Raw genomic sequence first — 59,904 nt, forward strand, 5'->3', positions numbered from 1 at the left:
ATGTGAGCATCATAGACCACGCCTGGAAGAACAAGTACCTACCTGAAAAAGAGATCCGCCCACTGAGTGAACTAATGGATGAGGAACTCAGTGTAACTGCTGTCACGGGGGAGGCAGTGCCATATGATGGGTGGATGGAAGTGGTGGTAAACCTGCAAGGCAACAACGATCCAGATCTATCCATTAGAGTACCTTTTCTAGTTAGTCGACTAGATTTAGAAAGACCATTGGTTGGTTTTAATGTCATCCAAGAACTCATCAAGAGTAACGAGAGCAGACCCAAAATCATGTCCATCCTCGTCAACCTGCTGACTGGTGCCCTAGAGATCAACAGTGCAAAGGCAGAGGCTATTGTAAGCTTCATACAGACCAAACCAAAAGTAGAACAGAATGCGACTGTAAAGGTGGGCAGGAAAGGTGCCACTATTAATCCTGGTCAAGTAGCGTATATTAGGTGTGGAGTATCTTTAGACATTAGTGACTCTAGCCCACTCGTGCTGTTTGAACCTAACCTAGATGACACACCACTGTTGCCACTGAGTATAGGTGAAGGGCTATTGGCAATCCAGCAGGATGAGAGACCCTTCGTGAAGGTACCAGTTTCCAACCACTCTACCGAGACGGTGGTCCTGCCCAGCTCCACGGTCCTAGGCACCATTGAAGCTATTGATGGAGTAATAGGAACAGGCAGCCCAAGCGGCGAGCACAGTCAAGCCCGGGGCAACACTGACCCGCCACCAAGCTCCATGAGTGACCTGTCCCCTACTACACTGTGGCACCCGCCAGTGGATGTTAGTCACCTAAGTGATGAGCAACAGAAAAAGGTGAAACAAATGCTATACGAGGAGTCAGGAGCTTTTGCTTGTGATGACGAAGACATAGGGTGTATTCCAAGCCTGCAAATGTCCATAAATTTAAAGGACAACATCCCAGTACAGCGAACCTATGCTGCAGTGCCCAAACCCCTCTACAAAGAGGTTAAAGAATACATCCAAGATCTGCTTGCCAAAGGGTGGATAGTTAAGTCAAAGTCACCGTACGCAGCACCTGTCATGTGTGTCAGAAAAAAAGATGGAATATTGAGATTATGTATCGATTACAGGCTTTTAAATCAAAAGACTGTACCAGACCGCCACCCACTGCCTCGCATCCAGGACCTCATAGACACACTAGGAGGCCACAGCTGGTTCACCATCCTGGATCAAGGCAAAGCCTATCACCAGGGCTACATGGCAGAGGGCTCCAGACACATGACAGCATTCATCACTCCTTGGGGTCTCTATGAATGGGTGAGGATCCCATTTGGGCTCTCCAATGCCCCAGCCGCTTTTCAACGCAGCATGGAGGAGATGTTAGATTCCCTGCGTGATAGCTGCTGCATCCCTTATCTCGATGACATCCTCTGCTACGCAAAATCTTTTGATGAGCATGTCGAGGGAGTACGTCAGGTCCTGAGGTCTCTAAAAGCCCATGGTGTCAAGCTTTGGCCCACAAAATGTGAGCTGTTCCGGCAGGAGGTCAGGTATGTGCGGAGGCTGGTCTCAGCTGATGGTGTCAGGATTGACCCAAAAGACACTGATGCAATCAGGCTGCTGCAAGAGAAAACACCCAATACAGTGGGTGAGGTGAGGAAGCTGCTTGGGTTCCTGAGCTATTACAGAATGTACATCCAAAACTTCTCTAGCATCGCTAAGCCAATCTACGAGCTGCTGAATGTGAAAACCGCCCCAGCAGTAGCAAGTGGAAAGCTCACAAAGGGAAAGGGGGCCCAGCTGCCATCAAAGACACCTATCGTGTGGACAGATGAGCACCAGAGGATACTAGAGCAGCTGATAGACACTCTGTCGCACCCACCCGTGTTGGCGTATCCAGACTTTGAACTCCCGTTTGTACTCCACACAGATGCCTCTAAGGAGGGACTAGGTGCGGTGTTGTATCAGCGCCAGGGTGGAAGAATGAGGGTCATCGCTTATGGCTCGAGAACTCTGTCCCCTGCTGAGAAAAATTATAACCTGCACTCAGGGAAACTGGAGTTCCTTGCCCTTAAGTGGGCGGTATGTGAGAAATTCAGGGATTACCTGTTTTATGCACCCCATTTCACAGTCTATACGGACAATAATCCCCTCACCTATGTGCTGAGCACTGCAAAGCTTAATGCGGTGGGCCACCGCTGGGTGGGTGAGCTAGCAGATTTCCGGTTCGATGTCAAGTACAGGCCGGGGAAGGTGAACATAGATGCGGACACATTCTCCTGGTTCCCACTTGACATCGACACCTATCTCACAAAGTGTACGGAAGAGCTCACGGGAGACGCTGTCCATGCTGCCTGGGAGGGTTGTGAGTCAGCAAAGACAGAGGACGTTGCATATGTTCCTGCCCTGAGCTTAACATGCCCGGAGCCACCTGTGAACGGATCACCATTTACAGTCTGTCACAGTGATCTGGTGACATCACAAAGGGGGGATCCTGTTATCAGCGAACTCATCAAACTGAAAGAAACAAAAACAGTAATAACGAATGACGACAGAAGGAGAGCCAGTGGCCCTGTGAGGAAGTTGATGCACGAGTGGGGAAAGCTCAATATCGAAAACCAGCTACTGTATCGCACGGCAGGACAGTGGAGACAGCTTGTGCTTCCAACACAATATCACCCCCTAGTGCTGAAACACCTTCATGATGACCTGGGTCATATTGGGGCAGAGAGGGTCATTCACTTGGCAAGGGACCGTTTTTACTGGCCTTTTATGAAGAGGGACATTGAAGCGTATGTGACCAGGAAATGCCCCTGCATTAAGAAAAAGAAGCCGGTCAAACAGCTCAGAGCCCCGATGGGATCAAGCTCCACTTCTGCGCCGCTTGAACTGGTGTCTGTGGACTATATGCACCTAGAAGCCAGTAGGGGGGGCTACGAGTACATCTTAGTAGTCATCGACCACTTCACCAGGTTTGCTCAGGCCTACCCCACGAAAAACAAGTCGGGAAGGACGGCGGCGGAGAAGATATTCAATGACTTCATCCCCAGGTTTGGATTTCCAAGGCGGCTACACCATGACCAGGGCAGATAATTTGAAAATGACCTGTTCATGGCCCTACGACGCCTGGCTGGGGTTGCTCACTCAAGGACGACACCATATCATCCACAGGGCAACCCAGCCGAGCGATTTAACAGGACGTTGCTCCAAATGCTAAGGACGCTGGAGGAGAGGGCGAAGAGCAACTGGAAGGAGCACCTACCCCAGATAGTGCATGCCTACAACTGTACCAGGCATGAGGCTACAGGCTTTTCACCCCACTACCTCATGTTTGGTCGGCACCCCCACCTCCCAGTAGACCTAATTTTTGGCCTGTTAACCAGAGATCAATCTGAAACACCTCAGAGTTATGCCAAAAAGTGGGCATCACGGATGAAGGAGGCTTACCGTATTGCAGCTGAGAACAGCCAGCACTCCAGTGCAAGGGGTAAGAAGTATTATGATCGTCACATACAGAACACAGTCACTCTCCAGTCTGGTGACAGGGTCCTAGTCCGTAATATGAGTGAGAGGGGAGGACCTGGAAAATTGAGACCCTACTGGGAGCAAACTGTGTATGTCGTCAAGGAACAAGTGGGTGACAGTCCCATTTACAAAGTATGCTCTGAGGCAGGTGGTGCTAAAACCCGCATACTTCACAGAAACCTTCTACACCTTGTAAATAATCTACCTGTGGACTTACCTGACCTGCAGAGGGGGCCATTGCCATCCAGAGGGGCTCGAAGGAAAAGGAGTGACCCTGCTGTGGGACATGATGGGATGGAGACGCCCGAAAGCAGCAACTCTGAAAACTCAGACAGTGAAGCACCCAGAGTGCAGTACTGGCTCAGAGTATCACCACAGGCTCAACGCCAAACAAAGAATCTGAGACCAATGCATCAGTCCCAGAGAAATATTGAAGGAGCCCAGAATGTCCCTGGAAAACAAATATACATGCCACGGTCAGGAGGTCATATGGCAGAGCAACCCAGAGGCACTTCTCCTGAAAGAGAAGTTGAACAAGAACAAGGTGAAAACCAAATTGCAGACTGCTCTGTTGCTGATCCAGAACACCTTGATGCGGAGGAGTGTCCAGAGACAATGACTGAGGGTGATGAGGCTCGACCGCTGACTCCTCAGGAAGCCTCAGTGAGGAGATCCGCCAGGGGCAGGAAACCCCCTCGGGTTCTCACATACGAGTCCCTGGGCCAGCCATCTTACCGAGCACACGGGTCACTTAACCCCGCTGGACTTTGTACAGTACAGGCCCTGCCAGTCTGGGGAATGCCACCCCTCACTGTGCCACACTACATCCCATACCAACCATTCCCCTGCACTGTTGTACCATACACAAACCCATATTGATGCACACACTGACGAAATACCTTCGCTCTGAAATACGAAGATCAAGAACTGTTTCTAGGTGAGCGAGTTAAAGTGTTAAGAAGTGTGAACTTTTTGTGTATTTTCTTGAAATGTCTGGAGCCATCTTTTTTTTTGTTTGGGAGCATGTGATCCACACAGAAATGTGGTCACAATTGTGAGTTAAGTGTCGTGATATATGGAGATTATTTTGCATGTTTTATTTTGCTGGTTTATTGGTGTAATTTAAAGCCACAATGTCATGTAAGTTCCCTGTTGCCAGGAGAGTGTATAACACTTTGGACAGTAGGGGGCAGCAGCGTGCTTTGGGAACTGAGTCGGGTGCATAGCTGCCGTAAGTTTTCCATTCTGGCAAGACTGACCAGGCGAACGGCAGCGTGTCTCCTGTGTTCACTTTCTCTCCTGTTTTACAGGTCAGTAACGTGGTCAAAAACATAAAGAAATACACAGCTGGACACTGTGATACTTAAACTTTCATGACATAAGACGGGTCTGTGATATGTGATGTATTATACTGTCGCTATGTGAGCTACTTTAGCTCTGTAAGATGTTATAGCTAGGCTATATGCCTGGGTAACGCTAGCAAGCTGTTGCAACTGCGTATAATACTCCATATAATAATAAGAAGCACCAACCCAGTTAGGTTTACAGTTCCTGATAAACTTGTAGCTTTGTGTTCATGACAAATGTTTTGTATAACGCGTGTGTAAAGTGTTCTGAGCTCGCCTGAAGTCATGTGTAAACTTGCTGTTTCAGTGTTAGAATCTAACTGGTCTGAAAAGGACATATGAAGCGAGAGCGCTAATAAGAGTACGGCCAACAAAAATGCTGGCAAGGAAAGTAGTGCAGTAATGTTGAAAGTAGAGTTTCCTTTCTATGATGAGACACTACCATGATGATGTGAATTATTTTGTTTATCTCATTTATGGGAAAAGAGGTGTAGTTGTCATTTGTTTCATTCATTTAAACCCTTTGTTGTTTTATGCCAGTAGTGTGGACTAATATTGAAATGTACTGGTGGAAAACAAGCCATGTGAGGGAATGAGCAGTTATTGTGAAATTGAGTTAACGAAAGAGTGGAGCAGATATGCTTGTGTTGTATGAATAAATTCTGGCAAGACTGACCAGGCGAACGGCAGCGTGTCTCCTGTGCTCACTTTCTCTCCTGTTTTACAGGATCGTAATCTGGCTACGCGCCCATCATAGTGGGGCCTGTAACACCAGCACCATTCAGGCATCGTTACGATGGAGTAAATGTGACTAAAAGTCTCAGCTTGATAAATTACAATTTTTTAAATTTGCAATAAATATGCAACTTCATAACTCATTTTCATGTAATGGATTACGAGACTTCCAAAAAAACAAAGTGTATTAATATTGCATTGTTAATATATCTACTGACAAACTGATTTGTTTCTGTGTGGGATATTGACTTTAGGGTTAATTTGCAAGCTGCAACTGCATCACTGCTGCCACCACGTGGATAATTTAATAGCAGGCAAACACAGAACATGCTAGTTCTAACCAGTCATACTGTGTGGATTCTGGGAAACTCTGTGATGGAGTAAAGTTTAGGATGTGTCAATTTTGCTCGAAATTGATCTTTTGTGGAACTGTTGAACCTGGTAATGGTGTCCCTCAGCACAGATCTTTTCTAAGTTTGAAACGAGAGTGTAGACTGTAAAATTTACATTCAGAAATTGCCTCACATTTTTATATGGTTTCATTTATTAATGTACTTCACACACATTACAAAAATTCATTATGCTGTCTTGGCAACTATAAGGAAACCAGTTCTTAAAAACAGTTCAGTCAAAGAAGAAACACTTTAAAACCAAACTCGAAATTATATATAACACACGTGTTTTAAAACAAACACGTTATTATCCTTCTTCACTTGGTGGTGAAGTATTTTGAATAGGTCTTGTTGTACATCACTTGATTGTCGACTCTTATGACAGTTCTCAGGTTTTGCCAAAACCAGGGCTCTGCGGCTGCTGTACGCGGCCACTCTACAACACTGCTCTCGCACAGTCGCTTCCTCAAGCGCAGAAAGTGAGAATGCTGCAGGACAGGCTCCAGCATTAGCAGTACTATCACATCCACATTTTCATCCAGCAGTCTTTGGTGGGCCAGATACATTGCTAGCTTGAAAGCACCGGTCTTAACGTAGCCCTTTGTTAAGACAAACAGAGTCTTGCGACTGTACTGGATGCTCTGGGTGAGGTTGTCCACCAGTGGGACTCCTGGGGGCCAGTCCCTCTCTTCCAGACACAGTGGATGTATCTTGTCTCCCTCTTCCTCCAGTTGCACCCGCAGATTGCTCATCACCCACTCAGAGACCTGTGGGTCTTTTGTATCATATGTCACAAAGACATCATAAATAGTATCTGGCGAGTTCAAGGATCTGTACCCTTTCAGCTTAGCTTTCATATAGTGTAGGACATAGGAAGCATCCCAGTAAAATAAGTGAGCAACTGTTGAAACAACCATGAAAAGAATAATGATAGAAGTTGTTAGAGTGTAGATCTGCTTTGCCTGACTGGGATTTATACACTGATGAATGCTAAAATGTATCAATCCTTGTCCCTTTAAGTTCACTGGTGTGTTACATGTCACCTGAGTGGTGAGTCTTGGGATCTTTACATCACTCTGTTCAATCCACAAAACGAAGTCTAACAAATCACAAGTACACTCGAATGGATTTCCTTGTAGGAACAGAGTCAGGTTTGCAGGTCCTGATTTGAAGGTAGTTTCATTGACAATAGTCAATTTGTTGTTACTCAGGCTTAGAGTCGTGAGGCTTTTTAGACTCTTTAAAAAACAATTGTCTGCATGGAAAATGTGATTATGACTCAGGTCAAGGAAAGTCAAAGTTTGTGTGATGTTTGAGTTAATAGTTGTTAAAGTAGACAGAGAATTGTAACTTAGGTCCAAAATTTGAAGTTGATGGAAAGGCAGTTTGTCCCAATTAACATCACTGAGTGAGTTATGACTTATGCGCAGTGTGGTGAGGTTATGTGGCAAATATTCATAAACATCATCTGGAATCTTTGCAATGCCATTAAAGGATATATCTAAAATTGTCAAATTAGAGAGATTAGTGAAAAGTTTCTTGTATGTGCTATCCCTGTCTTTCCAAAGTTTCCCTAGATGATTTTGTGCAAATATAAGTTCTGCTAATGATTTGCTATACATCTCTTTTGTTGTCAGTGTGGAAATCTCGTTATGACTCATATTAAGGACTCTTAGCACAGGTAGATTTTGTGTTAAATTTAAATTAAGCGTTACCCCAAATGCTTCAAAGTAGTGTGAATTGTAACTGAGGTCTAGTACTTGTAATTTCTTTAGTTCTTTGAAGGCGTTGTTATAGGCCAGATCAACCCTATTGAAGGATAAGTCCAGATATGTCAGATTAGGCAACATCTTGAACTCTGTGCCATTAAGTGCCTGTGAAAATCCATTTCTGGAGAGGTTGAGACATGAAATATTTCCATAGCCCACAAACTGCTTTGGAGAAATGAAGAACAGATTATTTGAGCTGAGGATGAGCACTCGTCCAGAATTGGCGCATTCTTGCTTTGTATTCCTGTGTAGTACTTCATAAATTGAGTCTTTTGGAGTGAGTTTTACGAATGGTGACATAGAAACTTCTGAATTCTCATTATTTCTGTCTCTTAGAGTTGGTAGACTTTCTACTGTAGTGGGATATAACCTGTTTTCTCCGAGATATATCATTCTTAAGTGGGAAAGCATGCTGAACACGGTAGGGTCAGAGTGAATAATGAAGTTAGTGCTTAAGTACAAATGAGACAGATTTTTCAGATTGTACAGAGGTGTGAGTGTGTCTGGTCCAATACTTTGGAATACCAAAGCATTCAAATGCAAACTTTTCAGTGACCTGAGCTGTGAAAAGTCTTTTGAAAGTGTTAATTTTTCTAGGTACATACCAACAGCATAATTGAAAGACAGGTCAAGTTTTTCTAGCCTGTGAAGATAACTGAAAGCTTTAACCGATGTGTCCTCACCAGTTACGGCTTTTTGTAAAAAGTTAAATTCCAGAAACAATTGTGTAAGATTCGTTAGCGTTTGAAACCAAGAGGGATCAAGGTAATTTAGTGAGTTTCCTCCCAGGTTCAGTGTCTCCAGCTGTGTCAGTCTTTGAAATGCATCAGGATGTATGTCAATAGAACCGTTAGGGCAAGGAACACAAGGGTACGGAGCATTGTGACATCTTGGACAGTTGCCTTGTATATCAAGGAATTTGACATTTTCTAACCCTTGAAAATCATCTTTATATATGTTCTCTATTTTGTTGGTATCCAGACGTAAGATTGTAATTGACTGGGGTAGTCCTTTAGGAACATGGGTTAAGTTGTTATAAGACAAGTCCAGGTATTTCAGTTTTTTCAGTAGTGCAAAAGTGTTTTCGCTGATAGCGACAGACTTCCCACAAGGGTTGCGGAAGTAGCAGTTTTTAGATAACAACAGCATTTTCATGTTTTGCAAGCCAATAAAGCTATTGTTCAGTTTATCCATATTAACTTTGTTAATGTTTAGCTCAAGTCTTTCCACACTGTGGGGGAGATTGCGTGGAATTTCAGTCAGACAGTTGCCGCTCAATCGTAGTTGCTTCAGTTTTGTCAGATTTTTGAAAGCATTTTCAGCGATCTTCAGTGCTCGGCATCCATAATCAGTCTTGGTGTTGTTTGCCCAGTTGAGATTCAGATGTGCCAGATTCAGCAGATTAGAGAGTGAATCAGCTTTAATACTCCTAATGACATTTTCTGACAAGTCTAGATCAGTGGCATTAGTAGGGGAGACCGGGGATAGTTGTAACGTGGGTCAGTTGTAACACTTCCAATTTCTCCAATCAGGGCTAAGTTTCAAATGATGTGACTCATCCTGTGCATGCCCAATTCAGTTCTGCTATCACATGTGAAAAATCAGCACATTTTGTCAAACACAGACAATTTAACATGAAAAAAAGTAATTTGTATGCCAAAAAGTAAGTTTTTCTACTTTATTTCAATTTGTAATAGCATTATCTGCTTTGCAGTTAAACTCATCAAACTTAAATTATGTTATTTGTATGTCTATGGGGATATATTCTGTGTAGGTCTTTAGTGCTAATGTTTTAGCCGTTGGCTGGAATGTTAGCTAGTGCATGGCTATAGGAGTCTGGGTCAGTTGTAACAGCAACAGTCTGGATTAGTTGCAACAATAATGTATGTTACAACTTACCACACTATTACTTTAACTTATATTTAAGAAGTTGGGGCAACGATATCAGCAGAGAGAGGTTCACTGGTCGCATTTGTATATGCGGTTAATGCCATTGGCAACACAATTCCTCCACTGTTTGTGTTCCCACACATACATTATGCAGACCACTGTGTCAGAGATGGACCAGTAGGAAGTACTGGTAGTGAAATAAATCAGGATGGGTGCAAGAAACTGATTTCCTCATCTTTCTGAAGCACTTTGCAAACCACACCAAGGTAAGCCATGATAAAAAGTAATGGAATTGCGATGCTGGTGAACAACTACATTTTTTCAGCTTCATTGTTATGTTCAAAATTGGTGCAAGAGTTGTAGGTTATAATGCCCACTGAGCCAATGAGGCCAAACTCAAGGAAGACCAACCAAAATTAATGAAATATTCAGTTGCAGAAAATTCCATAACTTGTCTTTTTTGGGGGGGTTGGAATATGTTCAAAAGCTAGATTTCTGCATTCTGTCACACACACACACAGCTACATTAATGGCTCTAAGTGCATTCATGTGTTGAATAAACAAAGATTACATGTTAATGTTTTGTTAGTACCCTTATTTCATTGTGTTACATTTTACCCCAGGATATGTTACAACTAACCCAGACTATGGGGTTAATTGTAACATTTCACTCTTTGTGTTTGAGGCCATACCATGCAATGGGTAATTGTGCTGCAGAGAAAATAGCTGCACTATTTAATAGCAGAGACATGTAAATACTTTGCATTACATTTTGAATCCACTACCTTAAAAGAGCTCCAATTTACAGACAGAAATGTCAAAAATGTTACAACTATCCCCGGTCTCCCCGAAGAACTGCATCTTTTTCATTTCCCTCCTTCAAAAATGCCAGTTTATTTGTCAGCCAAGATGAACACTGGAATGCCAGTAAACACAGCAACAGTGCATAGTGCCAGTCAGTTCTTCAGATTATGTGACGTAATATGGAGTTTAAAAATGACATATTTCTTAGACATTAATATGACATAAGTAATATATCGCCTCACACACTGATTTATTTTTGAGTGGGACACTGAATTTAGGGCTAATTTGCAAAATGCACTGTATTAAAACTGTGTCACTTGCACCACCTTACGGACAATCTCAAAAATTTCCAAATGTGAAATAACAGATGAAAGCATGCAAGTTATATTACACATACTGTGTCGAAATGGATTTTTAATAATGGACTGCAATTTAGGATCTGTCACTTTTGTACTAAATTTCTCTTTTGTTAACTGTTAAACCTGGTACTGGTGTCACTCAGCACAGATGTTTTCTAACATAGAAACCAGAGACTAGAGTATAAAATCTACATCTGCAAAATGCCACACATTTTATTTTATTTTATTTTTTTTATTAATGCACTGCAGACAGATTACACAAGATTTATTATGCTTTCTCAGCAAATATAAGAAAATTTGGTTTTTATTGTTTTCTTATTAGATTCGGACAAAGAAGAAATCGTTTAAAAGAACCAAATAAGCATTGCTCTAAAGAACAGTGATTTTAAAGCAGGACCATGTTATTGTCTGCAGACTAGAATTACAAATCAGTCCCAGGCAGATAAGTGATGATTATCCTTCTTCACTTAGTGGTGAAGCATTCTGAATAAGTCAATAACTCAACAACTATAAGAAAATTAGTTCTTAAAAACAGTTCAGTCAAAGAAGAAACACTTTAAAAAGACCAAACAAGAAATGATATATAAAAGCACTGGTTATTTAACAAGCTCATGTTGTTATCCTTCTTCATTTGGTGGTGAAATATTTTGAATAGGTCTTGTTGTACATCACTTGATTATCTACTCTTATGACAGTTCTCAGGTTTTGCCAAAACCAGGGCTCTGCGGCTGCTGTACGCGGCCACTCTACAACACTGCTCTCGCACAGTCGCTTCCTCAAGCGCAGAAAGTGAGAATGCTGCAGGACAGGCTCCAGCATTAGCAGTACTATCACATCCACATTTTCATCCAGCAGTCTTTGGTGGGCCAGATACATTGCTAGCTTGAAAGCACCGGTCTTAACGTAGCCCTTTGTTAAGACAAACAGAGTCTTGCGACTGTACTGGATGCTCTGGGTGAGGTTGTCCACCAGTGGGACTCCTGGGGGCCAGTCCCTCTCTTCCAGACACAGTGGATGTATCTTGTCTCCCTCTTCCTCCAGTTGCACCCGCAGATTGCTCATCACCCATTCAGAGACGTGTGGGTCTTTTGTATCATATGTCACAAAGACATCGTAAATAGTATCTGGCGAGTTCAAGGATCTGTACCCCTTCGGCTTAGCTTTCATATAGTGTAGGACATAGGAAGCATCCCAGTAAAATAAGTGAGCAACTGTTGAAACAATCATGAAAAGAATAATGATAGAAGTTGTTAGAGCGCAGATCTTCTTTGCCTGTTTCGCTTTTACACACTGACTAATGTTAAAACGTATCAGTATTTTGTTCCTCTGGTTCACTGGTGTGTTACATGTCACCTGAGTGGTGAGTCTTGGGATCTTTACATCACTCTGTTCAATCCATAAAATAAAGTCTATGGAATCACAAGTACACTCAAATGGATTTCCTTGTAGGAACAGAGTCAGGTTTGCAGGTCCTGATTTGAAGGTAGTTTCATTGACAATAGTCAATTTGTTGTTACTCAGGCTTAGAGTCGTGAGGCTTTTTAGACTCTTTAAAAAACAATTGTCTGCATGGAAAATGTGATTATGACTCAGGTCAAGGAAAGTCAAAGTTTGTGTGATGTTTGAGTTAATAGTTGTTAAAGTAGACAGAGAATTGTAACTTAGGTCCAAAATTTGAAGTTGATGGAAAGGCAGTTTGTCCCAATTAACATCACTAAGTGAGTTATGACTTATGCGCAGTGTGGTGAGGTTATGTGGCAAATATTCATAAACATCATCTGGAATCTTTGCAATGCCATTAAAGGATATATCTAAAATTGTCAAATTAGAGAGATTAGTGAAAAGTTTCTTGTATGAGCTATCCCTGTCTTTCCAAAGTTTCCCTAGATGATTTTGTGCAAATATAAGTTCTGCTAATGATTTGCTATACATCTCTTTTGTTGTCAGTGTGGAAATCTCATTATGACTCATATTAAGGACTCTTAGCACAGGTAGATTTTGTGTAAAATTTAAATTAAGCGTTACCCCAAATGCTTTAAAGTAGTGTGGATTGTAACTGAGGTCTAGTACTTGTAATTTCTTTAGTTCTTTGAAGGCGTTGTTATAGGCCATATCGACCTTATTGAAAGATAAATCCAGATATGTCAGATTAGGCAACATCTTGAACTCTGTGCCATTAAGTGCCTGTGAAAATCCATTTCTGGAGAGGTTGAGACATGAAATATTTCCATATCCCTCAAATAGCTTTGGAGAAATGAAGAACAGATTATTTGAGCTGAGGATGAGCACTCGTCCAGAGTCAAAGCACTCTTGCTTTATTAGCCTGTCCGATATCTCGTAGCTAAAGTCTTTTGGAGTAGCTGTTATGGAAAATGAAATAGAAAGGTCTGAATTCTGGTTGTATCTGTCTGTTAGAGTTGGTGGACTTTCTATTGTTGTGGGATATAACCTGTTTTCTGAGAGATATATCATTTTTACGTGGGAGAAATGGCTGAATAAAGTAGAGTTGCTGTAAATAATGAAGTTAGTACCTAAATTCAAAGCAGATAGATTTTTTAGATTGTACAGAGGTGTGAGTGTGTCTGGTCCAATACTCTGGAATACCAAAGCCTCCAAATGCAAAGTTTTCAGTGACCTGAGGTTTGAAAAGTTTTGTGAAAGAGTTATTTTTTCTGGGTACAATCCGAGAGCATAATTGAACGACAGGTCAAGTTTTTCTAGCCTGTGAAGATAACTAAATGCCTCAAAAGATGGTTCCTCACCAGTTATAGATTTTAGTAAAAAATTAAATGCCAGATATAATACTTTAAGATTCTTTAGACTTTGAAACCAAGAGGGCTTAAGGTAATTTAGTGAGTTTCCTCCCAGGTCCAGTATCTCCAGCTGTGTCAGTCTTTGAAATGCATCAGGATGTATGTGAATAGAACCATTAGGGCAAGGAACACAAGGGTACCGAGCATTGTGACATCTTGGACAGTTGCCTTTTATATCAAGAACCTTTAAATTTAGCAACCCCTGGAAATCATCTTTAGATATGTTCTCTATTTTGTTGGAATCCAGACCTAAAATTGTAATTGACTGGGGTAGTCCTTTAGGAATGTGTGTTAAGTTGTTGTAAGACAAGTCAAGAACCTGCAGTTTGTCCAGTATTTGAAAGGGTTTTTCCATAATAGCAACAGACTTCCCACAGGGATTCCAGAAGTAGCAGTTTTTAGATAGTAACAGGTTTGTTATGTTTTTTAAGCCAATAAAACTGTTGTTCAATTTATCCAAACTAATCTTGTTAATGTTTAGGTCAAGTTTTTCCACACTGTGGGGGAGATTGCGTGGAATTTCAGTCAGACAGTTGCCGCTCAGTTCCAGTTGCTTGATTTTTGTGAGATTTTTGAAAGCATTTGCAGGAATGTTCAACAGTCTGCATCCATAACCGTCCTTGGATTTGTTTGCCCAGTTGAGATTGAGCTGAGTCAGATTTGTCAGTTTAGAAAATGATTCATCTTTAATACTCTTAATAAAATTTTCTGATAAGTCGAGATGTGTGGCATTACTGGTTATCCCTTCTGGTACTTCCTCTAGATGGCGGCCTTTACAGTCAAATTTGACTGTATTTGATGTTTTGTTGGATATAACATCACAAGGGAACTGCCGTGTCATCCAGGTAGGTGTAAATGCAGCCGGCAGGATCTCATGATGGTAACACAGATAGAACAACAGCATCCAGCATTTGGTAATCTGTGGAAAAATGATGGAATCAGTTGAATGAAATAACCTTAAGCTTATAAAAGGGCTTCTACAAAATTATAACACTTTTTCATGATTATTGTGGTAAAAAAAAAATAGATAAAAGAACACTATTTGTACTATATATAATGTTATATATTATATTACTATAACACTTTTATCATGTCAATTAGGGGTTCACAAAATACAGTGATATTGGTCTGCAGATTAGGTTTGCTTTTAGAATCGGCTTAAAGCTTATATTTTAGATGTGACTAAAAGTCTCAGATTGATAAATTAAAATTTTTTAAATTTGCAATAAATATGCAACTTCATAACTCATTTTCATGTAATGGATTACGAGACTTCCCAAAAAGCAAAGTGTATTAATATTACATTGTTAATATATCTACTGACAGTTGTTAAAGGTTGACCCAAATTCATTCCCTCATCCCTACCAGGCTCGGACATCTGTGGGCCTTCCTGTGATGCAGTGAGCACTTCTCCTCGACTTCACTCTATTCACTCCTTATGTGACATATTAATGGATAAAAATCGATGTAATTTTTTCTGTGCATTACTGGTTTCCAAACTTTTTGTGAAACTTTTTTGTCTACTGACTTAAACTGTATATACCTAAACCGAATAGAGCCCTTATTAATGTTATCACAGTTATTTATTACACCACTGCTTTTCCTGTTTTGACATGTTAAAATATCAGCTAGGGAAAAGACAATGAGATTGTAAGGCAATCTTGAAAAAATTGTAAACCTGTCCTATTTGCAGCATGTGGCAGTAGGTTGGAAGTCTAGTGAGAAAAAAAAAATCTTGTTCTTTCTTTTACTTATCAAAACAGCAAGTAAGGGGTATGAAATGTAAAACGATACATGTAAAATGTACAATTACCAGCCTAGAAATAATTTTAAAAATGGGAGATATCAAAAATCTTTCAGGTTGTTGTTAAAGTACTTTTCATGGGAGCACGTCACATACTTAGTGATAAGTGACATACAGTATCCCATAAATTTTCTAAATACATTTGTCCCATGTCTTCATTATACCGATCGTGGCTCAAGAGTTGGGAGTTCGCCTTGTAATCGGAAGGTTGCCGGTTCGAGCCCCGGCTTGGACAGTCTCGGTCGTTGTGTCCTTGGGCAAGACACTTCACCCGTTGCCTACTGGTGGTGGTCAGAGGGCCCGGTGGCGCCAGTGTCCGGCAGCGTCGCCTCTGTCAGTGCGCCCCAGGGTGGCTGTGGCTACATTGTAGCTTGCCATCACCAGTGTGTGAATGTGTGTGTGAATGGGTGGATGACAGGTTGTGTAAAGCGCTTTGGGGTCCTTAGGGACTAGAAAAGCGCTATACAAATACAGGCCATTTACCATTTACCATTTACCTGTGCAATTTATTGAATTGAAATACCTAAAAAAAGGGGCATCACTTTAAAATAATGTAACATTATTAAGCATTATTAAGGTATTACTAAGGTTTTACCAAGTGGTTAATTCATCATTTATATAGCATCAGTTCTCCTGTTATGCCATTTATAAATACAGGTATATTATCACTACTTTGATTATGATTACTATTAGCAGCTATGTAGTAGCAATTATAGCTGTACATGATTTCACCATGTCCAGCAGTGATAGCTGTACATGGCGTAACAGTAACAGATGGATAAACATATCTGCATCGGCATACTAAGGAAGAGCAGTGATGTATAAATGATGAATTAAGCACTTGCTAATACTTTACTAACACCGTAATAATGCTTAATAGTGTGACATTATTATAAAGTGCTACCGAAAAGAAAGTCTTGACTGCTAAATGTATCTTTGACAGTTTAAGATAAAGTGTGGCTTCATAGCTTGTGTTCTCAAGATCGCCAAGTGCTGATTTCTAAAACAAGTTAAATAAAATGCCGATAATGATGCCATGATGTTTTTCTACACATTGGCTGGCAAGTTTTATTATACCTTTTAATTGAATATGTCAACACATTTCCAAACAAGCAAAACAGATTTAAAAGCAAAACACAATAAAATGATCAGTCTGGGTTTTTGGAGTCAGATATATCTATACAAAGTTTTGGCACAAAATCATAAAATGACAAAATCATCAAAGATAACATCAGAATGCAGAAAATCAGATTATTCTGATAAGTAAGTTAAAAGTAACTATACACACACTCAGTAACTTACCATTGCGCCTGTACTGTATTAATCCCTGAATGACAATCTTGAATTCAGATTTTCTCCTCTACCATTTAAAAATAAGTGGTAGTGGTTAAAAGACAAAAAACAAAAAAACAAAACCCAAAACCAAAAAAACACCCCAACAAGTTGCTAAAAATCTATAAGGTGCATGTCTTGTATATCATCAAGTCGAATTAGCCGTTTAAACATCTCTGCACGCTCACATACACCCATCAAAATAAGGAAGGGGACTGTTGTACACAGCAGAATGAGCTGTGGGGGGGAGCAGCGTGTGAATTGAACAAATATGTCTGTTTCATTTCCTTCTTTCATGGTATGTTGCATTTCATTGCCAACTGAGTCTGAGAATCCCCCACTGGCATCGCAAAGAGTGGCAATGAATTTCCCAAATAATTTGAATACAGAGTTTAAAATTAGCACATCATTAATTATTAATATTTCATTAATAATAAAACTGCTCCCATTACAACAGTTCAGTATTCACATATAATAATTCATATACAGGAGTACATTTAAAGCAATCTAGAGAGAAGAAACTGCATTTTTCCAGCATATTGTTCTCTTTACAGTGTCTCTTTGAAGAGATTGTTGTATTGTTTGTGACCTTCGGTTGCTAATACACTCCTCAGGCTGAACCAAAAGTATGGCTGGGCTTGAGGATTTGTTGGCCACTCTAGCACAGACCTCTTATACAGCCTCTTTCGTAATCTCAAGTACTTTGAATTGCAGGGCACTTTCTCTAAGAATATAAGCACTATAACATCATTTTTTTCATCCATTAGCCTTTGGTGAGCCATGTAGAACGCCGTCTTGAAGTTTCCCCCTTTGATGTATTTTTTGGTGAGAATAAACACAGTCCTCTTGCTCCTGTGGATGCTTTGAGAGAGGTTGTCAATCAGGGGGCATCCGGGCATCCAATCCCGGTCCTCAAGACAAAGCGTCAGTCGGCGGTCTCCACACTCCTCAAGATGAGCGCACATTTCCTTCGTCACCCACTCTGATACTGCTGGATCCTCCTTATCATAGATCACAAAGGCATCGTAAACAGCGCTCTGGGAATACAGGCGGCGGTAGCCTTTGAGCTTGGCCCTGCAGAAATGGTAGATGTACCAGACATCCCACATGAAGAGATGGCTGGAGATGGACAGCGTGACCAAGATGAGGACGAGGGAAGTCATTAGGGTGGAGAGGATGATTGACAGGTAGTGGTGCTGGCAGGCCAAAAGGTCCACTGAGATGACTGGACGACCTCTTTGTGCCCCTGGGGCAACGCAGGTAACATCCGTGCCCAATCTAGGTATGGTTACTGTAGTCCTGTTGAGCCATGTGACAAACCAGGTGGCATTGCAAGTGCACAAGAATCTGTTTTGGTGCAGAAGTAACATGTCCATATGATTAAGAACATCATCTGGAAGGCTGGATTTTTCAATGTACTGGATGTGATTAGAACTCAGGTCTAGATATTTCAAGTGGTAGGCACCCTTGAGGAAATCTGGTGTAAGCTTTAGGATTTGGTTTTTGTGTAAAATTAGTTTCTCAAGAGATGTGGTGCAGTTTGATAACACATCTGGAACAGTAGTCAAGCTGTTTCCACTGAGATCCAAGACTCGCAATGAGTGTAGAAGTTGCAGTTTCTTCCAGTTAAAGGATTTTAGTTTGTTATTTTTGATATACAGCTCAGATAGCTTCTCTGGTAGACCACTGAATACGTCCGATGGGATAAAAGGGAGGTTGTTATGAGAGATGTCAAGGACAGTCAGATTAACTAAATTCTTAAAATAGTTGACATATCTGGTGTTCCCATCTCGCCACAGTACATCTAACCGGTTATCTCTGAACTCTAACCTTTCTAGGGATCGACTCTCCAGCTCTGTGTTAGTGGAAGTAGAGATCTTGTTGTGATTCATCAGGAGTACCTTGAGGTTTTTTAAATGCCTAGTGAAATTAAGCATGTGAGTCAGACCTTCTGATTCAAAATAGTGGTTGTTGTTACTTATATCCAAGATGACCAGATTTTTCAGCTCTTGGAACGCGGTAGAGTATAGCAGGTCCAAACGGTTCCATGAGAAGTCCAGATATTGTAAATTAGCCAGGTAAGTAAATTCAGAACCATTCAGACTTTGACTCATTGCATTTCCAGACAGATTGAGGCATCTTAGCTCTGTAAGGTTTAAAAATCGTGAATGCAGGAAGAATATATTGTTTCTGCTGACGTCCAGGGTTTTGCCAAACTGACTGCATTCTTTTTTGACGAAGGATGTAATAACTCCAAGTTCCTTGTCCTTGTATTTGCAGCTTCGTGCATACTCATCATATCTGAAATAATGAATCTCTCTCACGTCTTTGTTTTGGTACTCAGCAGCGGAAGACATCGGAGACCAGTCCGAGGTTTCTCCTCCGGACAAACCAAGTTCAATTTGGCCATCAGAGGGAGACGATATTTTGTTGTCAGACAGGCTGATTATTTTAAAGCTTTTCAATTCCATCAGAATACTAAGCTTTGTCATTTTAATGAAGTTTGTACCCAAATCTACAACCTCCAGGTTCGGTAGAGGTTTTAAATGAGCGATACTCTCTGTAGTTAACTGCTGAAACACATAACCTTTCATTCTGAAAATTTTGAGAGACTTCAGAGAGGAGAAACTGCAACTCAGTCTTAGCGTTTGAGGGTACTTCTGAAGCTCGTAGTTGAATGAAAGGTCAAGTTCTTCTAGTTTACCCAGGAATTTGGGGAAAGCAGTGATTTCTAGCTCCCTTGCTAAAAAGTTTGATGAGAGGTCCAGCACTCTGAGCTCAGTTGTGGTGTCAAACCATTCAGAAGGCACACTTGTAAGGGAGTTGCTATGCAGCCGTAATGTTTTTAGTTTGGTCAGCATTTTAAAAGCTGTCTTGCTGATTTTCAATGGTGCGTTATTTGGACATGGGCTACATGGAAAAGGAGCGTTGTAACACCGGGGGCAGTTTCCGCTAATGTCTAGAATCTCAAGATTAGTTAAATTTTTAAAGTCTTCATCAGTGACTTCTTGAATGTTATTGTTATAGAGATACAGCTCCTTCAGAGTAGTGGGTAGCTGATGTGGAATGAAAGACAAGTTATTTGATTTAAGAGATAGCAATTTTAAATTGTTAAACTGTAAAAATGCATCGTCTTCTATATCATAGGAATCATTGCAGGGGTTACGAAAATAGCAGTTTTGACCAAGGTAAAGCACCTCAACATATCTAAGCTCAGAGAGGTTTGCTTTAGAAAGATAATAAATATGATTCACTTCCAAGCTCAGAAGGATCAGATTTGAAGGCAGGCCTTTAGGTATACTGTAGAGCTGATTGCCATCTAGATACAGCGCTCGCAGATTGCTCAGTCTGCTGAAAGTATTTTCCTCAATTGTCACACTCTTCAGGCACATCTTGTCCTTGGGTCCGATTTTGATGGGCACACAGTTGCACCTCATGTCAATCTCAGTCAAGTTCTCCAAACCGTAAAAGGAGGTGGAGTTTAAACTCGGAATATGGTTGATGGTGAGCGTCAGGTTTGTTGTGTCTCTCGGGATTCCATGGGGGATTTTTTTGAGGCTTCTCTCAGTGCAGTCCACCTTCACTTCACTCCCATTGTTGATCTCGTTAACATCACATGGCAGAGTTTTCGGGTAATAGATGCCAGTTGCCAAAATAGGGAGACAAGACCACAGGGTGAGCAGTGCCACACACATCTGCACGGAAACATGAGAAAGGTTTGCTAGTAGAAATCTAATAATACTGTAACAGCACATTATAAATGCAAATCATAACAAGGGACGCTAAAATCAGCAACTTTAGTAATCATGGCCAGCATATTATACTTTACTTTACTGTACAATTAGGAAATAGCATTCTCTCGCATTTGATTTTCTACTTCTCAACAGTTAACAGCACTTCTAAGCCAAACTACATTTGACAGCTTATGAATTCTGATACTATAGAGTATATAAAAATCATACTCACCAGGTGGAGAAACATTGTTTATGTGAGAAAACAAAAAAAAAGAGTCCAGCTCTGACTTGTCTTGTCTGGTTCGATGGAGTACTGAAAGAAGTATAACACTAACAAACATTCCTGAGGTGGTCGATGAAAGTAACAGGTGTCTGTGTTAGCCTAGTGTGTGTAGAATTAGCCGGCATCACTTCCTACTTTCTTACAAACCACAAACATCCAAATATTTCATCTTTTACTACATCGTGAAAAGGCTTATTGGTGCATTTATGCTATTGCTACTGTAAAGAGGTGCCTTTAATAAGATACAGCAAGTTTAATACTCTGACTCTTGTTGTATGGCAGATATTCCATGGTATTATAAAACACAGCTGGATGAGTTACAAGTTATTATTCAACTGAAACCAGTGAAAGGAAGAGTTTCATTTCTCATTAAATTTTAGGGGAAAATGAAACCTGTGGTGTGGTTTGGGTTTTACCACTGTACATGGTGGTGAAGTTATTTTAACATCAAGCAGAATATTTTTTTTTTGTTATCTGTGACTATATGACTAACATTCAGTCTCACCTACCCAAATTTAAGATAAATAAATATGTTCAGTGGTTTTAGGTACAGTTCCTACCGATTTACAGTAGCTAGACTGTTTAGCTGTCTGTCTTTACAGTGAAATGGTGTGATTTACTACACCTATTCTAGCAATACTAGGTATTCCTGTTGGTCAGCATACCTCTTGTTAAATTTGGGTTTATAGAAAAATGTCTTGAGAACTACCGATGAAGTGCTTTAAACATTTGAAGCAGAGATCAACTTCAATCATTATCTGTATTTTCCTTAAGCACAACTAACATTTTCAAATTTCCATGTATCCTGGGAAATATCCGTATATTTCAAATGGTTTGGCGTAAACACTCTGAGCTGGATAAGTGGTTTAGAACATGGTTTGAGCAATGGATGGACAGATGGATTGGTTTAATGTTTTTTCAATTCATTGCTCACTAGGTTGGCAATTTAAGTTTAGATGGTTGTTTGCCATAAAACAAGTATAAACATGCATGTCATCCTAAATCAAAGTGATCAGTGAGCATCATCAGGTCAATTTTGACCAGGAGTTCACTATGTTGGCATTTAAGCACCTTTATGCTTATAGCCTCACTGAGCTGCTGGCTGTTGTCTTTTTCATTTTACTCAGATGCATACACATAATGCACAGTGACTCGTTCTCAAGCTGTGCAAAAACATTCTTTCCAGCCCTGTACTGTAAGTGAAATAGGCCATCATCATCTTTAATGCAAAAAGCACTTTCACCACTAAAGCTTGAGCGAAAAGTAGAAAAAATTAATTATTGAACACACTTGAAACTAAATAAAGACGCTTTATTGAATGAAACTTCAGTAACAAACTTTTGTAGCCGAGAGATTGGTAATGACCAAAACTGTGAGCGAGCAGAGTGAAACAGAAACAGACAACAAAACAGTTCATACTTTTTAAAAAGTTTTAATTTCTTTAATGACATTGACAAAAATAACAGGAAAGTTCTCAGTGTTTATGTGTAAAGTATTCATTAAATTAAGTGACTCAAGCAAATGAAAATATTGTACGCGTTACTTCAGCTTTATCATCTCTTGTCCTGTGCAGCGATTTGTTTAGAGCTTTATATAGTGTATGCATTTCTTCAGCTGTGTACTTTTTTTACAAGTTATAAACAAGATACTAATAAGTTTGTGTCAATCTACATGTTAAGCTGTCAATAAAACCAATAAATCCTGAAAATAATCCCTATGAAGTAATATTAGATAATATATTTGAGAAGAGAGTCATATGCTTTTTAATATAGGCCTTAATATAATCTATTTAAAACTTTAATTATTCGTATAATCATATATTTTCTTTACATAATAAAATACTGTATACACAAGGCAAGTTTTTTAAATTTTTTTCACAGCAGTTCACATTGGTTGTTAAACCCATGTCTCTTATGTATGGCTTTGAAATCAATAATCAAGACAAAATAACAGTTTTTTTGTTTAGCAGTGTGTTCAGTGAGTGAGTTAGTGTGTTTAGAATAGCAGACATGGTGGCAGAATAATGTGACAATGCATTCACACTTTGGTCACCGGGGGAGCCTCCTGAAGCTGCCTCAGCAGCTTTCAGAAGACACACGTAGTTCATGACGACCTCATCCACCTTGGCTACCACCTCGCGCCGTTCACTGTCGGTGCTCAGGCCTTCTACTAGTGACATGCAGGCTTGCGTTAGGCAGCACAGAGTGTGGAAGCTGTGCGTCAGCGTGAGCAGCAGCTCTTCTGGGCTACTGTACTCCACCGCCATCTGACTGCAGGCGCTGCTCAGCACTTTGGCCTGCATGAGAAGCAGCTGGGCGAACGTTTCCATGTCAGCCTCGCTGACCTCAGGCATGGCAATTCTGGAAGGCTGGCCTACACTTGAACGCAACACACCAATCATCTCTAAGGCATCCTTCCGTGCAAGTGCGAACCCCGTGTGAAGGCTGTAGGTTTTTCCTTTCATTGAGTTAATGTGAGCAAGCCGATCTTTGAGGCTCATGTTCTTCATATATGAGGCCATTTTGCTCCATTCAGCTTTGTAGTTTCTCAAGATAGTGTTTTCCTTGCCATAGAAAGAAACTGAGCTGTCAAAGTGCAGATCATGTGAGGTTATCTCTCCACCTTCATCACCGGCATGAGTATTCGACTTTCTCCTGAGGAAGCAGTGACTGAACGGCCCACGGCACTTCCATGCACCTGTATCCAGCCTCGGTGCTGTTTGCTCGGGCATCAACAGAGAGGCTCCTCTTAGCAGCTGTTCACCAGTTGAATTACAGGCAACTGAACCTTGGGACAAGCTCGTGGGTAAGGTTTTGGCAGAAAATGTCATCTGCTCTTTTGGGGGATCTTGAAACTGTAAATTCTGACTATCATTCTTCCCTGTAAGTATGGCTTTGGTCTTTTCAAACAGTACTTCTAAGCTCCTGGAACCTGGCATTAAGGTACTCCAGCTCCTCCTGAGCATCCGAACCCTTCGCAGCTTCCGGAGGCTGCCTGTTGTTGGGTCACATGAAGATCCGCTTGAGGGAAAAGCCAGGGTGTGTGGGTCAGGCTCAGGGCTGGCCTGTGTTAGCCGTTTGGGCTCTGTGCTACTTTGTAATGATGAAGGTGACATGATTGTGGTGGTGGTACTGGTCTCATTACAGAGAGCTAAAGATGACTCTTTCCCAGCCTTCTTCAGCTGTGTGCAAGCTACACTAGGGGTAGTAGGAAAACAAAGAGAACTGTTAAGCATCTACCTTAACATTAACACAATGTTCTTCAGTCTCACTGTATTATTGGTTCCAGTGATAGAAAAGACATATAGTGCACAATTAAGAAGGAATCTCTTAATCCTGGTGTAACTGATGGAAAATGTTATAGAGACATATTATCAATCTAGTCCATATGAGAATATCATAACAGCTAGTTAGCTTAGCATTGCAAAAGACTTTGGAGACAAGGAAATTGGCTCACCAAGCTCAGTCCAAAGGCAACAAAATGTACTTATGAGCAATCATGAAAAACTTAGCTTACATTAATACTTTGTTTCTTGTTTGATGAAGCTGTACAACGTGCAGAAAGTCAAGAGGTAACATTTAGGACAATAACTTATAGATGTATTCATACTTTCTCCTTGTCTCCGATCTTTACGGTAAGCTAAGCCAACAAAGCGATATGAAGCAACAGATATAAGAGTAGCATCAGTTGTAATATTACTGCAAGCGGAATGCGAATAAGATTAATACCCAATATGTCGAGTGGTTCGTTTAAGAAAAAAGTGCAATGTATATTGGCAAGTAATTTCAAACACATAAAAACAACAACATATTTATCCTCTGCTTGTATGTAGCTATGCTTATTGATCTGATTGTCAAATTTCCTAAATTTTGAAACATCTTTATATGTTGCAGTCCAAAGTACAGGCAAAATAGATTATGTGTGTTCTTCTCATAGCCATAATAAATGTCTAAAAGGAAAATAAAAATCAGCAAGTGCATATAACACCAAGCAGTTCACAGATATCAGTGTTTGTATTAAAAAATACTGTAAAATCTCATATGTATTTCCATGGAAAGCCTTTAAAGGCCTATGGACTATCCAGTTTAGTTTTTAATAGATCATCCTGACTGATATCTTGGGCTGTTATGGAATATCACAATTACATCAATGTCAGCATGTGTGTTGTCCAGTGGACTGACGTGAATACTGCCGAAAAGATGCCCACAGAAATTTGGTGTCAAGACACCCAAGTTTGTTCTGACTCCATAATTTCAGCAATGACTGCAGCACATGAAGCAGACTGTCATCACAGTTGAGCGGATATGCAGAGTCAAAGAGTGTCATCACAGTAAAAGGCGAACTATTTTGTCAAATATGTTAGGGGAAAGTTATTAAAAACCTGCAGTGACCCAGAAGTCCTGTATTGTCAGACACTGGTAAGACTGCTTCTTGTTACATTTATATATTGCAATCTCTTAGTGCTGTGTGTGTTATAAGCAAAATTTGATTCCCTTCTGGTTATACAGATGAGGGGTAGAAAAAGATATCATTGACACAAAAGCAAAATCTATCTATAGGCATCTGCCTTGAAAGTAAGTCAGGCAAAGTTTTGTTTGTTATTTTGGTAATTTGTGTAACCTGAGGATTTCAAACAAATTCTCAACCTTAGATTTGCCTGTTTTGATGAACTGTCTTAAATGTTGATCTTACCAGGTTACAGATTAGAGGTTCACCCTCCTGTTTAAGTTTACCTGTGGTTTCTTTTATCTTGGGCATTCTGTGACTGCTGTCCCGTGTAATTCCAAACCCAGGCTCAGCACTGGTAGCTGCATGGATCTTCCTCAGCAGGGTGGGGTCCATGGGGTGGCTGACCTTCCCTTGCCCGTGGGCCCCATAAGCCTTCTCCTCCGCAGTGACATAACTCAGCCCCTTGAGCGAAGATTCGGACAGTACATGCATATTGTCTGTGGCACAAAGGGGAGAGTCCATAGGGGTGACACAGCTGCTGCTCCCTGTGCTACAGCCTGCATCTATTGAGGAACACTGCGAGCTTTGGAGAGAATGAATGCCTTCGCTTTGAATTGATGACATGCGCTTGCTCACGTGGTATTCATATAACCGTGAGACATCTGGCTCCGACTGTGAAAGCTTCGTTTGCTGCCGCTCATTATCCTGTGAAGCAGCGTCGCCCTGTGCAGGGACGGGCCCTTTGGATGGGGAGATGAGATGGGCATTTAACTGTTGGCTTCTTTCATCTAAGTCCTGCTTCTCTCCCTTTGCTGTCAACCTGTCTGCGTGGGAAGCCTGTGAGTCACTCACACATTCTGGAGCGAGATTCTCAGCCATTTTGTTTCCAGGCACTCTCTGGTGCCATTTTTGATGCCTGTCTTTAAAATGAGTTCGCCCCAGATCAAGTTGGTTCATGTAATAGGAATCTCTCACAGTGAAAGCGTTATATTTCCCAACAAGATGAGGGAGCTCCTCCTTCGCTGAGTCTTGAGAAGCCGTGTTTGATTTGTCAGAATCGCAGGACTCTCCCTGGATTCTGCTCTCAGTCTCTCTCTGTTTTCCTCTCTGCCTGCTCATTAGAGAGCCAATGTGCATCTTAGTGAAGTATTCACTCACGGATTTTATTTCCATTGTCTCTGGCTCCATCTCGCCGCCATTCGAGTGAAATATCTGTGAGGAGGTGACAGAGGAGGATTTGGCCTCCTCCTCCTGTTGCTCCTGGGGTTTGTACTGCATAGCTCCTGCTCCACCATCACTGGGCGCACTCACCTCTGTCTTTTCCTCACTCATGGCGTGGTATCCTTCTGCCATGGCTACATGCATTCTCAGGTGGTTCTCTGAGTGTCTCTGAGCAGTGGCCAGCTCAGAGCTCTCTGTCATCTCTGAGGAGTTGGTCTCATTGCCAGAATCAGAAGAATCCGGACTAAATGCTCTCGATATTTCTACACCTGTGTACAAAAGAAAGACAAAAACCTCATTAAGAAATTCATTTGAGGCAAATGGAATATATCACAAGCCTGCAAGAGAGTAACAAATAATTATACGGATGATAGTGTAAATTACCGTGTAAATGATAGCTAATGTTAACTCGGGAATAACACATTTAGTAATAAATATAAATCATTACACAACAACATTCCACATAAGAGTCTTTAAAATATTCAAGTGTTGATTATGCATCTAATTAAAAACTAAGTAAGAAAGTAAATTAAAAAATAAATAAATCAATTCAATCAATCACACATCAGTCAATCAATCAATCATTCAAACAATAAAAACATGAGTTAATCCCAAAACAGCACTGGAATTATAAAAATATACACATCTGCATGTATTTTTTTTGTCATGTGAAAAATGCTTTTTTACAATTCTAAAAATATTTTTTAAAAATGACAAAATTATTGATACCCCTTAAAAATTTAAATTGTTGGAATTCTGCAATATATTTATATTGTAAGCATATACGTGTTTTCAGAGTTTGATGCTTTATAGCACTTTTGAAAATGGTCAGATGAGACACGAATAACTGTGTCAGTATAGGCAATGACTACCAGACTGTTTCCAAGCAGGTTAATGTCATGCTGGAATTATTATTAATAACTTTAAGATCTATGGGACTGTAGCCAATCACCCTGAACCAGGCAGCAGGTGGAAAACCGACTCAACAGAAGGAGTAGTCTGTATGGTGGGTGAGAAACCACAGAAAACTTAACATACACACAAGCTGTCTTCCAGGTAAAATGGTATCTGGTCAAATGTAAATGATTTTCTAACTGAAAGTGGGGGATCACGGAAGAATACCCAGGAAAGCCCCATTTCTGAAAGAGAAACTTAAATACATGGAACTTGCTAAAACGCTTCTAAGTGATGCCGAGTCATACTGTTTCCGAGGGGATTTCCTTTAGACAAATGGAAGTAAATTACAGCTTTCACAAAAGAAAAGATGAGGCTTTAAAAGAAAAAAAAGCACCATCATCATTGTGAGGTATGGGAAAGGGTCCAGTGCAGACATTTGATATGAGGCTGCTTTGTTACATCTACCATGACAGGTTATGTTGACACTAATTTAAAAAAGCAGATTATTGAGGCTTTTAGGAGCAAAACATTAGCTGTAGCAGTATCAGAGAGCTCTGTCTCAGTCCCAGGTCATGGCTTTTCGAAGGCATAATGGCTCAAAAACATGCATCTAAAAGTAAAACATAAAAGAGAATGAAATATTAGGTTGTTCTAAAGCGGCCTGCTGAGAGTCCTGATGGTAAGCTGATTGAACATCCACAGATAAAATAAACAACTGAAGGAAAGCACCTGTGAAACCTAAGAGAACAGGAACAGAAATCGAAACTAACTGCTGAGAAGTGTTAAGGCTGCAAAAAGTTCCTGCCAAAAAAAGAAACTGCTGACTTAAATTGATATATTTGCCAATCTCGACTGATTAAAAAAAAATCGTCTTTACATTTGAGGGTACCAATAATTTTGGTGACGTCTATTTTCTGTTATTTCTAATAACCAACAAAGCTTTCACGCTGTGTACTGTGCAGTTGTGAAAACAAATGGGTCCACAAAACAGGAATGAATCTCAAACTGACACAATAATGAACACAAATGTCTTTTCTCTCTCTCAAATGAATGAAGAAATACTCACAAATGGAAACATAGAACAAAATGGGCTTTATTGAAAAAAAAAAAAAGACCAACAAATCAAAATGAATGGCTGGAACATGTGTAATGTTAATGGATGAATGTTACAATAGTATAAGGAGAACCTGTGCTACTCTCTGACTGTGCTGGACTCTGTTCCTCAGATGCAGCGAGGGCTTCGAGTGCCTGTAAGGTGGATACCACTGCATCATCCAGTGGCTTCCCGGGCCCCTCTGCTCCATGGGTGGGTACTGAATCTATGAGGGACACTGGGATATCATTGCAGGCCCCGTGGGCCCTTATCCCAGCCCCCTGCTGCTCCTCCTCATCAGAGCTGTCCCTGAAACCAGGAGGAGGAGCAGCAATGGCCATGTTAAGAGAGTGCAGCAGTACGTCATTGTCCTCCTCGTCATTACCCTCCGGTGGGGGAGGGAGGGAGGTCAAGTCAATGATGTCATCGCTGGACCCTGAGAGCGAGAGCAACGTAGGCTTGTCAATGTCACTCATCACCATGTCTTCCTCACAGCTGATGTCATCCTCGTCCTCTGCGTCATCTGTTGTCTCAGCGTAGCAGATATCATGCAGCAGTGGCTCCTCGATGCACTCAGTAGGACCAAAGATTTTGGTAGAGTACTGATACCCATCCTCTATCATCCTATAGTCATCCTCGAGACGTCTGTACATGGGGCTGTGATTGTCTAAAATCTCTGGGCCTTCATCCATCAGTCTCTGGTAGCCCAGATTTTGGGGGTTTACGCTGTCCAAGGGTGGGTCTCCAAAAATGAAGGACACCTTTGCACTTCTGGAGGAGTCTTGGGGTTTGGGTCTCGGGACATTCATATATGTTTGGGAACATGAGACTCTGCAGCACTCCACTCTCTCTGCATGGTGAATTGAGTGCTGGGGTTGGTGGATCTCAGTTATGTAGACTGGCTGGCCTTCACATCTGCCACGATCGAGGTAATCGCACTCTTGGTCAGAATATTCTTGGCTGCATCTCTGGTTGTTTCTGTCCTCGCCTCCTTTGTGGGGTGTACTATATGTACACTCAATGGGTTGGTAGTTCTGCTTTGCTCTCGTGGCGTGACCTGCAAAGAGGAAGCAAGACTTGATACAAGTCTATATAAAAACACCCAATTCTGATGAGTCATCTTGCGATCAGTTTTAGGCATACTTGTTTCCATGCTGTCGGTGTTTTTGGCCACGTTGAAGATGGAGCGTCGAGAGTCCACCAGCAATCTGTAGTAGCCAGCAGTCAAACAGGCCAGATTCATTGCGTCAACAGACTCCATTAGGAGAGTGATGGGCTGTGAAAGATGCACACAATCAGACAAAGGGAACAAAATAAATGGCACTAGTTGGTGGTAAAATTAGATTATAATGACTGCAGAGCAGGCTTGCTGTTGTTAGGGTTAAAGCAGAAAGTATTTGTGAAACAACATATTGTTCTCCTTTTAAAGAGGCAGAAATTTTGTTAACCTTTACATCCAGAACATGTAGTTCCACTCGAACCCTGTTTTCATCTTCTGTGTACATCTCAATGCGGTTGACATGACTAAAGTCTGCCAGAAGAGCCACCAAGTTGGTTTTGGTGTTAATCACATGACTGATGCCATATTTCGGCCCCACCAGCAAAGTTACTTCTGTGTGCTTCTCGCCTTGCTGTAAAGAGGAAGAAGGAGGCACCGTAACTACCACTGCCGTTATGTAAATTAGCACAATGTGGAACAGGGTGAAACCAGTGAGAGGTGACAAGAAAGTTTTACTCACGACTAGTGTTGATTTAAAGACGCGTCCTCCATAAAGCCTCAAATCACTGAGATACTTTAGATAGTGGACCTTTGCTTGCAAAGCAGTTAGCTGAATGGAGTAAAAAATAAATAGTATAAGGCACAAGCTGAAAATGCTTAAATTAGTTAGGTTAAAAAAAAGTGCAACACAGTCTGATCTACACAACAGCCCCGAATGATTTATTTCAAGTATTTAATACTCCACTAGGTGGAAGCCAAGAGTCAGATCTGGTGCAAGGAAAAGAGGAAGATGAATAGCCATACACTTGCAGAGAATAGACAAAAAGAGGAAAGCAGAAGCACAGTCTACCTTTTTACCAGGCGGCACCAGGTTTTGGTTGGTCTTGAGGATGTGAGTGAGAGCTTTTTTGATGTTTTTTTCTTTCATGCTAGACAGCACTGCGGGAGGCAGGAACAGCGCCAGACCCCACTCCTTCCTGCAGATGCGCAAAAAAAAAAATGAAAAAAAAGGTCACTCATCCACTACAACAAACAGTCAATTAATCATTCTTTTCCTGTGATTGATTTACCCAGAGGCGGTGCGGGAGTTTATGGATAGGGTGCAGTCAAAATGATCATCTAACCAGAGATGTATCTTTTGATGTTGCAGCAGTGCTTGTGAGGTCATTATATCATTTTATTGTTTGAGTGGGCTTAAGTTTAAGTGTGATTTACAGCTGGTAGAAGCAAAATAGGCTTTCAATTAGATGACATGTAGTAAAACATATGTAAAACCCAATCTACTTACTCAATATACTTCAGGGAAACTTTCTGGGACTGTTTGGTATTGATGGTTAGTATATACATCTGCAGAGCAGCCAGACGGAGAGCCATGTCGTATTTCAGCTCTGACCCAAATCTCTCTAATACCACATCATTACAGCTCTGGAGAAGACACAGACAGGGAGAGGTTACACTTCAGTCACAATTGTCGTCATGCTTAAACAAGGCCCTAATATTGTCTAAAATAACATAAATAATGTTTAATTCAATCTAATTATTATGTATTATGTGTATCTCCTGATATTTACCTGAACATATAGGTACTCAAATGCTACTGCATCTCTTCTAAGCAGGTCTACGGGATCCTTTGGGACAAAAGTGATCCGAAAAAAGCACTTCATTTTGTGGGACCCTGGCCTCTGCGTCACCTAGAGGACAAGTCAAAGATAAGGAAGGTCCTATTAGTCATTAAGTGCTTATTTCCCCAAGTACATTGTTGTACTTTCAGATAAGTACATGTGAAAAAATCCATTACATGCAAAAAATAAAATACAATAGGGTACTATGTAACATTTACAGTCATTTAATTAATAGTTTAACATTTTTGAAAAAGTTAAATATGTCTTTGTCAAAGACTTTGGTCAAAAACATTCTGATAGCTATACGTAAAATATTTAAGTGGAGCCAGGAGATGTTTAGCTTAGCTTAGTTTGGTGTAAAGACTATGAAGTTGACCAAATGAACACATTTTGTTAAATCAATACAAATATAAGTGTTGCAATTTCTTTTCTAGGATTGTTTTATCATCTTTATTTTTAACTTATAAAAGAGATACACTTTGGACTGTGTACTGACGCTCTGTTTAATGGCACCCGTCTCACCTGAGTTAGCATCTCCTGCTCATGCAGGAGCATGAGTTTGCTGGCAGATCCCTCAGCTCTCTGCTCGAGCATCAGAGAGAAGTGCTCGATGCTCTTAATAGATAGCTTTTCTTGCAGGGTCAAAATGACGTCCTGTCATATAAACAATGTCATGGTTAATACAACAAGCAAACTGTGCAGATGCAGCAGCTTTCTCATGCGCAGCTCAGTGTCATAGCTATAGATCATTTTCACAGCTTAGCTTATGCAAAAAACATGAGTGTTATTGAACAATCAGAATTTTTAACTGAAGTAGAAGAAAAATAATTTGGGGAAAAAGGAAAAATAGCTAATTAAAATACATTTTCTGCTTGGAATCATATTTTCACTTGAAAGGTTTTGAAGGCTGTGCTGAAGAGAGGATTTTCCACTTTATAATGTACATTCAATATTTAAAATGAACATCACTTAAGGTTACGCAACAGCATTTCATAGTGAAGGGGCGCTCTTCCACCACCTACCTTAATGGATGTGGTGCTGTCAAATTTAAATGATTTAGTTTGCCCGTTTTCCAGGTACACCTTCAGAACATTTGGCATGAAAAGAAGGGAGTTGTCCTTCACAGTTTCCTGAGGATATAATATAACATACGTGATTAACAGATTTGACTTTTTCTAAGTGAAAGTTAGCTAATTTGATAATCCACTGTGGTGCATTAGCTGGGGTTGGGTGGGAAATTTTTAACTGGAAGACACACTCAAGGAAATCAAAGAAAAGATAAAACATTTTGAGAAACATACTTTTATGAGGTGATAAAAAGAGATTCACACCACTGTATAGAATGAATGTACTGCCAGGAGACAGTTGACTTAGCTTTATGTAAAGACTAAATGTGGTAAAAGTAAACCTGGCTCTGTGCAATGCTAACACAACTTCTTCCACCTACTTCTATAGCTCGCTGTTCATCTCGCAATAGTACAAAGACTTCAGGAGGTGAATATTTCCTAACAAAGAAATGAAGTGTAACATAACGCTCTTTAAAAAATGTATCAGTTTTACATTGTAGTTTTTGAATATTTAAAGCAAGAAGGAGGTAACTTGTAAGTTGGTGAGATTGTTTTTTAAGGTAGAGCTTCTTATTTACAGCTAAATGTCACTCACAAGCATATGCATGACAGTCACCCTAATACTTTTTTGTTTTTTTTATTTCAAAATGGTGTGCCAGCTGTTGTAACAAATATGTGACTAATGATGTTTGTTTACATTTAATTTTCTCTTCTATAACATTTTTAAGCCAACAGAGTTCTGGCATTTAGAGTCAGAATAATACTGACATTTTACTTTACCTAACCCTAACCCAACAGTGTTTCCCCTTTTTTGTCAATGTTCTGTCTTTCAGTCATAAAGAATTTCATTTTACGGTTTGGGATTTCTAATATCTCTAAAAAAAAAAACCTTCCAGCCTTAAGAATTCAAGTCTGCTTCTGCCATCTTCTATTCAAAGCGCCAATGTGTAACATATGAATTAGTGTTCAATGTGACTTACTGGGACCTGTCCATTGATGATGACCTCTTCAGCGAATCGGACTTTAACAGGATTAGTCTTTAACTTGGCCTTTTTGGCTGCGCTGATGAATGCCGATTTGGGTGACTTTTAGAGGAAAAGAAGGTGGAAAAACAGGCATTAAAATGTGTGTGGTTTTTTTCACTTCACAAAATTCAAGGGCATGCTTCCTTCTTGAAACATGACACCCTCCTATTACTCTCTCTTTGATGATGCAATTAAGGTGGCACTGTGCAAAGGGATAAGAGAGAGGACACCCTCATGTCATTGAGCCTGCAAAGAAAGCCCTGGTAAACAGAAGTAATTACAGACAGGATTATAAGAGCTCGGTCCTCAAAGTATTGTACACTGCTTTTCTGCAGCCGCAATCCTTGCTGTTCCTAAAGGCTTGTCGTGTTCAGGACTGAGCAAAGTGCATAAACAAAATGCATGATGACTGGATGAAATCTGAACTATAATAAACATTACGATTACTGTTTCATTGTATACAGTTTTCTACCACACAAGACATAGCACAGGTCTTGTGTCAAAATACAGTTTATATTTTGATTTTTCCTTTCCCTTGTTGTGAACATGCACTGACGGTTTGGTCTATTTTTGGAGGGAATCCAAGCATAAATCCATTCCCACTGAATTATTATGTGAACTGTAAACAAAGGCTGAATATATGCTCCTGGCACTGTGTGTTCACCGCCATCTGGTGCTCTGTGACTCTAGTAAATGCTGGAGTGGCAGGTTCACATGAGGTTCTGTGAGGATCTAACACTACAACACGAGAAAACTTGGAAAGACTGCAGCAATCAGACTCCCCGTGAGTTCACTGGGCTCTAACACTTAGCCCAGGCATTACCGATGCTGTGCCAGAACTAACATATGGCATGATTAATGGCTTGTTTGCACAGAGTCAACAAAATAATCACCTCCAAATGCACACATAGCCAAGTGGAATGTATCGGATTTCATTCATAAGGAGGACAGGGAAACTTACTGGGTACGGCTGAACAACAGTTAGCAATATGGACTCCTTGCAGCTCCTGCGGGATAAAAGCAACAAAAAAAATAATGAAAGGTTAAGTTTCAATAAATTTAGAAGTTTTTTATGAACAACACAATTAATACAGTCAGAAAAGAGCAGAACGAACACAGTTTCAAAGTGGTGCACCTGGCAGTCCTGTCTTGGCACCATTGTGCTGAGCTTTGCTGCAGAGAAGAAGCCTATTCAAGGCCACGGGAGCTGTAGAGGAGTGGCCACATGGGCACTTTTCCCTGTACTAATGTACTGTTTACAGACTGCAGCACAGGTCACGCAAGGACCAAAGGCTCAGTGCCAGCTTCTCAGCTGTGTGAATGAAATTAATCTAATGAGACGCTTGAAGAAACAACAACACCAGCATACAGCTAAATGAAGCAGGTGGCTAGAGTAATGTTATATTGCTTTATCTATCCAGCTATGATATTTGATTTTTGAGCATATCAGAATAAGATAAAGAAATACAGTGATGGTATGCTTAGAGTGCTTTATGTTTTTTGCAGTTATCAACATTATCTCCATAGGCAGTAAACTGTTTTATATATTTTAGAGCAGAAATTTTAAGTAAAGACAGTGCAATGAACTACAATATGTCATTTTGTACAAAAAGTATTAAATCTTTGGATGTTTGGGTGTTTTTATTAAAGTTAATTAAGAGTGCTGTATTACCTGACAAGGTCGATAACCCTCTCTCTGGGTGCTGAACTGACTGCCTCATCATTAATCATGATGATCTCGTCCCCTGGGATCAGTTTGCCTTCTGATGGACCCCCTGCCAAAACACACCAAAAAAAGACTTAATGGTCCAAACTTTGCACGGTCCTACCTTTTTTTTTTTTTTCCTGTCTTGGGCCTCAAAGCTCTAATGAATGCTTTCTCATTGAGGACTGTTCAAATCAATGAATCATCGACGTAAACTACAGTCTCACTGGGTTTTCCTCTTAGCCACATTTTAGGAGGCTTTCATCTCGTGTTGATATAGTAACAGTCATGGATTGAATGAGTCACTGTGTTGTGGTAGAGTCCACTGTGTAGTTGGATTGTGCTACCTGGCGTGACTGAGCGAACCACCACAGGTTTCTCACTGCCTGCTACGAATCCAAAGCCAAGCACTGGGTCTCGCCTCATCTCCACCTTCCGGGGCGCTGGCGGAACAAACTTGTCTCCGTCCAGACGAACTTCCTCCAGGGAGTTGCTCTGGGAGACGTGGCTGTGGGGATAAAAAGGATATTAACTGTTTTTGTCAGGGCAGGGTGGTTTTGATTGATCCTAAATAACCTTTGCTGGTTATTAGTAATCTTGACATTTTTATAAAAATAAATAAATGCAATTTACAGACCATAAAAATAAGCCAGTAGATTAATAGCAGCGTCTCTAATTGTTAAATGCTTAATATAACCACTAAAATGAATGTCCTCTGAGAAACAATGACAGCTCTTACAAGAGATAGCTATTGAAAAATTAAAATGGGAGGACAGACATCAACTGCACTGTATACAAAACTGTAATTTCTTCCAAATACCCACAATGTTTAAAAACAAAATGCCACATATTGTTTCAGAATAACGAACGTGTACAATGCTGCAGAAATAGAGCGTGTGGGCGATGCTAATCAGGCTCCAATGTTTGTATTCTCACATTGTAATGCCTCACAAAGAATCTGTACTTCTCACACCGTTGTGTTAAATGTGTTAAATAATAGGCATGTGTTTCCTTGCCAGACTAATAAAGATCCAGGACAGTTATAATATAGAGTGCCATGTCAGTGAATTTTCCTCCAGACATTGCATTTTTTTCTTACAGCAATGTTCCATCCTTTGTGATACAGTCGGACAATGTAAATATTGATGCATTCGAAGAACAAAATATTAGGTCTTACGTAGAGTCTCATTCTTTTGCATGAGTGGGGACTTACACGTCTGGCAGAATTATGTTGCATTACCTCTCTCGAGCATGAAATACTGTAGCAGCCAGTACGTTTATTACCTGCAAAGACTCATGCAAATTTAAAGGGTTTAGGCTTAAACATGAATTTATTCTTATGATGTCATGATGTTTAGATCTATACTGTTGTGGATGCACGTTGTGAACGCGGTTTCTATGGTCTGTGTGGCTGAGAACATTGTTAGGGTTTAGCTAATGGGCCACCATGATCGAGAGTGCTGAGGTGATTAATCTAGCCTGCTTTCATTATTCACAGGGGTTGTTACAGTAAAATATTATACGAAATAGTTTGCTGTAGCTCTGCAGTGCATCCAAAAAAGCTTAATTCAGAATACATGTAGGCTGTGAACCTGCTCAGCATGAGAAATGGTGTTTGATTAGCTACATAGATGCAGTACCTTACCATTTTAGAGCAATAAACTTTTGTTGTAGATGACAGGCGCACAGTAAAACAGTTTCATTTTTAAGATTTACTCATATTGCTACCATTGATAGCTGGCTGCGAATCAAGACTCTAACCTTATCAAACGTTTTGCTTCAGTTACCATGGTAAAATGAATTTTCTCAATCTTTGTAAGAGAATCATCGTTATATTAGCTTTTTGAACTCAAAAGATGTGAAAAGCCAGCATGTACGTTTCACATATTCTGTGATCAGATTTTTTATAATTTTTTTTACAGTGTTTCTCTGCTCTCCCTGGCTGCAAAAGCAGCAGCGGCAGCAACTCCATATGGTGCCAACAATGTTGGTTAATTAAAGCTGTGGGCAGACAGTGTGTAATTCACAGTTATTCTTGACACATGTACTGTTCACCAGTAAATACTAACAATTAATCTTTCACGGCACAAAGACACAGTGAGATCTGTCAGTTGCATTCCCAATGCAATGAAAAGGCAGCAACAGCAAGTTGCTGACAAGTTCAAAGATGTTAAATGACTGTCAACTGATATTTTGGAAGTGGAGGATTCAGCCGCTTCTTCCCAGGCTAATTAACATGTGATGTTCCATTAGGGTGAAATTCAGCTGCTGAACGGATAACAAAAGAAAACCAAAATGGTTTTGTGTTTTTCTTTGTTTGTTTGTTTGTTTGTTTGTTAGTAGTAGCAGCCTAGTCCTAAACTAGAATTGAATTCTTTCGTGTACCTTTACACAACATTTCAGATAGAGGATATTTTTCTACATGAAGTTGTAATTCTAATATAAAAGTCTATAAACTGGTTCTATAAATCATTCTCAATGGCACACTGATTCACGGTTGGTCAAGATTTTTGTATGATTTGTGTATGTATGCACTGTATACTAATTAACATTGACTGTGCTATATTATGCTGTGGCCATTATACATGTATTTGCAATTAGGAGACTATCGTGTTTGTTTAAAAAAAAGAAATTACAGCTTCAAGTCTTCCACTGGCAATTAAAAGTTGCAAAACCAACCAACATACAGTTATCCCATATTACACTACAAAATCAACAGACTGAATACCATTTTGCATCTACATTTTAAAAATAATTGATTAAATGACCAAACAAACACAGGGACCTCTTGTCCTGGTGGTGTGATACAGTAGTATTGGCAGGCAGAACGACTGTGGGCAGAATGTGCAAAGTCTGATGTAACAAGACTGAAAACCGAAGCTTAGTTAAAAATAATGAGTCCCATTATGTCAACTACTTGTATCGTGGACCTGGCCATTTTTTTCTAAAATCTATTTGCTTCTGCACAATCATTCCACGTTTACTTAAAATCATTAAAAGGGCAAAATGTATTCGGTTATTTTATAGCTAATTAGGAAAATGTATCTGTCACATCTACTTCCCTAGATAGGTAGTCTTTTTAAACAGAGATATTACATTTCTTTGTACAGATTGTTTAATACATTTTATTTCAATTTGCAAACATATAATCTTAAATTAATATACTACCTCCAGTGTACTCCCACGACTCAGGAGTATAGAATATTCCATAAATTATTAAGTGATGCATTTAAAAGAAATTCAAATAAGCTTTTTATAAACTGCAGCATTTACAAGACTTACGAATTAACCGTATGCTGGCCTCCTTAGCTTCTTAACCTCGAAATTTCCTCTTAAAGTCATGCATTTTGTCCCTGCCTTTAATACCCCAAAGCATTGACTGAAACATTTTGTCTGTCATCATATGACAACTACAGTTATTACATACTGTATCGCAAAAAGGAACATTTAGTTTGAATTTATGTGTCAGTTTTATCTCAGGAATGACAACCTCAGCAGATTGTGCACAAATCAAAACCATATGGACCTGTGCATTCAGGAAGAATGCTGCCGCCTCCTCTCCGTGGCCACCTGCTAAACATGGCTAGAGTCCCATTGTGCGGACAGCCATGCATCCACTGGTCTGTAATCATACCCATTAGCTGCTAGTGTAGCTCTACCGCATAGTGCACAAGCTGCACTGTGAGCTAAACAAAAAGCGACAGGAAGAAATGCTGGGCCGATTCTCACTATTGCAGTCTAATTTTGGCCTAAAAGGTCATCAACAAAAATCCCAATAACACCCTCCCATCTCAGGTTCAGTTACATGAATGAGTTAATGTAACTCATTTAACTTTCCACTTGTGCCAAAACATATCTCTATATTGTTGTAGCTGCTTTAAATGACACGACATTAATAATTGTATGTCAATCTGTTCATATTGTCTGGTAAATGCTTTATTCATGTGCTCATCCCACACAGACTAGACATGTATTCCACTGAGAAATACAACAGTTTAGCATAGGCAGCTAAGAGGCTTGACAAACTAAGATAGCCACTTGATTATTTATGAATCTTCCTTAAATTTAGAAAGGAAAGGCTGGAGCCAAAACAGCCTCCACGATCTGCCTCTTGCAGACACACTCTGCATCCTGCACTTTCACTGCTCCTTACTTCTTATATAACTCCTCTGACATCACGCTTCTCATGCCATAACCCGTGTGTGACAAGCGCATACCTCCTATTCATATATTAAATAAACATTTGTTGTTGTTTTTTTACCACAACTGGAAGACGTATCTGTATTACAAAACCTGCTGTGCTAATAATGTACTCGTTACATCCCATAATATTCAATAAGAAGAATTAAAACTCCTATGAACAAATGAAAGCAGAGAATATTTTTCCAGAAACGGTTAGTATAGATTAGGTTGTTAAAAGCATGTCTAATTTGTGTTTTGACGAAATAGTAAAAATCCCGACCAAATCAACATAACAGCAACACTTGTTACACTACTGCACACGCAAACACACGAAGAGCCAGTGAAGAGTTTCTTTTTACCTGTCAGTACAGATTTCCACAAGTGCCAGTTAAGAAGGATCAATTACGCTGATAACACTATAACCCTGCATCCTCTGAGGAATGTGAAGACTCTCAGATCAAAACAAGCCCATGCACAGGTGAATTTCTTCATCGTCATCATCAACAACAACAGCAGCATGCACACACTTGCGCTCTCAAAAGCCCTCTTCTGCATTTGGGAGACTGCATGAGGAGTATTGTGGGTGTGTGTGAGAGCGTGAGAGAGAGTGAGAGTAGGCAGGGGCAGAGTGTGCGCAGCAGCGGAGGGAGCAGAAAATCAGTATTCTGAATGCACAGATGGAGACAGTGTGGAGGCAGTGACGTGGCTGGAATAATCACAGGTTGGCAAAGCGTCTGAAACATCTGGAACAGAGCGAGCTCCCCCTCACTTTCTTTAAACATAGGGCACTTACTTGATGTAGCAGTCACGCCCCTCTCTGTTGGTGCCCATGTCCCATCCATTTGGGGGTCCCTGTGAAGCACTCCAGGTCCCTGAAGGGGGCGGCCAGCCTGAGGATTTGGTCCTGTGGCTGCGGAGGCAGAAAGAGGAGTCAAATCAAGCTTAGCTCCACTTTTTGTAAACATTTGTGGTTTCATTAAAACCTGTGCAAAAATGGTCAGATCGGCTAGTCTAACGGCAGAGTAACTAAAAACAGAGATTTTTGAATCTTAATGGAATAAATAAATTGCACAGATAAAAAGCGATTCAGCCCAAGTGATAAGAGATTGTCCGATTCCTGCGCGATAAACAATGTTCCATAGTCACTGTTCACTGAGTGCATACAAATCAAATTAATTACGTAAGCTCGACACACAGGCGGAGTTGTCATGGCTCACTCTTGTGCTTTGAGAGGCATGAAATTGGTTTTATTTCTAGATGTCAGTACATTCTTTATAAAAGAAGCCCAGGGGAATTCTGTCATGAAGTACTTATTTGATTTGCTCAACGCCAAGACGATTTGATAAAGTTTATCGGAGAATATAACCAGCCATAACCGCCATCCTCAAAACAGTTCATTTTAGCCTATTATCTGGAAGACAGCAGCAGTCTAAATCTCGGTTTCAGCTGATTTTCTGATTCTTACCAGCAAAACAAAGTTCTGCACAGTTAGAAGTTGGCAGAGTGAAGGTGTTCACGAGAACCGTAATTGGTCAAAATGCTTCCATCTGTCTTTTCCTCTGCATCCCATTTCTTTTGTTCCCTCTATCTCTGTCTTTGTGTCTGCACACTGGTGATGGTATGAAAGCAGTGGCAGTAAGTTGTGTCACTTCAAAGGCTTGTCTGCCGTGTAACAGGGCTCTTCGCATTCATTATTCAAAGCCCCTCTTTCTTTCCCTCTAAATGTTTCCCCAGTTACTGTACCAATGATAATAAAATGCGTGCGAGGTGTGCTTGTGTCTGTATGAAAGAGTGCGTCCTAGTGGGCGTGTGTGTGTATGCACATGTCTATTTCATGAGATCTTGATAAAGTATTACCATTTCATCAACACGTGTAAGCTGAAAGAAAGGCCACAAAACACTGCAAAGCTAGTTGGTGCAAACAGGTAGTCCACGACAAAGTAATGCAATAAAAGCTGGAGCACAGTTCTCAAGTCAGCTACCCTAATAAAAACACACATCTGAGTGCTGCTGGATGCATTAAGTCATATTTAATTCATTTCAAAAATTGAATTCTGCAGTGAAAATGGTGTTTTTCCTTTGGGTACCACATTTTACGTCTGCTTGTGAAGCAATGTGATTTACTTTAACAATGCAGTGGTGTGTTTTGGCGTTATTAGTGTTTCCACACAGATATGGATTTATTTGACCTACAGTACATTAGCTGGGAACAGGCCTCGATGGTGTATATTTAGAACATTTCCTGCAGCTCATATGATGTGTGTGGACACAACTAGATACTGTCTGACGCTGTTGGAGCCACCTCATTGACGAGTCCTCTTTGTACCCACCATTGTACTAGCAGCCATTTTAACACAGGCATTGTCTGATGTTGAAGATTTATAAATTTTTCTCAGGAGATGTTCAAAAAATCCAACAAGTGCATAATATTGTAAAATTATGATATTTTTTCCCAACACTACATCGTCAGCAGTGATCTGCTTGACATTTTTTCCAAAGGTCTACACCACAATTAAGTGTATTACTTACAGTTCCAGATGCGGTGCCTTCAAAATATATGACTGAAGTAATGATTTGCTCCAAAAAATCCATTTCCTAACTCTATGCCACAATGTATCAGCAGCATAGTGATAGATACTGTGATCTTTGATTTCTTTTGTCTGCAGACAGGAGGACCATTATGCCACTACGTCGCAGCGCTCCAGCTTAACAAAGCGTCTGAAAAGGTTCACCCACTGGTGGACAGTGAAACCGATCTTCCTCAGTGAGCATCAATAAATAATGCCTCCACAGTCACATCGGACTAAGTAATCAAGCGCTAAGTAGGCAAGCCATGCTGCACAATTCATGAACAGGTTACCCAAGAGTCAGAGTGAGGACAATTAGAACAAGAATTTGGGAGGCAAAATGTAGGCTTTCTCAGAGCATAAATTACACTAAAACCACAAAATGCACAGAGGCCTTTTTTGTATTTTGTGCATGCTTTTGGATTGAGCTCATGTTATTAGATTGAGCTCATGTAGCAGCCAAAAACATTTTTTAAAAGAGCGCCAAAGGAACACTTAAAAGGAATAGGGAAATTAGGCTCTCCTCATGAAAAACTTTGCTAACACAGAAAATAACATCAGGGTTTTATAATCTAAACTAGATAAATGCAACAGAATGTTGCTCAATTGTGAATTTGCCTTGTTTTCAGAAATTAAAAGAGCAGATGTTCCAGTCAGCAGTTGGATTGTTCTGTCCTGGTGATGGCAAAAAGATCACTTTTCAGTGCCTCATAGAAAAAAAGCATGAACAGTGTGACCCTTGCTTAATCACAGGAGTTCACTTTCACTTCATAGAAGCAATCCAGTGTTATATGAATGCTGAAGTCCTATTTATGTAGGGAGTAACTATGCATTATAAACAAGCAACAACTAAGAAGAGCATTCCAACACAGGCATTCCAGTTAGTTTAAATAATTTACTTTGACAATCTTGATGAGGGTTGGCTATGTGAAACCACGTTCTGGTGCCACACGTGGGCCATTATGCATACAGAGAAAAAAAGAAAAGTAATTATTCATGAGGTATTTGTGGTATTCAAGATACACGCACGCACACACACACACACACACACACACACACACATATAGATATAGATATACATATAGATGTGTTTTTGCTCTCACAAGTCTATTTTGCAACAAAGATTCCTGTTTGGAAGCAGCAGCCAAATTTTACTGATGTTTATGTGCCATTTCCCAGGGGGCCCGAACCTATTGCATTTCCTTTTTGTTTCCTACACATTTCCCAGCATGCACCAGGCAAGAGAAAGCGAATATCCCCAGGTTGAGAGAGCCATACTAATTTCCTTTGCATATGCCATCTTGAATAAATCATCACATTGTTCAGCAGCCAGATTAGTGTGATACAGGGATTCTGTCTTACAGCATTTACTGTATTAAAAAAGCATTTTTCTCTCAGCACACCGTTCAGCATTTTCTGCCAGACAAAGACTCTTAAAGACACAAGTTTCATATATTCCCACGATCAAAATGACCTTGCTAGCAGCATTAAAACAATTTTATAGCTATTAAAATTTGACATCACCTTATTCTAAGGTCAACAGTGGGGTCAATCTAACAATAAGTGGGTCTTTTTGTTCAACTCTACCTGCTTGACAAAAAGGGGAGTGTTACAAATATGATTCGAGGCACACTGTGAAGAGGCACTGATTCTGCTTTCTCAGTGCTCTTGATTTAAACAGACAGTTATGCATAGATAGACCACTAATGTGATTCTGTTTGGATATGAAATCAGTGGAGAGACAGCAGACGAGATGACCATCTCCTGGGAGAGAGCCCAGGGAGTAGAGCAGAGTGGCTCAGACAGAGTGGAACCACTCTGATTAAAGGCCCTATTCCTTTGCTCCTCTTTTAGAGACTGCCTCTTGTTTCAGTAAACATCTGCCCTCTGTTCGACTTGCCAAACCACCACCTTGGCTCTAATTCTTTGATCGATACGAAAGCACAAAAGAGCACGGTCCAGCCTGTGATTTATATTGTGTGCTGCTGTATACGCACCAAAATTAAAATGAAGGCTATTGCTACGGAACTACTAATCTTTGAACAAACTGCTCGCTTTTATGTACATAAATGCTTTCTTTGCTGCTCCACATTGCATCTATTTGACGTCACAGAAGAAATCACTGTTTTTCTACTCTGCAAGAAATGACTTTCCCATGACCACATCGCATTAACGCAGCCAAAAATCAAACTGCCTGGGTGATTAAAATTTCTTCTCTGTCCCATATAATGCCATTATACAATAATATTGAAATTGTCTGCACAATAACACTCACTCCAGAATAAGAGTGTCTGTTTTCCCCATTACTCTAAATGAATATTGTATTTCTGTGTTTGTCTTCGTAAGCACTGATATTGTTGCCATGGGCAACCGCACTATCCTGAGCAGCTCTCTGGTGCCTCTATATAGAAACGTTTTTTGGTTAGTTAATCTCCTCTGGGTGGGTATAAAAAAGCATCTGGGAAACAGCCTACCCACTGTGATCCCCCTGCTATGTTACAGTGAGTAAAGGAACCTCGATGTCCCACTGTTTACCTGTTAAATGACAAAACACCATTATCTTACAAAAGAGCTACTATTTGAAAGCTTGATATAGTCTGCAGTAGCACTTAAAATGTAGGAAACACAGAGCATATCACTAAATATCTAATCAGAATCTTAATGTGCATGATTGCATACACACAATGCGTTTCCCAGCCGAGTAGTAGACCTTACTACATTTGATTGAATTGGTTGAAATGATAAATCCAGCAGTAAAAGATATTCAAAGCTAAACAAAGAAATCTGTGTTTTTTGTTATTACACTGCATTTCCCCCAGCCATCCTTTGTGCTATAGCTCTCTATAGAAAGCATTAACCAAATATAGTGATGAACTTACCCTGTGGGTGCTGAACTAGACATGAATGCTCCTGCACCTCTTTGTGCTACTCACTGCTTTTACGCTAAAAGCTCTACAGCACGCAACATAATAAATAGTTGCCTAAGACCTCATCCACCAGCCAGCTGGCTACCATTTCTGACCCAGAGTCCTTTCTGCTCTACTCTTCCCTGAGAGCTTCTGATTTGAACGCTAAGTATGACAGATCTTTTGGTCTGTGTGTACTCTGATGAACATTTAGGCTAATCAATTTGTGTCCAGACCAGTGATTTCCTGTGAATAAAGTTTGCAGTCAAAACATGTTGAACAATGGCTCACATTATAGATTTTTTTTGGGAAAACACAGCCAGAAATGATCCAAGTGAGCAGCACAAGCATGAAGTCACACAGTCCAAGTAAATTAGCTTTAGCTGTTGTTCTGCATTACTTGGTTGCGGGAAAACATGCACATTTAATGAACATAGCCATCATTTATATAAGAGTGACTAAATATAGCTCCAACAAGATGCAGTGAACAATATTCTAGCTGTTTTTTTCATATATGAGCATGCTCAGCAAACAGCTACAGATTGCTGTACACCTTTTAGCAACCCAGTTGATTCAGGAAAGCCCTGTCTGCCTATCGCTGCTGCTTATATTTAGAGAAAATCAAAAGTGTAACTGTAATTTCCAGGAAAATAAGTTCTTAAAAGCTAAAGAAAAGCAGCAACTTCAAAGAGGACATCATTGCTTTGTATCTTGTTACAAAACCTTAAACAAGTGGAAATGCTAGCTTGATTTTTAAAACAACAGAGAAAGAAGAAAATGAAAGCTATATCAACCCTTTGTTTCTGATAGAAGACACATCTGGGGGTGTTGCAAGGCAGGAGGAAGAGACAATGAGGGGAGCCTTTCTTGCCTTTCTTGTAGCTCTCTGAATAAATACAGTGGGTTTCGCTGTGAAATACAGACTCGTGCTGACTTAAATTCCTAATGGTAGATGAGAGGGAGACAAACATCAGCAACAACAAAGGGAGGGGAATGCTTCTGTAGAAGTGGTAACTCATAGTCAGGGTTAGCATTGTGTGGCATTATTAACAGTGACAGGATGCAGTGATGGTGGTGGTCCACTGGGAGCCGCATCATTGCTGCCATGGAGGGATACTAAATAGAAAGCAGTGTTTCTGTACGACGATGGAAAATCACTGCTACCTGTTTGATTTCCAGCTGAAATGTTATGAAAAAGGGCCTCGTAAATAAACCGAATACTGAGGTGCAACGCTAGTATTTTTGATGCATGTCTTTTTCCATAAACAAAGAACTAATGAAAAATTGCCAGTGCAGTTCAGTGATGACTCATAAGTGAAATGATACGCTCCTAATATACATTTCTGTGACACACAGTAGCTTGTTTAATGTATCTTGTTTGTGATCAGCTGTTCTTCTCATCAGTGGTCCGTGGTGCCTCTAATGGAGCCAAATCCCCTAGGAGGATTAATGTCCACTGGGGGAGATCAACTCAATCTAGCAGACCCATGTGCGTGCAAGGTGAGGTGTAAGCCCCGTCGACGAATGAATTCCTCAGGACTTATTTTAATCTATGCTTTGCATTATCATTGCTTCTAATGACTTCTTCTAAAACAAAACCAATATGAAACTATGAATCTGTCACAAATGAAAATGACCCACATGAAGGAAGTAAATGTGTAAACCGAAATGTGCTGTCTTTTAATTTTAATTGCAAAGTGTCATGATTTAAACGGCTCTTTAGCAACTGTAAATGTTCTTCCTGTTCAGGGCACAGGTATTTTGATTTTAAAGATAAAAAACCACTCATATGTCATAACTCTAGGCAGAATTAAAACATTTGAGAAAGCTATGATCAGTACCCTAAACTGACTCAAAATGAAAATGACTTAAAACTCTGCTGAGAACTAGCAATCACTGCTATGACTCAATTTCCTGGAATAATCTGAAATTTTGCAACATCCTCTGCTGCTTCTTCTCATGTTTCATAATATCTATGGTTACCTTATATTACATAATACTCGAGCAGTAACCGTGTCCACTGTCTGCAATATTTATGAACTTAGATACGTACAGTTTAGACACATGAATCGCATCACCAATTGCATCCACCCCCACTGCCATCTCTCTCACTTGCTCATTCATTTCACATCATACGTGACTGCACAACTTGCTCTCTTGAACAAATCAATAACTCAGCATTTTTAATAACACTTTCAACATGTGATCTGAATCATGCCTTTGAACATACAAAACGCCGGCTGCTACAGAACGAACAGGCAAATCCACAGACTGGCAAATTCATAGCAGCATTCGTTGGACTCACCCTGACAGCTTTGGCATCTTCACAAAGCTGAACACATCCATGTGTGCTGCAGACTGCAGTCAAGGCTACAGATTCACCATCTACTTCACTCTGGCCCCATTATCCCTCACACTCTTTGGCAATAGAGAATAAATAATTTAAGGGGGAAAAAGTGGAGCTTCCACAAGTCAGGAGGAGAGATTAGTCCTGTTGTCTGTGCTTCTGCATGGCTGAGTGATTCCCGTGTCCTCGCCTCAGCAACACAAATCCATAGCCCATGGAAAAGGATCTGGCAGTGCAGCTTCCCCTGGTTACATCCTTCAAAGCATGCCTCTGTTAGCTGCGTTAAGCCACCTTCATTTAATTTCCATCGCGCTGGAATGATGTGCAGGAGCCGCACAGTAACAACAGCTTTGGAGAGAGGCAGAGAGAGCCAGAGCGAGGGGCAGAGGGAGGGAGGGACATGTATGGCGGTGGTTGTGGGTGATGAGAGTGGAAAGAGGAATGTGAGAGGATTTGTGATGTTTGTGTGTGTGCTTAGTAGCAAAGGCACAAGAATTTCTAGTTAAGGATGGATCTGGATTCTAAGAATTGCTTGAAAAACAGTCTGATCAAGCTACATGTGGGTCTTTCCATAAAGCGAGAAAAGGTTGAAAAGAGCAGGAAGGATTAAATAAAAGCTGGCAACGCATCATGTGCACATTATATGCAACAGAGGAGTAGCAAGAGCAGCTGAAGAGTTGTGAGGACCTTATGTGTCCCCTCCCCAGATGAGGTCTCTGCATCACAGCTGCACATTATAATTCCTATACTGTACAGTGCATTTGTTTTGACCTTTCAAACCAGTTCGGCAGCTAAATGCTCACTCTAATTGATGCAATTCATGTGAGGTCAAACATTTTAATAGTATCGTCCAATTCAAATAAATAAAGAGTTAATGCACTTATCTTAAAAGAAAAGCATGACTTTAACATGTCATGATAACAGGATCTGTCTTATGTTGTTAGTAATGCCCAGAGTGCCGAAGCAGGAGGCTGTTGGAATTTCAAATGGTTCAGATGTTTAAAAAATGCCTCAATGCCACATATCCATTGCATTCGCAGATCACCACAAGGTCTAGTAACCCAAGGAGGAAGAACTACTCTTCATAAATGAAATACCTCAGATCAAACACCTCTACTGAAAACCACCAAGAGCCAATTAGCTTTCTCTCTGATCCAGGGAGGCCTCACACTTATTCATGTGGATCTGAAAGTTTGGATAAAAGAAAATAGCACAAGACCAACATCAAATATATTATATAAAGACCTGCTGGCATTAAAAAGAATAAAAGCTCGACAAAAGTAAATAAACTAAAAACTGCCCAATTCTCAGATTTTCCATTTTAATCACAGTATAGGCAAAATGATCCAAGAGTTAAAAGGAGAGTCTTTTATCTAGTTCACTGCTCGGAACATGAACAAGAGAATTGGAGAATAAAAAACAGGTAATAAGAATGGCAGGTAGCAAAGGATAAATAAATGCATACACAGAATACAAATAGTGTTTGATTCTAGTTGAGAAAATTCATTCAAGCTACAACTTGTGTTTCCACAATCAAGTACCAAGGATCCTATATTAAAATGCCACAACTTATAAGGCTCTTCAGAGTGAGTCAGTGTGCCTTTGCTGAGAGTGATACATAAAATAAAGTATGTTGTCACTTCCACTCAGGGTCAGGCTTAGGCATGTTTGCTGCCACAGAAAAGATACAACTTAATGGGTAAAAATGGGTGAGCCTCCCGGTGAGTGAGCGTGAGCCCAGGTGAACTGCTGTTGATCTGAATATCTACTTAAGAGTTTTAGATTTGAACATCCATATAGCTGTTTTTTTTCCTTTGGCATTTTTGTGCTACTTTGTCATAAACCATCCAACTAAAAGAAAACAAAGAAAAGAAGAATGAAAACCCCAAAAAAGTGCTTTGCCTATGATTTTTTGATCTATCTAGCTATCATTTCGAAAATGTTACTGTTACAATCTGATTCTAAATTGTTGGACTGAAGCATCTTGAGCAATCCGAACAACATTTGGCTGATGATACATGTCTGAAAAAATACAGCCAGTCCTTTTTTTTTTGGATGAGATGGTAAAGATGCACTGAAGAGCAGAACAGAGAGCGTGTCTGACAATTTGCTTCAAATTCAACTGCAGTGTCCTGTGGCACAAAGATTGAGAGACTCAGCATATTTTAGACAGTTATGTTTGTCCATTTGGGTTTGTGGCCCAGAGGCCAACACGAGTGGCAGAGAATATTAGGGTCAGACAGAAGCGTGATATAAGGCGACTATGGCTGAAGCTTTGACCGATAAAGCCCCGCTGCCCTACTGATCCCTTGCTCTCCCCCTCGCTGAGTCCCTTTTAAAACAGCTGATTTCAGCCTTTCTGGCACACTTGGCCATTTAAAACCTTCACTGCTTTAATTTTGTAAGTACTGCCTGTGGACGACTGCCTTAAAAAATAATAAAAGTAAAACCACTAAATGTTGCAAATGATTCTAGATAACACAGGATTTCTTTAAAAAAAAAAACCATTCAGAATACATTTTTTTCTGGATACAAGGTAAGGCCTGCTGTGACATCATGTTTTCATGTTTTCTCATTTTGCACAGTGCAGTGATGTGACTGTGTAGCCTCCGCTACCCTCTGAACTTCGCATTAGTTCCCTCTGGATCACAACATGTGTTTGAGGAGCCACTACAGCAAACTGCCCTTAGACAACGCCCTCATCTGCAGAGTTTGGTTTGTTTGTGAGTGTTTGCCTGTGAGCCACCTCAGAACCTCAACTTTCGCAGTCTCTTAGTGCGACACTAATTACGCCTTGGCTGCGGATGATTTATTCAGTGAATTAAACAGCTTTTAGGGGAGAGTTTAAAGATCTGAACGCCGTTTTGCTATGAATATTCAGTGGTGTGACTAATTGGGATAAGAAGTGAAGTGTTACCTGGCTGAGTTGTGCTACGCTTTAAAAAGATTACGGATTTGGTTTGCCAGTTTCACTACACCTGCTGATAAAGTTCAAAGTAATACTTGGAGGCTGTCGCCTATTTTGTGTGGAGTGAATAAAGCTGCATAATGGGGATACTGCCAGTAAGCTCATCACCATAGTTATCTGTGTGAGTGGTTAACCTGCAGGTTATTAAAACATGTTTTTGTGGGTCAAGGGTAGGTCATGTTTTGGTGCATCCATTTATTAAGAACCAGGTTAGAAATGTTTGCAGCAGACTTCAGGGACTAGATAGCCACCTCCAGGCCTGCTATCACTAACACGAGAAGTGATATGTTATATTAGCCTAAAAACAACTGCATATGAGGCCACTATGGTAAAACAGCTAAAGAAAAACAAGCTTAATTCAACGGTCCCCTTAAACGTTTAGGCTCAGAGGTTTTTGAGCAGCTAAATTATTTTCTTTACTCATACTATATTTTGGAAAACTTCCAATCAGGCCTTTGGGCCCATCAGAGCACAGAAATGGCTTTAGTAGGGATAGAGATTGTAAATGGTGTTGGTATCGACTTGAATAGACCAATAAATAAATAAATAAATAAAAATCCCTGTCCTTGTTCTACCTGACCCCAGTGCAGGTCACAGTTGACTGTATTGTCATAGACGGCCCACAGACAACAGGTCCTAATTCACAGCTAGATAGCATTTTCATTGTGCCCCAAAAATACATATGCCTCAAAAAAATAAACCCATCAACTGACATATAGAAGATTGTTCCACCACTGTTGTTTTTTCTTTCGTTTTTTTGTCTGTCAGAGTTCTACAAAAGTAAGTCTACATTTCGAGACACTTTTTTGATATACCATACCATACCACCTTTATTTAGATGACTTAGCCTGCAATTTCTTTCTTTTTTTCAGTGTTCGAAACAAACTTCCATAGTGACACGAGGCTCGATCCTGGGACATTTTATTTTCACTGTTTTTCATGCTTGTTTTCTGGTGTTGTCATCAAAAGACATGCCAATAGTTTTAGATTTATGACGATGATTCCCAACTCTACATTGTTGTTTCTCATGACACTATACGGATTCCATTCAGATGGGGGTTTTTTTTCAGCAATAATCAGAGCTTACTTCAGCTCAATGAGGATAATACAGCAAGATACAGTGGGGCAAAAAAGTATTTAGTCAGCCACCGATTGTGCAAGTTCCCCCACTTAAAATGATGACAGAGGTCAGTAATTTGCACCAGAGGTACACTTCAACTGTGAGAGACAGAATGTGAAAAAAAATCCATGAATCCACATGGTAGGATTTGTAAAGAATTTATTCGTAAATCAGGGTGGAAAATAAGTATTTGGTCACCTCAAACAAGGAAGATCTCTGGCTCTCACAGACCTGTAACATCTTCTGTAAGAAGCTTTTCTGTCCCCCACTCGTTACCTGTATGAATGGCACCTGTTTGAACTCATCATCTGTATAAAAGACACCTGTCCACAGCCTCAAACAGTCAGACTCCAAACTCCGCCATGGCCAAGACCAAAGAGCTTTCGAAGGACACCAGGAAAAGTATTGTAGACCTGCACCAGACTGGGAAGAGTGAATCTACAATAGGCAAGCAGCTTGGTGTGAAAAAATCAACTGTGGGAGCAATCATCAGAAAATGGAAGACATACAAGACCACTGATAATCTCCCTCGATCTGGGGCTCCACGCAAGATCTCATCCCGTGGGGTCAAAATGATCATGAGAACGGTGAGCAAAGATCCCAGAACCACACGGGGGGACCTGGTGAATGACCTGCAGAGAGCTGGGACCAAAGTGACAAAGGTCACCATCAGTAACACACTACAACGGCAGGGAATCAAATCCCGCAGTGCCAGACGTGTCCCGCTGCTGAAGCCAGTGCATGTCCAGGCCCGTCTGAAGTTTGCCAGAGAGCACATGGATGATACAGCAGAGGATTGGGAGAATGTCATGTGGTCAGATGAAACCAAAGTAGAACTTTTTGGTATAAACTCAACTCGTCGTGTTTGGAGGAAGAAGAATACTGAGTTGCATCCCAAGAACACCATACCTACTGTGACGCATGGGGGTGGAAACATCATGCTATGGGGCTGTTTTTCTGCCAAGGGGACAGGACGACTGATCCGTGTTAAGGACAGAATGAATGGGGCCATGTATCGTGAGATTTTGAGCCAAAACCTCCTTCCATCAGTGAGAACTTTGAAGATGAAACGAGGCTGGGTCTTCCAACATGACAATGATCCAAAACACACCGCCCGGGCAACAAAGGAGTGGCTCCGTAAGAAGCATTTGAAAGTCCTGGAGTGGCCTAGCCAGTCTCCAGACCTCAACCCCATAGAAAATCTGTGGCGGGAGTTGAAAGTCCGTGTTGCTCGGCGACAGCCCCAAAACATCACTGCTCTCGAGAAGATCTGCATGGAGGAATGGGCCAAAATACCAGCTACTGTGTGTGCAAACCTGGTATAGACCTATAGTAAACGTTTGACCTCTGTTATTGCCAACAAAGGTTATGTTACAAAGTATTGAGTTGTATTTTTGTTATTGACCAAATACTTATTTTCCACCCTGATTTACGAATAAATTCTTTACAAATCCTACCATGTGGATTCATGGATTTTTTTTTCACATTCTGTCTCTCACAGTTGAAGTGTACCTCTGGTGCAAATTACTGACCTCTGTCATCATTTTAGGTGGGGGAACTTGCACAATCGGTGGCTGACTAAATACTTTTTTGCCCCACTGTATTTATCACTGGAGCACTTTCAGAAACAACTGAAGTCCCAGGCAATAATTCACAGGCACAAGGTTCTGTCATAGGATAAGAAGTGTGACTAAATACCAAAAAAACAAAAACAAAAAAACAGCAGGAGAAAAGCACGCATCACACCTTATTGAAAATTCTTACACTGAACACTTGTCTGTAGACTCATTATGTCTAAATATCTCTTATTTGCAGTATCACTTAGTAGTTCATAGGGTCCGGATACCAATGACAAGGCTGCTTTCAGCCACTATGGCTCTAATATCATCATTTTTACTTTTACTAGAATAATGTGAACGTGTCTGGAATTCATGACACTGAACTTACAGAACATCCTCACCTAAACCTTCTGCAACTTCATGGAGCTTTGCAGTAAGTTTAAGCTCATTATTTGGACTTTTAGGCTTCAAATTTATCTTTAAAAAATGGTAATGTTGCTCTGTAAGTGCTGGATGATGTTAGTTATTAATTGCTATTTTAGCCAAAGTCACGATATTCCGATACTGCGTTCATGGCTTGCTTTCAATGACTACCCTCAAGTAACCAAAAAATGTCTAATTGCAGGTTTAAATTTTTCAGTAAACAAAGCCAGTGAGTAAGCTTCCATAATAACATGACCTCTCAGCTGTGTGGACTGAATTCATCAAACATACTAAAGTTTGGCTGTAAAGAAGCCCTATTAAGGCAGCGGGTCCAGATGGCATCAGCTCGAGGGTCGTCAGGTCCTGCACGGACCAACTGTGTGGGGTGATGGAGCACCTCTTCAACCTGAGCCTGAGGTTGGGAAGAGTCCCACAGCTCTGGAAAACCTCCTGTGTTGTACCAGTGCCAAAGACTTCATGCCCCAAGGACCTCAACAGCTACAGGCCGGTGGCTCTGACATCCCACCTGATGAAGACCCTGGAGCGGTTGGTCCTGGCTCAGCTTCGGCGCCTAATAAGCTCATCACTGGACCCACTTCAGTTTGCCTACCAGCCTGGCATTGGAGCGGATGATGCCGTCATTCACCTCCTACATCGTTCCCTCGCTCACCTGGAGACCGCTGGAAGCACTGTGAGAATCATGTTCTTTGATTTCTCCAGTGCCTTCAACACCATTCTTCCCTCGGTTCTGAAGGACAAGCTGGAGAACTCTGGAGTGGACCATCACCTCACTACCTGGATCCTGGACTACCTCACCGACCGACCACAGTATGTGAGGACTCAGGGCTGTGTGTCGGACAGGGTCGTCTGCAGTACGGGGGCCCCACAGGGAACGGTTCTGGCTCCGTTCCTCTTCACCATCTACACTGCAGACTTCTCCCACAATTCCACCCAGTGCTTCCTGCAGAAGTTCTCTGATGACTCTGCAATAGTCGGCCTCATCACTGATGGGGACGACAAGGAGTACAGAGGTCTGACCCAAGACTTTGTGGACTGGTGCCAGCTGAACTACCTCCAGATCAACGCCAGTAAAACCAAGGAACTGGTGGTAGACTTCCGCAGGCACAAGCATTCTCCACTGCAACCACTGAACATCCAAGGTATGGACATTGAGGCTGTGGACAGCTACAGGTACCTTGGTGTTCATCTGAACAATAGACTGGACTGGACTCATAACTCAGACGCCCTCTACAGGAAAGGGCAGAGCAGGCTGTACCTGCTGCGGAGACTCAGGTCGTTTGGGGTGGAGGGCCCACTCCTGAAGACCTTCTATGACTCTGTTGTGGCTTCTGCTATCTTTTATGGCGTGGTCTGCTGGGGCGGCAGCATCTCTGCTGGGGACAGGAAGAGACTGAACAGGGTGATCTGAAGGGCCAGCTCTGTTCTAGGATACCCTCTGGACCCAGTGGAGGTGGTGAGTGACAGGAGAACGGCGGCTAAGCTGTCATCCCTGTTGGACAACATCTCCCTCCCCATGCAGCAGACTGTGACAGCACTGAGCAGCTCCTTCAGTGGGAGACTGCGGCACCCACGGTGTGGGACGGAGAGATTTCGCAGGTCTTTCCTCCCCACTGCTGTCAGACTCCATAATAAAGACTTTAACTGATCAAGCACACACATCCATACATATGCAATAATACTAAGTGCAATAATCCTTTCTGTCATCGTTGTATTTTTACTCAGTTGTATATAGTATTTGTATTTGTATTCTATTTTTATCTTATTGTATATTTATTTTATTTTATTCTACTGTATATAGTATTTTATTCTATTCTGTACAGTTGTGTACTGTATTTATTCTTATTGTATTCTAATTTTTGCCTCATAACTTTTGCACTGTCCACTTCCTGCTGTGACAAAACAAATTTCCCACGTGTGGGACTAATAAAGGTTATCTTATCTTATCTTATCTTATCTTAATCTATGAGGAAACTGCAGTTACATAACTTTGTGTAGCACCTGTTATACACTGGCATTTGAGTGGATAACCTCAACCCCCTACTGTCACCATTCTACTACAAAATGCAAAGATGTAAAATAAAACGTTTTTATATAAGTTGTAAACACTATTTGTCTTTCACACCCACAGAAATATGATTGCAATGTATTGGTAAAAAGTAAGTTGGCCAACCCATGACCTTAAATCAATACACAGCAACAACCACAATCAATTCTTAAGTCAAGGAAAAAGCTAAAAGGTAATGAAATGCCCTCTAGAACATACAAATATGTTTATCTTTATGATTACACCAACTAGTTCTCACTGACATATGAAATACTAAAAAAAAACACACCAATCCACAGCACTGTACTCACTGAATAACAGTGAAGATGCCGAGTTCATTGTCATCTGGGTCCATTGCTGGTGACAAGTCTAATCAAATTTAAAGCAGTGCTTGTTTCTGTTTTTCCTGTCCAGGCCTTTTAAGCCTTCTTCACTGATGCATGCTCCCGTCCTTCCTCCTGACTCCAGAGTTTCTCGCTGCTTGATTTGGATTTTTAATAGTCAACTGCACTCCGCCTGACTAAGCCATTCAGTTATTATTACATACAGTGCCCCTGTCCAAGTGAGTGGCCAGTGCCCTGGAGGCGGAGACCGAGCTTGTCGCTTCTGCCTCAGTAATGAAATAACATCACATTCCGGTCCGGTGCACCAGAAAACACAGAGAGATCAATGCTGAACAGCTGGGCTCCAATGGGGTGCTGTGCTGGTTAAAGCTGCCTCGATGAGCAAGGCTCTCATGAAAAACATATTTCGTTTGGGTGATCACACCTGTGGTGTTTTCATATTTCATCCTTACTTGACTCGTCATGCCAAGTTAAGATTTTCCAGTTTTTCCCGTTCAGACTGCTATAAACATCACTGCTTGCACTATAGTCTCAGCTTACTACGAAATTACATTATCTGAAATATTTATCTTATCCCTGTTTGAGGCATTTGGAAATGGCATGTGTTTTATCATCCATGAGAGCTTAAAAATTAAGCTTCAAGCATAATCCAAACTCTATCACTAGCTGCCTGCCAACTGTCACCCCTAACAGAGCCTAACCTAAATCCTATATAAACCAATGAATTAGATCTTAACCTCAATATTATACAGTAGCACGATACAGTATTATTTTTATCTAATATATCCATTATTTCATTATTCATACTAGTCTTTCCTTAAAAAAGTACAATAATGTAGCCTGTTAAACTGTGTATGCGTGGTGTTTTTGTTAACATTTTAGGCTTTTATGGCATTTTCTCACAAAACCGCTGCATTGTGCTGTCATGATAGTTCACGCGGGATTATACCATGTTGATTCTCTCATGCATGAATGGCATACACAGTCTTCCATTAGTTATGAACCGAGGCACGTGTCTTTGCCTCTGCAAGCAAATGGAGCTGCTTGCATAACACATCCCATGGCAAGTACACACAGTGGTCTACTACAAGTGAAAGTTCAGCTTCCTAAATAACAACAAGAAAGTGCAACAGAAAGTCTGGGCCTGTTTTTCATAAAAAATATTTCTTTATATACACATATATATATATATATATATATATATATATATATATATATATATATATATATATATATGCACGGTATGTACCACCGGCAGATAGAGGAGGTGGCTGATATCCAGAAATCCTACCAGTGGCTGGACAAAGCTGGACTGAAAGACAGCACAGAGGCACTAATCATGGCAGCACAAGAACAAGCTCTGAGCACAAGATCCATAGAGGCTGGGGTCTATCACACCAGGCAAGACCCCAGGTGCAGGCTGTGTAAAGATGCCCCAGAGACAATCCAGCACATAACAGCAGGGTGCAAGATGCTAGCAGGCAAGGCATACATGGAACGCCATAACCAAGTGGCCGGCATAGTGTACAGGAACATCTGTGCCGAGTATAACCTGGAAGTCCCGAAGTCAAAATGGGAGATGCCCCCAAGGGTGGTGGAGAATGACCGAGCTAAGATCCTGTGGGACTTCCAGATACAGACGGACAAAATGGTGGTGGCTAACCAACCGGACATAGTGGTGGTAGACAAACAGAAGAAGATGGCCGTAGTGATCGATGTAGCGGTTCCGAATGACAGCAATATCAGGAAGAAGGAACACGAGAAGCTGGAGAAATACCAAGGGCTCAGAGAAGAGCTCGAGAGGATGTGGAGGGTGAAGGTAACGGTGGTCCCCGTGGTAATCGGAGCACTAGGTGCGGTGACTCCCAAGCTAGGCGAGTGGCTCCAGCAGATCCCGGGAACAACATCGGAGATCTCTGTCCAGAAGAGCGCAGTCCTGGGAACAGCTAAGATACTGCGCAGGACCCTCAAGCTCCCAGGCCTCTGGTAGAGGACCCGAGCTTGAAGGATAAACCGCCCGCAGGGGCGTGCTGGGTGTTTTTTTTTATATATATATTGCACCAGATTATTGCTGTAGTTATGTGTGCACATTGCCAACTGAGGACAGTTTTTGTTTATGTATATCAAGGATCTAGGCACGGCCATATGGCCAGGAAGGAGTGCTGTGTCTAGTTAAAGCAGACAAAAGCAGACCTTTCTGTGAGATAAATACCACACATGAATCCATCCAATCATGTGGCCGACTGCTCGCCCTTGGGCCACAGCGCCATGCATCAGTGGCCTGTTTTTCCATGACAAACAGGCCGCAGCACTTAGAGTGGGGACAGGGGATGTGCAAAGTGCAATGACCCTGCACAGTGTACATGACTAAGAATCACATTTAGCATGTTGTCTTGGGGTTATAACAGGGATGATTTAAGATGTTGATGATAGGCAGTGTGCTTTCTGTACTCATTTGATTTATTGTGCTGTTCACTGAGTGTGGGTGGCTAGCCAATCTGATTTCTTAGAACAATGTAAAATGCCATGCTCCTTTGCAAATTGCACTGGCATCTTATATGACTGCAACATTTAGTTTTTAACGGGCAAAAAAAAAGCCTAATGCATCTTTGCATTGACATTGGCCTTGGCAGGAGATTTGCTCTGCTAGTGTCCTTCTAGTTATTTAGTCCAACAGACTTAAGTGCAATGCTCTAAAATAGGTAAGAAACAAAAAGTCAAATAATAAAATTCAAACTAAGCAAAAGGTGCCGTTACATCTACAAGCAAAAGACCCGAAAGTGGCACAAGTTGGTTTCCAGTCCATCAAAGCAGATTTTGCCTCACATAATAACAATAAAAGTGACTTTTTCATTACTTTGTGGAGCAGAACAAACAGTAGATGCATTCATTTGCATAAAATGATGAGAGTGGTTCCATGCAGAACAAAAATCATATTGATATAATAAAAGCAACTGCTTGGCTCAACCTTTATGTTGCAAATCTATTTGAAAAAGCTGTCAAGCTCATTTTTTCGCGATAATGTGATTTACACTATTTGCCTGCAAATCTTATTCGTTATAATTATCTACATTGCCATATTGCCTTGCCACAGGTAATTCATCATAATTAATTAAACAAATTGAAATGGTATTAAAGGCAGTTGGACAGAGCCCTTGTTCTCATTAAGTCTAAAAGACAGTCTTGTATTTATTTATTTATTTTAATTACACAATTTAACCAATGTGCCTTGTCAGTAATACAGAGCATTTACAACACCAGCAGCTAAAAACAAGTTGTTAAATATACTCATGCCATAGACAGGAAGTACACAGAAGTCAATCGCACTCAATAAGATCCCAGGATATCACGTTCCTCAAATCAGATAGCCACTCTTGTGTCAACACACTACAGAAGCTCCTCCCTGCTGCCCGGGGAGGATAGGATTCACAGCATCCAGCAATTATCTGTAATGTGGGAGAAAAATCAATGTGCCCATGGAAAGCTGCTAAGGTCACCAAGCCGACGCTGTCACTTGAATCAGGAGCTCAGTGTTGCTGCAGGCTGGGCTCCAAGCCTCTTGGCCAGAATTTGTGAGCGCACGCATCATTTCTAATGCCATGGATTAGGGTATTATTAGCCCGACAATATGCAGCATAATTGGTTTTTGCATGTGATCATGGCTGAATAGAAATTTATCAAAAAAAATAAAAAGAAATTCAGCCATTAGTTACTAGTTTGAAATATAACTCCCTACGCAACTTTTTCAATTTTGTCACCACTGTTCCAAATAAACAATATGCATTGTACTTTGAATGCTATGCATATTAGAGAATTATTAGTTTAGTTTTCATGCCTCAGTCCAAAAGAAGTTACACATTACTGCAGGCAAAGTTACACCTGACAAGATTTACTGTCTATAGCAGAGTGGTTTGATTTGATTTGACACACAATTTTCTGTAAGAAACGTATACCACAGTCAAGTAGGTGACATATTTCAACCCCAAATAATTTGCACATAAACTCATGTATCTTTTGTTAATCACAAAAAAAGTGCAACAGCTTTTGACTCACCTCTTCTGCTGCCGGTATCTATCCAAACTGCCACCAAAACAAATTTCATGTCTGCCTGTTTTGCCAATTTCCATGTTTTCTCTCTCAGGTATGAACTCCCAACTGGAACAGTGTGAGTGTGCCCTGTCTGTGGGTGACAAGATCCTGACAGTACGCTAAGAGGAGGGAGGGGCAGGCCTCCTTGAAACATTGATAGTCTGGCGTAAATTCTATTAACAGCAACACGATATTGAGAAGAATGGAAAATCAATACCTTGTGGCCAGTAATGTTTGAAGGATCAGGCCGAGTGGAAAAGTGAGATGGCATGGTGTAG

At 40.7% G+C, this 59,904-nt stretch overlaps 4 protein-coding genes across 7 annotated transcripts; all 4 read right to left on the bottom strand.

Moving 5' to 3' along the window:
* Positions 1–6,287: 6,287 nt before the first annotated feature.
* On the bottom strand, positions 6,288–10,490 carry LOC113007577 (toll-like receptor 8). The gene is made up of 2 exons (XM_026144293.1): positions 10,460–10,490; positions 6,288–9,232 (listed from the first exon to the last, which is right to left on the bottom strand). Exons 1-2 carry the CDS (start codon positions 10,488–10,490, stop codon positions 6,288–6,290), a joined length of 2,976 nt encoding a protein of 991 aa, XP_026000078.1.
* Positions 10,491–11,125: 635 nt separating this feature from the next.
* On the bottom strand, positions 11,126–16,768 carry LOC113007492 (toll-like receptor 8). The gene is made up of 2 exons (XM_026144109.1): positions 16,712–16,768; positions 11,126–14,524 (listed from the first exon to the last, which is right to left on the bottom strand). The coding sequence occupies exons 1-2, from the start codon at positions 16,712–16,714 to the stop codon at positions 11,420–11,422; spliced, it is 3,108 nt and encodes a 1,035-aa protein (XP_025999894.1). The 5' UTR covers positions 16,715–16,768; the 3' UTR covers positions 11,126–11,419.
* Positions 16,769–17,279: 511 nt separating this feature from the next.
* On the bottom strand, positions 17,280–21,973 carry LOC113007491 (toll-like receptor 7). Its single transcript, XM_026144108.1, has one exon. It carries the CDS (start codon positions 20,494–20,496, stop codon positions 17,290–17,292), a length of 3,207 nt encoding a protein of 1,068 aa, XP_025999893.1. The 5' UTR covers positions 20,497–21,973; the 3' UTR covers positions 17,280–17,289.
* A 75-nt stretch (positions 21,974–22,048) lies between these two features.
* On the bottom strand, positions 22,049–59,684 carry LOC113007490 (FERM and PDZ domain-containing protein 4-like). Of its 4 annotated transcripts, none has more exons than XM_026144104.1 (17): positions 59,591–59,684; positions 40,032–40,148; positions 35,404–35,564; positions 35,024–35,126; positions 34,313–34,358; positions 33,307–33,411; positions 32,282–32,389; positions 31,782–31,913; positions 31,209–31,328; positions 30,926–31,062; positions 30,488–30,614; positions 30,158–30,247; positions 29,867–30,049; positions 29,562–29,694; positions 28,513–29,475; positions 25,492–26,697; positions 22,049–23,950 (listed from the first exon to the last, which is right to left on the bottom strand). In XM_026144104.1, exons 1-17 carry the CDS (start codon positions 59,662–59,664, stop codon positions 22,695–22,697), a joined length of 5,061 nt encoding a protein of 1,686 aa, XP_025999889.1. In that variant the 5' UTR covers positions 59,665–59,684; the 3' UTR covers positions 22,049–22,694. The 4 variants fall into 4 exon arrangements, with proteins under 4 accessions (XP_025999889.1, XP_025999890.1, XP_025999891.1 ...); XM_026144105.1 differs by lacking the exon at positions 59,591–59,684 and adding an exon at positions 55,505–55,788; XM_026144106.1 differs by lacking the exon at positions 59,591–59,684 and adding an exon at positions 47,017–47,502.
* Positions 59,685–59,904: the final 220 nt, after the last annotated feature.

This window comes from Astatotilapia calliptera, chromosome 16 (genome assembly GCF_900246225.1).
Source record: "Astatotilapia calliptera chromosome 16, fAstCal1.2, whole genome shotgun sequence".
NCBI classification, from domain to species: Eukaryota; Metazoa; Chordata; class Actinopteri; order Cichliformes; family Cichlidae; genus Astatotilapia; species Astatotilapia calliptera.

Bases quoted from the DNA above. Each gene is read 5' to 3' on its own strand.
- LOC113007577 (XM_026144293.1), bottom strand. From the start codon at position 10,490: ATGCAGTTCTTCGGGGAGACCGGGGATAGTT. The intron at 9,233-10,459 runs GTAACATTTTTG...ACTGACCCACGT, and splicing joins CGGGGAGACCGGGGATAGTT to TACAACTATCCCCGGTCTCC.
- LOC113007491 (XM_026144108.1), bottom strand. From the start codon at position 20,496: ATGTGCTGTTACAGTATTATTAGATTTCTACTAGCAAACCTTTCTCAT.
- LOC113007490 (XM_026144104.1), bottom strand. From the start codon at position 59,664: ATGGAAATTGGCAAAACAGGCAGACATGAAATTTGTTTTGGTGGCAGT. The intron at 35,127-35,403 runs GTAGCACAATCC...GTGTTTTGGCAG, and splicing joins GGTTCGCTCAGTCACGCCAG to GGGGTCCATCAGAAGGCAAA. The intron at 31,329-31,781 runs GTGAGACGGGTG...CTTGTCCTCTAG, and splicing joins AGCAGGAGATGCTAACTCAG to GTGACGCAGAGGCCAGGGTC.